Source organism: Erithacus rubecula (assembly GCF_903797595.1).
Source record: "Erithacus rubecula genome assembly, contig: scaffold_240_arrow_ctg1, whole genome shotgun sequence".
Classification (NCBI taxonomy): domain Eukaryota; kingdom Metazoa; phylum Chordata; class Aves; order Passeriformes; family Muscicapidae; genus Erithacus; species Erithacus rubecula.
Genome location: NW_027636082.1, coordinates 3,764 through 74,864, shown reverse-complemented (window position 1 = coordinate 74,864; position 71,101 = coordinate 3,764). Strand labels below are relative to the sequence as shown.

Here is a 71,101-nt window from a genome sequence, read left to right as displayed (position 1 = left end):
GTGTCAGGGGGTCCGGGCCACAGCACCGTGGCCTGGGCTGCTGCAGGGGCCCGCGCCGGCCCTCAGCCCTGCCTCTGCCCACTGGCCCCGGCCGGCGGCGCCCAGCCAGCCCACGGGGGTGCAGCCCCGCGAGGGAGGGAGCGTGGCAGCACGCTCAGGGGCTGACATGGCAGCACGGCAAACGGAGGGGCCGCAGGGGCCTGCAGCTGTGCGCCTGTGTGGCACTCAGCAGGGACAGGCTCTGCAGGGTAACGGGGGATGAACCCTAAGGCCTCAAGGCAGGTGGGGCTGCCCAAGGTACCTGTCACCCGACGGGGCCCAGCGCAGGAGAGTCATCAGCACATCGTAGGGGTATTTCTTGGTCAGCTCCAGCAGGCTCCTGTCCAGCCTGTGCCCAGCAGACTCATTGGCCGTGAGCCACTTGTGGATGTATCTCACCATGGCGGGCACCTGCAGAAGGCACGGGGAGACGTGGAGACCTGCCAGAGCAGCAACTTGCCCAGCTTCCCCTGAGAAGTGCTGCCCTTCCCACCACATTGGGCTGGGCCTCAGAGGCTGAGGGAACCCAGCAGAGCCAGCCTGAGGCGCCACACAATTCCTGGGGTGATCAAGCCTTGGCCACAGGCTGCTTACTTGCATTGGATTGGAGACACCCTTCTCCACAAGCAAATCCAGCATGGCAGCACTGGTCTCAGCACTGAAGAGATGCAAGTTTGCCAAAGGCCCAGTGCCCACACCGGCGGTCTCTTCACGCCAAATGGACGTGATGAATTCACAGACCATCTGCAAGAGAAGGGCAGGAAGAGAGGGAGAATCCATGGAGTGTTCCAAGCACGGTGCTGGGCTGAGCAGTGGCAGCAGGCCCAGCCCAGGTGGGGATGGCTGCAGTACCTGCGCTGCTCTGCGGAAGCGGCCACGGGCAGGGTGCTGCTCTTGTGTGCGGTCCATGGCTGCACCTGGCACAGAGCGAGCGCAGCCAGGGCTGAGGGGCTGCGGGAGAGGCCGGAGAGCAGAGCCCAGCCCTGCGTTCCCAGGCAGGGACAGCCCGGCATGCACCAGCCCTGTGGCCCAGCTCTGGCACTCACCCTCCTGCAGCAGCTGGAGCTGCTGCAGCTCTCCAGGCTGCTGCGCTGAGGTAGCTGCAGCCTCCTCCTCCTCCTTCACCCAGGCCAGTTTGGGCACCCTGGGGGGTGTCTGCTCCATGCCTCTGTTTGCACGGCTTGCAGGAGAGATGCCTTGAAAAAACTCCAAGATCAAGTGCTGCAGTTGTGCCTTGAAGGCCCAGCTGCAACAGAGAAGCCTTGGGAAGGCTGAAGGACAGTAAGTCCTGCAGTCTGTCCTCGAGGTCACCTGCACAGTAAGGCTTTGGGAAAGCTCTGGGTCAGCAGGGAATGAGCTGGCTGTGCGGGGGCTCCTCACAGCAGCGCTCTCTCCGTCCTGTCCCGACGTGTGCACTGAGCACTGTGGCGTGGCCGTGTCACCGCCAGCACCTATGTCACCACGTGTCACAAAGGGTCACCCTTGTGCAGTGTGCTCTGTTCCATCCCACGATGACCTCGGTGCAGTGTGTCACAAAGAGCCCTAGGACACACCCTCACGTGCCCTGGGGACAATCCCCACCCCCCCCCCCCCCCTGCCCAAACTGCCCCAATTGCAAGGAAGACGTTCCCCGAGTGTCTAGGACAGCCCAAGAGGAACTTCAGGAGCGGCTCAAACAACAAGCAGATGTTCCTCTGCTCTGCCTGCTCAGGGCAGCAGAAGGAGCCCCCACGGTTGCCGATGCAGCTGCATCAGGAAGGGCACCCGTGCTTCCACAGGAGCTGCCAGGGCCTCTGTGGGACATGACCAGGTGCTGGGTGGCCGTCACACACGCAGGGCTGTGACACGGACACGTGACGTGGGGCCCAGGGCGCCAATGCTGCTCTGAGCCCTGGGGCCTGGGCAGCACTGGAATCAGCAGGTGTGGCAGAGTCCCTGCCAAAGGAGACCTGCCACCCCCGAGCTGTGCCAGTGCTGGTGCCTGCTCCTGCCACAGAGAGCTGTGCCCCCAGGGCACTTCTGTTCCAGAGGACAGCCCAAGCCCACGTGCATTGGTGCCCATGCTCCTTTCTGCAGGTGCCTGTTGGCAGGAGCACCTAGAGCAATTGGTGGCAACACCTGGTCTTTGTCAGAAGGCAGAAGCAGTTGCTCATTCCTGGAATGATTTTTGCCCCGTCTGCAGCCCCTGCTGTGGAACACAGGAGAGCCAGACCCTCTGTGATCACCTGCCCTGCATCTGCCCCGTTCCAGCCTCCTGCCTCTGCGGACACAGCTGATCACCTGGACACAAACGGTGAGTGAGGAGCCGCCGCTCCAGCCCGTTCCCACCCGAAACTGGCGTGGCTCCCTCCTGCCTCCCACCTGCCCTCTGCAGCTCCAGGCTTTGTTCCAGCTGCAGGACTGGGACCAAGCACAGAGACAGCGTGCTTGCATCTAAAGAAGGGACTGAAACCGAGTTATCTCTTCTGTTCTGTTAACAATTTTAACAACTGCTGTTGTTTCTTGCTTGAATGGTTAGATATATTAGTAAAAGAGCTGTTATTCCTACTCCCTTATCTCTTCCTCAGAGTCCTTGATTCAAACAATTATAATACTTGGGGGGAGTGGAACTAAAGTCTCTATTTCAAAGGGAAAGTTCTGCCTTTACTGGCAGACACCTGTCCTTTCAAGCCACGACATTTAGTTACCTCAACCATTTGATTTTAAAATCCTTAAAAGAAGTCTTCTTAATTAATAAAGAAAAGGGGAGTTGTGGAGACTGAAGGCATTCCCAGTTAGAGAAAGCAACTCCTGTTCTGCTCCCTGGGTCAGCCTCGTCCCCTCTCCCTGTCTGTCAGCCTTTCGGTCACTCCCGCCTGTCGCAGCACGCTGAGAGTCGTGTATAATAAGGACAAGGACTTCTTGAGCGGATGAGGCTAAAGAAGCATTTTATTGAAAAACCAAACCATATTTAGTGTGGTTCGCAAGTCTCGAACAGGACAGCAGTCCATTGGACAATAGGAGAAAACATCGCCTGTCACGTAGCACGAGAACTGTTTCTCAGTCAACATCAGGTGCTAATCTCTGTTTATTAATTCCTTTCTTTTTACAGAAAGTTATCATCCTGGGAAAGGCTCAGGCTGGAGCTGAGAAACTGTCTCAGCCTGGGAAAAAGTTGCCCAGCCTGAGAAAAAGAGCTCAGATCCTGAAAAAGGCCTAGCAAACCGTGCCTGGGCCATCAGTGGTGTCCACCCCGGCCCTGTTTCTCTGTTGGCCCCCATGCCCTAACCCCTCCCTTGTAACACCCCCATGTCCCCTAGGAATTGGTCTCTGATGTTCTCCCCGGCCTGACAATCCCATGTATTTAATCTTGACTCTCACAAAGTATCAAGCCTTTGCTCCCTGAACCCTGGACCATGCACACACGGGCTGAAATAAAACATCTCTGTAAAACCCCTGCAAAGGCCCTTCCCGCTCATTTACTTGCTTTCACTCCAAGCAACACCAGATGCAAGAGTTGTGGTTTGTACATTGCACTGAATGATTTGTTCTGTACTCCTCCAGGTCTGTGGAGTTGATTCAGCCCTCCCTTCGCCCTTCTCCACTGGCAGGATCTCATTGGTTATGGTTCGGTTTCTCCCCTCCCCTCTGGTTGAGTTTAAAATTCCCCACCATACTTTGTTCTGCCTCTCACTCTTCCCTTGGAATCTGATTGGGAATAAACTGCTGGACAATATCCAGGGAAAAGGAGCCTCCTTTGTCTTTTACCTTTGTCCATGTGGGTTCCACATCCTCTCCTGGTCCAGAGCTAGCCCAGAGGGACCGGAGAGAAGAAAGAACCCACAGGGATGAGGCTGAGCCGCAGCCCCATTCCTAATTTCTCACAATCTACTCTCCTACACAGAAACTCCTGAAAATCCATCCCAGGCACATTAAACACTTCTTGTGTGGGTCCCTGAGGGCCACGAGGATTCTTATGAACTCCCCTCCCATCAGTCCCTCCTGGGCAGTGCTGGGCATTAGCGCAGCTCCTGGGGCTGTCCAGGCACCAGCTGCTGCCACAGGGCTCGGGCTTGCTGCACTTGGGTATTAAACACGGCAAATCTGGGGAGGGACACAGCCCTAGAAACCAGGACTTTGCCCTCAGGAGCTTGGAGCTGCTCAAGGGGAATAAAGGATCCCCTGCACACACCGATTCCCCCGGCAGCAGCTCTGCCCCGCCAAGAACAGGGCTGTGTTTGGGAGAGGGAGGATGGCTGGGATGGCGCCTGGCATGAGACAGCCACACGTTGGGATGAAGAGCTTGGGGAGATCCCGTTACTCAGGAGGTTTTGGAACACCTTGCAATCCTGAGGGATGAGTTACTGGGAGGGGGAAGTCAACTGGCTCTTGTCAAGTTGTTCATGGGTCTGGGTCTTCAAAGAGACCAGAGCAGCTGTTGGTTGCTGTAAAGTTGTTTATTGCAGAAGTGCATCAGTCTCAAAGGCAAAGAGTTCAGAGTATTAAAGTCCAGGCTAAAAGCTTTTGTCATAGAGTCCTGAGAAGCAGAAGCAGCAGCAGCCTGGCATTTCTTCTGCTTCCAGGTGGTGATGAAGATGGTGGTCTCTCACCCAAGTGCAAGGGGTTTCATTCATAAATCATCCAATGAGCTAAAAACATTCCTTCTAAAGCTACTAGAATCTTAGTTCTAGACTATGAAAGTAATGTTATAGTTTACATATATAGTTCTGTCTATTGCTGTAAATAGCTCTATCTGTTCTATCTAGAAAAATGCAAGCAATGTTCTTACTATGTTTTCATTATGTCTGTGTACTGATTTGAAAGCAAAACCAGTGAGAGACTACAAGTCAGAAATACAATTCAATGGGAAAAAGAAAATAAAGTACATGTAATAGTAAAAAAAAAACCCCGTACAGAGTCAGAATACAATATGACACCCTGCTAGTATGGGTGGTGGTAGCAGTCCAGATGAAGTGGTCTTGTTGAAGTAGTGATCCTGTAGAAAGGTCTGGCAGCTCTTGTCCTCTGGAAACCAGTGGGTAAGGGCTGCCTTGGTGTTCCAAATCTTAGCTTTTATCTAGGTAGGAAATGCTTGGCTCCTTCCCATGGGTGGAGCATCTCACAAAGGGATGATGTAATTTTATCAGTTTTGCAGTGGGATTCAATTTCCCATTAACAGAAGATTTCTTCCTGGAGGAAGGGTGGGTTGTGGAAAGGATAAAGAACACTGCCTCACCAGGTTTTCTGCAGAGGGCCCATTAGCAGAGGATATCTCCCACGGAGATAAGGAACTCTGCCCCATTTGGTTTCCACAGTTCATGAAGATGGTGATAGAACACATACTTTTGGGCACATCTTTATATTGTAACTCAGGGCAGTCTGGGGCTAAATTTCTGAACTATTAACTAGATTTTAGGGCTTTTAACTCTCTTAAGGCACTTATAGTATATTCTTACTGAAAACTAAAACACCTACTTCATATCTATGTAACTTAATAATATTCCTACTTACTTCAAACTAAAACTTAGACTTGTACTTCATGTCTGTGGCTTAATATATTTCAATTTCTCCAAAGGGTTTAATTCAATCCCTGCATTCTTCTCTCTCTCTGAGGGACTCAGAGAACCTTCTATTTAACAGTCTAACAGGCTCTGACATTGGAGTGGGACCCCACAGGGAAGGACGTTGGGAGCCCTTATTAGGGAAGATCCTGCTGCTTTCTGCCAGTTTTAAGGGGTTATAAATTTTGAGGGGGGCTTCAGAGATTTCCCAGTTAGTTTTTGGGTGGAGGTAGCCCCATTTTAGGGAGAATCCTGATGCTTTCTGCCAATTTCAGGGATTCTAAGAGGCTTGTAGTGGACGCACTTCCATGGGTTCTGATATCACCCGCCCACACATCAAACTGGTCCGGACTGGTGCTCCCAGTGCTGCATGGGGTTGGGGCAGTGGGGACCCCCCCATGGCACAGCAGAGCTGCTTTGGGGCTGGTGGCACCGCCCGGCGCTGGGCATGGGGCGTGTTGGGGGAGCTGGGGCCGTACTGGTGGTACTGGGAGCTCACCTGCCTGGGGACCAGCAGGACTCAGGTGAACGTGTGTGCTCCCCCCGGGGACCCCCAGCCTGGTGTCACTCTGCCCCCAAAGAGCTGCTCCCAGTATTCCCAAGAAAGCTTCCCAGTTTGCTTGGTCCTGTTTATTGGGGGCCAGCAGGGAAGGAGCAGGAGAGACCCCATGAGGGGAGCCAAGATTGGAGGGGGGCAGAACAGGCCCTGGCATGGATTGGGAATGGGGACCCCCAGGAAAGGTCATGTCCCCCCTTTCTCACCCTGCTCTGGGGGGCTTGGGAGGAACCTGAACCCCAACACGGCACCGGGCCAGTCCCAAAGGTGCTGGAAATCCTCTAAGATGCCAGGGGAATTTGGGGGTGCATGGGGGGTGCCCAGACTGGGCCAAGAGCACAGCACTGCCCCAGCCCAACCTGCCCTGGCTCCATCCCAGCTCCTCCCACAAGATGCAACTTGTTGGGAAAATAGGGGGAGCCAAGGGTGGGCGCTGGGCCCAGGGGGAGCAGGAGAAGGGATGGAGGAGGGCCAAGGAAGGAGCAGAAGGGCCATAAAGAATAGGAAGTGGATGCAGTACTAGAAAGGAGGAAGAGTGGGACCCCTACCCAGTACAATTTAGGAGTCCCAGCCCCCTGCCCCACTTTCTGGGGTTCCCAGCTTCTCTTTTCCCATGCTCTTCCATATCTTCCCCACTGCACCCCAATCCACCACCCCCATTCCACATGCTTGGTTTTGGGGGTTCCACGCCCCTCCTCCTTACTCTGGAGGTCCCATACTCCCTATCTCACAATTTAGGCACCTCACTGCCACTTTTTCCTGGGAAGAATTCCTGAGATTTGTGAGTTTTTGGGTTGCAGTTTTGGAAGGGGACAGCTCTGTCTGGCTTTCCCCTCCCTCTTGGGGCCTCTCAGCTACCACCGCCCCCTGGGAGTGCTGGCATTTCCCTCCTGGGGACAAGGACCTTCATTCCCTTCCAGGAGCCCAATGCCTGGCTGGGGCTCCAGGGCAGGGGGTCTTGAGCAGCTGCCCCAGAACCTCTGCCAGGGTCTCCCAGTGCAGCTGGAGCCGCTCGGCCTGGGGTCCCCAAAACCCTCAGCAAGCCCCAAGTGCCTCCCAGGAACCCTCAACCCCCTCAAACCCAGCATCCCCCACAGCCCCTGCAAGTACCCCCCATGGCACCGGCCTTGGCCACATCCCCACATGTCACTGGCCATGTCCCACTGTGTTCTCACCCATGGCCATGTCCCTACCATGTTCCCATCCCTGTCATTGTCCCCCACATCTCCATCCATGTCTCCCCCATGTGCCCACGAATGGCCACATCCTCTTCCATGTCCATTTGTCCCCATGTCACTCTCTGTGTCTGTGTCCTGCCATGTCTCTGTCCCCCGATGTCCCCACCCATGTATTAGTTCAAAAGCAAATCAAGTCCAGAAGAAAAGCATTTCCTTGTCCATGCCAGCTGATGATCGCAGTGCTTGGGTGGCAGAGAAGAAACTTTTCTGGATGGATTTCTGTTCCAGTGTCTCCAAACTCTAGGTCTTTGCCCAAATCCATCAGCATTTTGCTTCAGAAGACACCCTTTAGTAATAGGAAATCACAATTGTGTGATCACTTAAGTTGGAAAAGACCTCCAACACCATTCAGTATTACTGAATGTCACCAGAGTACAGGACTGAAAGCAGAACATTTTCTGGGGTTGAAAGGCAACAAATCCACTCTCCCCAATGAATTCCCAATGTTGGTTTGTATCCAGATGGATGGTCCCGCCCCCGTGTTCCTCCAGGTGCCCACAGGGAGACAGGATGATGCAGAACCCCCCCCACCCTCGCCAGGTGTCTTCCCAACACGGATCATCACGACCACGAATCAGCAGGGCTCTGCCCAATGGGGGTCACTGGGGATCATCCAACACCAATCCTCCCATGGGGGATGGAGCTGGAGCAGAGCACGAAGCTCTGCCCACAGTTGGGGCACTCACAGGGCTTCCCTTAGCGGTGCCTTCGTTGGTGGTGGGTCAAGGTGGAGCTCTGTGAGAAGCTCTTCCCACATTCAGGACACTCGTAGGGCCTCTCCCCAGTGTGGATGCGCCGGTGCACAGTGAGGGTGGAATTTCGCTTGAATCCCTTCCCGCAGTCGGGGCAGCGGAAGGGCCTCTCCTCTGTGTGAATCTTCTCATGTTCCAGGAGATTGTAGCTGGTGTAAAACGTCTTCCCACATTTGGGACACTCATAGGGCCTCTCCCCAGTGTGGATGCACCGGTGGACAGTCAGGATGGAGTTGCGGTTGAATCCCTTCCCGCAGTCGGGGCAGCGGAAGGGCCTCTCCTCTGTGTGAATCCGCTCATGTCTGATCAGAGTGGAGCTTCTCGGAAACCTCTTCCCACACACAGGACACTCGTAGGGCCTGTCTCCCGTGTGGTTGTGCTGGTGTTTTCTCAGGTCTGACCTCAGCCTGAAGCTCTTCCCACATTCCAAGCAGGGGTAGGGCCGCTCCCCAGTGTGGATCACCTGGTGCTGCCTCAGACTGGAGCCACAGCTGAAGCTCTTCCCACATTTCCCACACTCGTAGGGCTTCTCCCCACTGTGGAGCATGTGGTGCCGGGCCAGGCTGGAGCTGTCTCTGAATCCCATCCCGCATGTCCCACACTCGTAGGGCCGTTCCCCAGTGTGGATCATCAGGTGTTTGCTCAGGTCAGAGCTCTGGCTGAAGCCCTTCCCACATTCCAAGCACTTGTGGGGCTTCTCCCCTCCATGAGGCTTCTCCACCAGCTCTGAGCTCTGCCTGCATCTCCGGCCGCCTTCCCGGCTCAGGGAGGGTCTTTCCTCCTCGCAGCTCCCTGGGCTGGGTTTGCAGCCCCTCCTCATGAGGGAGCTCTGGGCCTTTTCTTCCTGCTCCATCTGCCCACACTTTGGGAACAAAAAAATCCTGGTTTGGGGGAAAAACAAGAGGAGAGGGCATTAGGCTGGGGGTTTCCCCCTTGCCCAAGTGCAACTCAGGAAGACACTGGGTGTCCTGTGTGTGTCAGAACCTGCAAAACACCAAGATGCAGCCCAAAAATCCTCCAAACATCACAACACAGATGAAAATCCCACCAAACTGCAAGATTTGGCCAAAACCCCATCCAAAACAGAAAGATTCAGCCCCTGCTAAAAACAAAAACACCAACATTTAGCCCAGGAAAGCTCACAAAGATCAAGATTGACCCCTGTGATAATCAGGGATCCCTCTCTCTGGTCACCTGCTGCATGTGATGGGGACAACGCTCCTGGGGCTGGGGAGAGGCTGCAGACACAGGGAGGGCTGGAACCTTGTGCTGCTTCCTGTTTCTGCTCCTCCTCCTCCTGTATCCCTGCTCTTCCTCACATTCCTCTTCCTCCTACTGTTCCTCCTTCTCCTGCACAATCCCACCTTTTCCTCCCACGTGCAGCGTTTGACCATTTGCATTGGGATTATTTGTGTATATATGTTGGTGACTCTTAGTGATATCAAAATTTTGGTATGGTTTTTTTGATGTTCACCTTAAGGATGGATTTTATAACACCAGAAGAGCTTTAAAGGTAAACTTCAATAGATAAAATGTTAATAGAATATTGTTACTACGAAAAAAAAATAGCAGATTTTGGGGGGGCAAATATGAGGCATCCAATGGCTGCTCTGGAAGAGAAACCGGGATTCCAGGCAGCCAGGAGAGGTTAGAAATGCACATTAACACTGCTGGGGCAAAGTGTGGACAATGTATTAGGATCTTCTTGCCTGGGAGAGGAATTGGGCTGATTCCCTCTGTCCATGACCCCAAGCTCTGCCTGCCTGCACAGATGGAAATTGCACAGCTAAAGGCAGAGCCTATAGTGAGGATATCTGACTGCAACAGAAATTGGTTAAGCTGCAAAGAGAAACAGCAAATGGAGAATGTTGTTAAAACTTTACTAAATAAAAGTAAATATCCCTCTCCTCAGTCCAACATGTGCTGTCACTGTCTAGTTATACAGAGTGCATTAGAGCACTGGGGTGTTTTTGCTCGTCCAGAGAAACCAGTTGGGAATCCAAGTATTTGATGATTTAATTAGAGAAAAGTGGTCAATTGATGCAGCCCTGGCTGGCTGGTGCTCCTGCTCCCAAAATTGAGGAAAACATGAAGAGACACCACAACAAATCCTACAATACCATGGACTCACTCTCTGGGAACCCTAAGAAATACATATCAGGAGACAGAAAATTGGAGTGGCATAATGAGGTTAAAAACTAAATATTATTATAATTCTTACTACTATGATTAATATTCATTATGCTATTATTATTAATGCTATTATTATTTTTTCATGTACTAAGGAATGTATTATCAGTCCTTGAAATAATCAATTTGACAGCACCAGCTCCTGACATTCCTGCTAACCAATCCAAAGAAAGGAAGAACAAGATATTTCACCATGGGAGAGAATCAGATTATCTTTCAACAGAAGGAGGAGAAGTTTGTGGAAAATTAAGTGATGCAAACAGCTGTTTGCAAATAGATGATAACTGAAAAGGGGTGAAAGAGATAACAAAGGAAATACTAAAATAAATCATATTCTGGTCCAAATGTACAGAGGATGGCAATGGCACATGTGTTTGTGGTTCCCTGGCAGACCATGGGTTAAACGAATGCTGTTCCTCCCCTGATGTGCTGCAGCAACTCTCATCTTTTTCCCATGCCCGACACCTTGCTGAGTGCAGCTCATTCAGCAGCTGAGCAAGGGGATGCAGGTGGCAGCCAGGCCTGACCCAGAAACGGCTGCAAAAGGACAGGGAGGGAGGGCACTGAGAATAATCCCAAAACCAAGGAGGGACCAGGAGAAAAAACAGAGTCAATGAGTGAATCTGCTTAGAGAAAGGGCCAGGGACTTGTACATGAGGAAGCAATGGGAGAAATCTTCAGTTTCAGAACATGTTGCTAATTGACATGGACTGCTGCTGAGCCAAGATCCTGAACTTCGAGAAGAAGAAATACTTAACAGAGCCATGTGATAATTGATAAGTGATTTTTGTTAATCATAGAAGTTTTGGAGTTTGTATAAACCAGCATACTTAAAATAAGAAAAGAACATGGACCTACATAAAGGGAAATTATGATTAAACCCATTCTGTTTAAATCCTCCTGTTACAAATTTTCTAAATTGAATATTGCATACCAGTTTGTAAAAGGAAAAAAAAAGGGCTTTCCACAGTCTGAAAGTTTTGCAGAATCAGATTTCCTGCCTTTGTGTAATCAATCACAAACTATCTGCTAAAGACCAGGCTTCCTACTTCTCCTGTTTTTTATCTACCAAGACCAGATGGTTACAGGACCAATTGTCTGAAGAACTGTCCCACAGAAGTTTGGAAGTTTTCTTTGACCACCACTGCTTACCTCGCAGAATTACTACAACAAAACAATAATAATTATTCATGACTACAAGGAAAACCATACTATAAAGAGGGAACTGCAAACCAAGTTAGATGGAAGCGTGGAGTGGGAAGTGACCCCTCATGTTTCCCAGTGCTGCTTGCTCCATCTATACAAAATAAAGCAATCTAAATTTTGCTAAGCATCAAGACATTTTAGAACAATTTGGTGCCAAAACCCAGGACGTCCTTGGAGCCCTGAGAGGCGCTGGGATTTCGGGGAGGCGCCCCATTACTGTGGCCCCGGTTTGTCAGTGGCTCTCGGACCCAACGACCTCACGATAGAGACTGAGCAAGGAAAGAGCTCCCCGGAAAACTGCAGCAAAATCACCTGTAATTCTTGTGCATGAAGACCCAGACAGGAGCATGGAAGCTGTAAGTAATTGTCAGGTTGGGTGGAGGTGACTGTGTGCTTGCCTGAATGAGACGTGGATTTTGCCATCAAGCGAGAGCAGAGTCCTTCCATCCGCGGTTCCGGGATCCCGCCAGGGACCCGGCCGGGGAAGGGACAAAGCGAGTGAGGGGAGGCTGCTTTTCCCATCCTAGCCCAGGGAGAAGCTGGGTTCTTTTCCCATCCCAGCCCAGGCAGAGGTGGGACCTGGGCAGGGAAAAGCAAGAGAGCAACACACGAGTCACAGGGGAAAGAGGGAAAAAGCTGCTTTTGCCATCCCAGCCCAGGTAGAGGCTCCTTCCCATCCTGACCCAAGCAGATGCAGGATCCAGGCAGAACACAAGGGGAGCACAAACACCTCAAAATAGTCCCTTGAGGTAAAAATGGGACAAAGAAAAAGTAAGGTTTTAAATCTGAATGACCCACAAAGGGGTTCAAGTTCCTGTGATCCACAAAGCAATAAAGACAAGACACGTAGGTTGGCAGAAATACCACCAGGCAGCCCTTTGGCAATAATATTAAGATGCTGGGACACAGGGGAGTTATACAAAGGCCATCTAAAGAAAAATTGTAAAGAGAGGATACAGGAGGAGAACATGTTCCAGAGTGACGAATAGGGGTGTCAGGGGCTCTATGTATTTGGGACTTTACCATCTAGAGTCCTTGATAAAATTAAGAATCGGTCCCAAGGGAGAGGAGCTGGAATTTTTAGTAGATACAGGAGCAAAAAAATCCACTATTAAACATCTACCAAAAAGGTGTAAACCTAGCACTCGTAGTTGGAGCAAAAGGTAAACCATTTCCAGTCCCTGTTATTAAAAATGTGCAAATTGAGACCCAGAGCAAAACTGAATTAAATGATCTGCTGCTACTGTCAGAGGCAGAAAATAATTTATTGGGGAGAGATTTAATAATAGCATTGGATTTGAAAACTGAAGTATCCCAAGGGCAACTAAAAATTTATGCCTTAACCTGAAAAAATGAGGAACAAATATATCCTGAGGTGTGGTATACCCCTGGGGAAATCAAAAAGTTACAAATAAAACCTACCAAAGTGAAAATCACTGATCCAATTTGCCTCTCCGAGTTTGCCAATATCCAATATCACTGGAAGGGAGACAGGGCCTTAAGCCTGTCATAGAAAACTTCTTGCAACAAGGCACTTTAGAACCACATATGTCCCCACATAATACTCCTACTTTGCCTGTCAAAAACATAAACAGGAATTACAGATTGGTACAGAATTTGAGCAAACCCTTAAACTCCCTTAAATCAGCTGTACCCTGACTACACTTGGTTTAGTGCAATAAATCTAAAAGATGCATTCTGGGCATGCCCATCAGCAAAAGTAGTAGAGATTATTTTGCCTTTGAATGGGAAGATCCTGATAAGGACAGAAAACAATTGCATCAGACAGTATTGACTCAGGGCTTTACAGAACCCCCCAATCTCTTCGGGCAAGCCCTAGGAGAATTGATGCAGTCTTTTGAGCCACCAGAAGGAGTGAAATTGTTACAATATGTAGATGATCTATCAATAGCAGGAAAAGATGAGAAATCTACTAGAAATGGGACTATAAAACTTTTAAACTTCTTGGAACAAGAGGGTTTGAAGGTATCCAAAGCTAAGTTACAATTCACTAAATCGGAAGTAAAATATTTAGGACATTGCCTAAAATGTCCTAAAGGGAAAAAGAAATTGGATCCTAATAGAGTCACTGGAATACTAAGCCTGGGACCTCCAAAGATCAAAAAAGAAGTGAGGAAAATTTTGGGACTGCTGGGATACTGTCGTCAATGGATAGAGGGATTCAGTGAGAAAGTGAAATTGCTATATGAAAAACATAACACTGATAGCCAAAAATGGACAAAGGAGGATGATAAAAGTTTTGAAAAGGTCAAACAGGCTTTAATTCAAGCCCCTGTGCTAAGTCTAGCAGATTTGGAGAGACCATTTCAATCACTTGTAAACACCTCTGATCAAAGGGCACATGGGCTGCTCACTCAGGAATGGGCAGGCAGTCGAAAGCCAGTGGGATTTTATTCTAAACTGCCAGACCCTGTCAGACAGGGCTGGCCCACATGTCTACAGGACCCAGTGGCCACAGCACTTTCAATTGAAGAAGCCCAAAAAGTCACATTTGGGGCACCCCTAGTGGTACACACCTCTATGATGTAAGGAAAATTCTGAATCAAAAAGCCAAGAAATGGCTAACCAATGCCCTAATATTAAAATATGAAACTATTCTAATCACTTCCCCAGACTCAGAGATAAAAGCAACAACTGCTCAAAGTCCTGCACAATTCCTATATGGGGAACCAGGAGAAAATTTAGAACATGATTGTCTGGACATTACAGAGTTACAAACAGAAAATAGACCTGACCTGGGGCAAGCTGAACTTAATGATGGAGTAAAATTGTTTATAGACAGGTCATCCAGAGCAATAGAAGGAAAAAGAAAATCGGGATATGCCATAGTAGGAGCAGAAGAATTAAAATTACTGGAAACCAAACCTTTAAATGCAACATGGTGCTCAGGCTTGTGAACAATTTGCTCTTTACAGGGCACTATCTCAATTAAAGGGTAAAAAAGGGACCATATTACAGATTTGGGGAAAAGGGGGGGTTAATTAACACTCAAGGATAGGGATTGATAACTCAAGAATTAATTGTTAGAATACTAGAAGTTCTCAGGGGCCCCACTGAAATTACTGTGGTCCACATAAGAGGGCACCAAAAAGGAACAAGCTGTCATAGAAGAGGGAATAATCTGGCTGACAAAGAAGAAAAAAAAAGCAGGATTGGAGCAAAAAACAGTTTCTGTATTAAGTACTACAGTTAGAGATCCCAATTCCACCAGGAATTACAGAAGCTGTTTACTCCCCAGCAAAATGAAGCGATAAGGAAATTAAAGGCAGACACATCTGAATAAATGGGTTTTACCAGATGGCAGGGAAATTTTACCTAAAGCCCAGGCCAGACAAATTACTGAACAATTATATCAACAAACTCATTGGGGAACCAATGTACTAGCAGACCAATTTTTAAAATTTTTTTGATGCATCAGCGTTTTTGATGTTGCAAAGCAGAGCATCCAGAGTTGTTTAACTTGTCAGAAAATTAATAAAACAGTGTGCAACAAGGTCCATCAGGAAGATGGAAAACTGCTTACAGACCCTTTGAAAGAAAACAAACAGATTTTACAGAATTACCAAAAATAGGAAGATAGAAATATTTACTAGTAATAGTAGAGCAATTAACCCACTGGGTAGAGGCATTCCCTGCAGCTAGAGCCACATCACAAGTGGCAGCCAAAATATTGATAGAACACGTAATGCCAAGGTGTAGCCTGGTCCAAGCCATAGACTCAGACCAGGGGACACACTTTACATCAAAGGTGCTGAAGTTACTGACCTCAGCACCAGGCATCAGCTGGGAGTACCACACACCCTGGCACCCTCAGAGTTCTGGGAGAGTTGAAAGCATGAATCAAACTGCAAAACAACAGCTGCCAAAATTAATGGTTGAGACTAAAATGCCATGGACAAAGTGCCTCCCACTAGCCCTGTCTAATATACCAACAATGCCAAATTTGAGAACAGGGATTTCACCATATGAAATGCTGGATGGTATGTCTTGCCCTAAAGGAGCACACCTTGAGCCAGCCTTAGTTCAGGACTCTTTCCTCTAGAATTACATAAAAACAATCAACAAAAACTTGCAGAATTAAGGGAGAAGGGAATTTTAGCTCAAACCATTCCTCTAGGATTTGCCATACATAAGATTAAGCCAGGACAATGTGATAATTAAAGTATGGAAAGAAAAAAGTCTAGATCCAAAATGGGAAGGACTGTATTTAGTTCTATTAACGACTGAAACAGCTGCACAGACAGCTGAAAAGGGATGGACACATGTGAGGAGAGTCCAAGGTGCTGTAACCCCTCCTACTGCAGGCTGGGCAGGGACATCCGAGCCTGGAGACCTCAAAATGCCAATTCAGAGAACTTGATGTCAATACCACATCAATTTGTCTCCAAGATCTCCCAATCAAGACTAAAAGTCACTTGTCCCAAACCCGGGTGTGACTGGAACCCTTTCATCAAAAAAGGGATCCACACTGTGCTGAGTTGTGGTGATGTCATTCCAATGGTGGGTATCTCCCATTGCATTATGTGTCCAATGTAAAAAAAACAAACATAAGGAAACTGTTAAGGGACTTAATACCCTATCAGCACAAAGAAAAAATCAAAATTAATAATCATAACTGGTAGGAGTTATTTGAGAATGGAAGGAAAGGAAAGAAGAAAGCCAAAGCAGAGGTACTGGCACAAGAGTACTGGAAAGGGTTGCATATACCGTGCTGTTACTGCTCTGCCTCGTACTGGAATGTTAAAGCTCAAGGCTGGGACAAAATTAAGAAATGACACCAAAAGAGAGAGACAAAGTGGGAGACCCCAGGACACACTCCCTGCAGCCCAGAAGATTAAACAAACCTTGGCTACCAATAGAAACCCCACAGGCCTTGAGGGAGGCAGAGGGATGCAAACAGTCATGGGACTCATCCTATTGCTAATTATGACAAAAGGAAATAGTGCTGATGCTTGTTCCAAGTGTTACCAGACAATTGGGTATGGCAGACACACAGTATCCACCCTTGCCTTCCACACACACATCAATTCAGCCTGATATAATAAGCACAACTCAGAAACCTCCATTATCATGGGAAAAAGTTACTGGGGAGCCCCAATTTGGGAAAAGGAGGGTGGGCTCCATCAGCATAGCAAAGTTGCCCAGTAGGAGAAGCACAGCTCTGCTTCACAAAAGAAGGTATGTGAGGATATGCAGATCAGGGAGGAGTGCAAGATCACTACAAGGAAGAATTGATAAAGAATATAACTAAAGTGTTCAGGGAAGAAGGACAAACCATAAGGGAAGTTTTAACTTGTACGAGAAATTGAAACAACAACTCAGCAAACGGGACTTACCCACCTCAGGAAAGAATTTATTTGTGGAATTCATGAAAGAGATTTCTACTGAATTACTTACTGATATTACCACTGAACTGACTTAACTCACTGCTGGATCTGTGGAGGAATACAAATGACTGAACAGTGGCCATGGAGGCGGGAGGGATTAGACCCAGAGCAGTTATTGGAATCAAATGGAAATATCGAGGGGAGTCCATAGACCTGAAGGGTGAGTTCTAAATCATGAGGAAACAGGAGAAGTGTGTATAACACATCAGGGAACTAACTTTACCCAATATGTGGGGCACACCCCCTCTATGACTATCCTGATTACAAATACAAGCAGTCAGTCTTGGTGGCCCAAAGCTCCAAAATGATATTGGGGAAAGTTAAGTAAAGGTAAGTGTAGAAAGAACAATTTTACAGGACTATGCTGGTATAATAAGAATAGAGCCAACCCAAACGAACAAGTAAAAAGTGTAAGCATCTATTGGCAACAACCTAAATCAGTTACACTAAGCTGGAAAGCCCCAAACAGAATATCTGGGATTTGCAGGAAAAGGGTTTATAATACCCTACCAGAAAGATGGAGAGGGACATGTACTCTAGGGATTATCCAGCCTGTGTTTTCCACATTACCAAAAGAAAAATGGAATAGAGTGTTAGGAGTTCCCTTGTATAAATCTTTGTATCAAAACAACAGCAGCCCTGCCACAGGGGGAACACAAATCTTCAAGGACAATGAATGGCCCCCAGGATGAATTATTGAGTACTATGGACCAGACCTGGGTTCAAGATGGGAGCTGGGGCTATCCACTCCAATTTATCTGCTAAATAGAATTATCAGACTACAAGCTGTAATAGAAATTACTGCCAATTGAACAGTCTGAGCAATGGAATTCATAGCTAAACAACTTACTCAAACTAGAGCAGCAGTACATCAAAATCAACTAGTCCCAGACTATCTATTAGCTGAAGAAGGAGAAATGTGTAGGAAGTTCAATACTTCTGAATGCTGCTCAGAAATTGATAATAATGGTGAAGTAATTACTAAAAATTGTGGAAGAAATAAAAGGAACAGCCCATGTACCTGTACAAATCTGGAACTCTATGCTTAATAATAATTAGTGGAATAATCTATTAGGGAGAGTGCAGTGAGTCTGCTGCGCTCGCTGCGATTGGCTGATTCTGCCGTCACTCCTCATTCTCGCGCGCTGATTGGGCAGAGCGGGGACAAGCCAGGCCCCGGTGCCGCCCCCACGGCGATCGTGCCGCAGCAAAGGCGCCATTGCCGGAGCGCCTGTGTGGGCCCGGGAGCGACAGCGCCCGCAGCGCGGTGAGTCGCTGCTCCGGCACCGGCTCCTGCCGAGCTCACAGAGAGAAGGAGACCGCGGGCAGCTGCTCCCACAGCGCCCTCAACCCAGGGAGAACACGGGCCGGGCATGGCACAAGGAACCCGCCAGAGCCCCCTGCCGCCCGCAGTGAGCCCCGAGCCCCCGCAGAACCGAGCGCGGCTCCCATCTGTGCTGGGGCCGCCGCCGCTGCCGCCGCCTCACCAGGCTCCGGCCGCTGCCGGGCCGCACGGAAGCTTTGAAAATGGTGCCTTTGGCCCTGGGGCCGGGCTTATTCTCTTCTGCCCAATCAGTGCGGGAGAATTAGGAGTGACGGCAGAATCAGCCAATGGCAGTGAGGGGCGGGCTCTGCACCCAGCATGGGCTCCTTTCCCCGCGCTCCGCCATTTCTCTCCTCGCCTGAGGAGCGGCTCCGCGCTGGGCCCGGCCCGGGCATCGGGCCAAGGAGCCGCTGCTGCCCTGAACCGCCGGGAGCTCGGGGTGAGCGGGAGCTGAGGGCGGTGGGAGCTGGGGGTGAGCCCGGGATGGAGCCGGGACCCACCTGGAGCCCCGGCAGGAGCCTGAGCCGGGCACGGGATGTTTGAGAGAGGCCTCGGGGCTGTGGGGGAAAATTCACATCGCCAGAGTTTTGTGTGCACAAAGGAGACAGAGGAGTTCTGTAAAATTGACTTTATTGATGAGCAAAGGGAGAAGCCATGTGACATTTCCCATGCGGTCTCTAAAACTGAGCCTCCTTTTTATCCTCATTTTCGCGGCCGCATCTCCCTCTCCCTTTCCCCACTGGCTGAGGCACTTGGAAGGTTCAGATTTCCCCATCTGCCTGCTCCATGTCCCCTTGATATGCACCCCTCCTTTAGTATAACATCCGATTTTCACAGCTCTGTTAAGTGTTTCTCTTTCTGGAAGATCAGGAATTGGGCAGGATTTTGGCTGAGCAGCAGTCTATGTCAATTAGTAACATTTTCTGAAACTGAAGATTTCTTCCATTCCTTTCTCATGTACAAGTCCCTGGTCGTATTTCCAGGCAGATTCACTCTTTGACTCTGGTCCCTCTTTGATTTTGGGATTATTCTCAGTGCCCTCCCTCCCTGTCCTTTTGCAGCCGTTTCTGGATCAGGCCTGGCTGCCACCTGCATCCCCTTGCTCAGCTGCTGAATGAGCTGCACTCAGCAAGGTGTCGGGCACGGGAAAAAGATGAGAGTTGCTGCAGCACATCAGGGGAGGAACAGCATTCGTTTAACCCATGGTCTGCCAGGGAACCACGAACACGTGTCCCATTCCCATCCTTTCCCCATTTGGACTGTAATATGTGCAGCTTTCTTATGTCCACTATTATCTGTTTCACCACTGTTCAGTTATCATCTAAGTAGAAACAGCAGTTTGAGACATTTAATTTTCTGCAAATCTCACCTTTTCCTTGGCTGGGGTGGGTCGGTAGGAAGGTCAAGAGCTTGAACTGTGTGGCTGATTATTATTTCGAGGAAATCTTGTAATCTAATCCTGTAATTCAAATGATAAATGTGTGCTTTGCCCCAGCAGTGTCAATTTGCATTTCTACAGCTCCTCTCCTGGCTGCCTGGAACTGATGCTGATCTTCCGTGGCAGCCATCCCCTGGCTCACATGTGCACCCTCACAATCTGCTTTTTACTTGATATCTTTAAAGTTAGAGAGTCAAGGCATTACTTGGTTCTTGCCCAGATGTGCAACAGAAATCATTTCATCCACACATAGGCCGAGTGTGCAGAAAAAATCCTTCTCTGACACGTGAGTTTCACTGTATTTTTACTAAATTTCGTACAGTCTGAACCCATAGAAATCCATTTGTTTAGTGTTCATTGCTTCCAAGTTGTGTAGTTCTTAGTATTTGGTATCCTATTGGACCCGGATTTCTTTGCTTCTGATTCTGTCCTTCTGATGTTAATTAGGTTGCACTCCTGATTTTCCTTCTCAGCCTTTTCCAGACCAGGTGTCTCCAGCTCCACCCGGAGTTGTCTCTGAGGTGGGTGTTCCTTGATGTTTGCTGGTGGTCCTATATGTTTTGTTGCTGGTTGTTATCTTTGTGGGGATCTTTTGGGCCATTCCCCATCTGTTGAGATGTTAAATTCATCTCTGTACAATGGTGCAACCTCCCTTTAAAAAAAAAGCCTTTAAAATTCCTTTCCCCAAGAGGAAGGCAAACCAAGCCTGAGTACGAAGATGAAATTTCAAAAAAATTTAAGCTACGTATATTTTCCAGCACCAGCCCAGTTTTTTTTTGTGATTTTCTAATTCCCCCCCAGCCCAGTGTGTGAGTGTAATCGAGAGCCAGAGTGGGATTGTGCCCGTGTGTTCCCCAGCAGCTGTGGCAGTGCAGGCACAGAAAGCAGCGAAGCTGCAGCAGGGGCAGCAAGGATTGGCCCCAGTGATGGAGATGCCCAAGGAGGGTGCCCAGGCAGAGGATTTGAGCAGAGGATGTGTGGGCAGGCCCAGGGGCTTCCCCCGCTGTGCAGCCCTGGCTGCTGCTGCCTTGCCTTCAGTGCAGCTCAGTGGGGCCTCCCGTGCTGCTGCTGCAGCTGGGAAGAGCAAATCTGCGGGGCTGGAGAGCCCCTGAGGCCAGGGTGAGGGGTCCCCCCGTGCTGAGCTGTGCTGGGGCTGTTTCTGTGCTCAGGGACACTTGGGATGGGCCATCAGTGGCACTTGGCCACCAGTGGAGCTTCTGTGCACTCCTCAGGCAGAGTGTGTTATAGACTTAGAATGAAAACCAAATAGAGTCAGTTTTAATCAGTTAGAGTTTATTCAGCAAGCCGCGGGGGGGGGTGTCTTTGCTCCACAAATGGAGTGCCATTTCCCTCTGCCCCATGGTCTGTTATGCAGCTGTAATTCAGCTGACGTGTCCTTCCTTGGAGTATTCTGCTGGGGGGGTGTCATAATCTTGTCTTCTGGTGGTCGAAGCAGGGGAGAGTCCCTGAGTTATTTTCTTGTTTATTCCTTCTAGCCTAGGGGAAAATCCTCAAAAACTGGTTAAACAACCACTAGTTTTAGCATAAATTATGGATACTTGCATACATGCTCAGTGATTTGAAACTATGTGGTCAAAGTCTACACCCATCTCACCTCCAGCTGAAATTCAGTATTCCTTACTAGGAGTTTTAATGAACAATGTGCTTATACTGTATCACAATCCCTCCTTTTCTCTTTTTACCATTTTAATTAAAACGTTTCAATTTTCTATGACTCAGGGCAAGGGTTTCAATTACCTCTGGATCACTATGTATTTGCTCATATTTAGCTCGAATGAGCATTGGTGTGCTGCCTCTAGTCATCTTTTTACAATTTTTATGATTTTATTAAAGATGCAGGGGCCAAAAGTTAATTCTAACACTAAGAGAATGATTGGTCCTGCTATGGTTGACAATAGGGTAGTGAGCCAAGGAGAATTATTAAACCAAGTCTCATACCAGCTTTGTTGGGCTTCCCTTTCTTTCTTCCTTCGATCTCACCCCTCTCTTAGCTTGGCCATTGAATCCCTTACAATGTCTGTTTTCTTCACGTACAGGCAGCACTTTTTCTCTTAAGGCAACACACAATCCCCTTGTTGTAAAAAGATTAGGTCTAGACCCCTTCGGTTTTGTAACACTACCTCTGATAGTGACTGAACATCTTGCTCTAGAGCGGTTATGGATCACTCAATGTGGGCTAAGTCTGTATCTACAGCTACCCTTAGGGAATTGAATTCTTGGTTTTGTTTCACTAATGATGCTGCTCCCAGTGCCTACCCCTGCTCCTCCTATTAACATTAAAGTGGCCACGGTTAAGGCTGTGAATGGTGTTCCCTTTTTGTAAAGTGATGTCCCTTAGTGTCTTGGAGATTATATGCAGATTTTTCTGGGTGATGTATAATTTTAGGGACTATCAATACCTGCACACAAAAATTTGACGCTTCATTGAATAAGTTGAGAGAAATACAAGGAGTTATTCCTTCCTTTGAACATACCCATCTAGTATTTCTGGCTGGGATTAACCAGGTGGTGGGGTTTAGTTGCTTTGCTTTTGTTATTACCCCACACAGATGTTTTTTATCTTTTGGGACATTCCCAATGCACCTCCCCTTTCCAGTTACTGCTTCTAAAGTTATCCCTGGAGCTTGAGTACCTTTCCAATCACATTGAGGGGGCATTACTTCCATTTGCCTGCCTAGCCTTTTCAGTGACTCCTATTGCTTCATAAAAAGGGGGTTAATATCAGAACAAAACCAGCAATGTTCAGTAAGGTCAGGCTTAGTGGCATTAAGAACTTGATAAGCTGCATACATAAGGCTCCAAAGAGTGTTTTGCTGTGGGTCTACAGTGGGGAGTATTACGGTCTCGTTGTCTGATGCCAGGGCACTGTTGCCTTTAGTGAAGGTGTCATTTATTTTAGGCAAATTGTCATCACTAATTACCGGGTTTGGGCCTATGGCCTGATAGTCATGGGGCAAGGGTTCCTTTTTAATGAGTATTAGTCTTTCTTTATGGGTGCCTGGTTTCCAATACTGCACTCCTCAAGTCCTCCCAATCACCCACCCAGGGTCCTGTGGGTTTGTTAGTTTTAATAAATGAAGTAACAAGTACTACTTTCAAGTACTCTACCACTATATGAATGCTTAGGTTTTTGGCAGCCTGGGGAGCCTTATGTCACTTGAAGGTATTTATCTTTGCCTGCCCCAGGTTTTCAATTAGAGGCAACCATCTTACAGCTTTAACAAGCACAATAATATTCTCTGGGTGAATTCAGTAACTTATTTTAGGATTTATACTTGGGCACATATAAAACGCTTTTAGTTGGGTTTGTTTTTTATCTGTGACTACAGGTGAGCTCAAGTGCACTGTAAAGCTAGGGGCACCTGGCCCCTTTCTAAACCGAGTGAGTTGGTAATTTTCATCATTAGAGACCACCTGAAGGGTTGGTGGCTGTGTTTTCCTTCTGACAACTTAAAAAAAAAATAAAATAAAATTCCAAAATTACTAACATAGTCTGCCAGAAAGGGTATGGTCCCAGCCTGATCATTAAAGCACTATTTCCTAATCTCTTTGTCTCCCTGGGTGTTTACCCTTTGGTCCCAATGTAGTGTCTGTTTTTTTGGTTTCTTAGGGAATTAATATCCCAGGGGCATTTCTTGAAGGATTTTTGCATTGTCCCACTCGGTGGGTTCCCACCTCCACACTCTCTTACCTCTCTGCCTCGCCCACCAACTGGGTTGTGGCCAGCCAGGGGTGTTCCACCTTCTCGGCAGCAAAGGTGGGCTTCAGGAGCTCTGTAGCTTCACCCCTTTCTGTTCTTATACGATTTCTAATTTTTATCCTTTACTTGTCAATTACACTGCACTCACTGGGCCCCAGTTAAGGCCTTTCAGCAACACCCTTTGATGATCTGTGCTATAAATGGTGCCAGTTCCTTAGAGTGATAACAATAGTTCTCAGGATTCACTCCTTTTACAATATTTCCCACCACTTTCGAGACTGTTCTACTATTCTCCCAGTAATTTTTCCCACCTTTAGGGTAGCTCGTGTGAGCTTCCTTTCTATTCAGTAACACCTTCTACAAACTCCCCTCGGGGTCTGCCCCTTTGGCAGTGGGTCCACCACCATTCCTGGCACACTTTACAGATAAAACATACAAAAGGATAGCAATCACAGCTCCATATCCCACAGTATACTTTGAAATTGCTAACAATTCAGCCAATTTACCAACTTAGGTCTTTAAATGAATTGCACAGAGTTCATTAGTAATAGTTCTGAGTCCGGGTTTAAATTCTTGTCTTTAAAGGTGATTTTCAGGTCTCCAGGTGGCCCGGCTATCTTCCAGGGCTTCTCAGTGTTTACCAAATGGGTCTTTTTACTCGACTAGCATGAGTTTATCCTTTTTCAGCAGTTCTCACAGCTGTTTCTGTAGTAAGCAAAACAAGGTAGGGTCCTTCCCAACGAGGTGTTAAGGACATTTCTTTTCAGGCTTTGATTAACACCTTATCTGTTGTTTTCTGTGTGTATCCGGGTCTTCCCTTTTAAAGGCAAAATAATCCAGGCAGGTTTGTTATTGGGGTTTTGTTTTTCTTTTTTTTTTTGTTTGTTTTTTTTGTTTGTTTTTTTGAGGACAGGACCAGAATGCATCTCTCAAGTTTATTACGTTGTAGCATTTATCTTCTGGTTTCAGCTGGTTTAATAGGGTATGCGGGTTTGCAACCACTGGGAATATTTCCACGGTTCTTTTTTTTATTCTCTTAAATAATTTACCAATTTGTAATTTTTATCAGCTTTCTTTCCTGGTAATATAGGAATGTTAAAGGGGGACATACAGGGCTCCAGCACCCTTTCTTTAACAATCTCTCTATCTCAGGTTTTAAACCTTGTCTCCCCCCTTTGGACAGGGGGTATTGCCTAATTCTTACAGGAATCTTGGGATTTCTGATTGTTACTTTAAAAGGTTCAATTTTTAATTTCCCCATTGTATCGGGTGTATTCCACACCTCAGGATTTATCTTTTTCTCATCTTTTGTTAGTAGGGTGCATAATTTAATATTCCATTTGTTTTTTACAACTTCTAAACTAATTCTTAATTTACTCATCAAGTCTCTCCCTAATAAATTATAATTTCCTTCAGGGACTAACAATAGAGACTCCAGGTCTATTCTGGAGTCTGTTTTAAATGTTACATCCTCTATCACGGGCACCCAGAAGGGTTCTCTTTTGGCTCCCACCACCTGTACCCTTTTACCCTTTTGATGGAATTGTACAGCCACGGGCCAGGGATTGAACAATTGACCTTCCCACTCCGGAATTACCAAAAATTTAATTTATTCTTGTTGGGGACCTACTCTTAGTTTTACCAGGGGCTCTGATCTTTCCTGTGTCCTCAGCAAATAGAGCCCCCAACCTTCTTAATCTTCTTAAACAATTGTTTCATTTGCTGCTCTTTTCTTACATTTTCTTTTCACATGTCCATTTTTTCCACAAAAGAAACATGCCACTCCACCTCTGGTGTTTACATCACAACACCAGGACCACTCTGGGTTAAAAAGTTGCACAAAGGTCTAGCCACAACTGAAAAATTCTCATTTTAAGCTCTGCAGTACTTTACTAACCCCAAAATTGCCGCAATCCCTTGTTAGCCTGGGGCAAAAATCCTCTGCACTCCTTCTGAACCAACACACCACACGTCTGTTTCTGTGCTTCCCTCAACAATTCCTCCAACCCCCGAGTCTGCCAGTCCTCTAGCTTTTCCAATTTCTTTCCAATGTCCACCTGAGATTTTGCTGCAAACTGAAATTTTAACAATGCCTCTAACTTAAAAGGATCTTTTAAATTCACATAAGTGTTTTAAGCCTGACAAATTTAATCTTCAAAGGAACCAAAAATTGGCCAATAGAGGTGGTCCTTAATTTGCTGAACCCCCCCATACTTTTCTGCAATAGTGTATAATTTTCGCTCCTAGATGGGAAGGCATCCCAGGTCTTGATTATTCATCCTGATGGACTGTCTGGTGGTATGTGGGGGAGCTTAACTTGGGGTTCCCTGCCCATGGGAACAGAGGGCTTGCTTTTCCTCTGTCCCATCTTCTGGAGTGCCTTCTCACTCACACACACCTGCTGCCCCCTGTTTGTGACCCAGCCCCTCACAGGGAGTGTTAACTGCACTACTGAGGGATCCGCACTCACTTCGCCCGCGATCGGGCGTCTCACCCAGCACACTCCGGGATACCCAACCCCAGCCGAGCAGATAACCAGCCTGTACTCACGCGTCCTGCGTCTTCATCCGGATCTTCGTGCACAAAGATTATGGGGTTGCAGGTTTTTTTGTTTACTGCCGAATTTAGGATTCATCAGTTAGAGTCCTGGAGGGCGTCTCTCAAATGGGGCTGCAAAATTGTGAGGCATCTCCCCAAAGGAGAGCGTCCCACCGGGTTGTCCCTATCCGAGTCACGGCACCAAATTGTTGTAGACTGAGAATGAGAACCGAATCAAGTCAGTCCTAATCAATTAGAGTTCATTCAGCAAGCAGCAGTAAGCTAACAGCGCTGGGCGGCCGGGAGCCTTTGCTCCACAAACGGTGTGCAGTTCCCTCTCCCCCCAAGGTCTTTTTATACAGTTCTAATTCAGCTGACGTGTCCTTCCTTGGAGTACTCTGTGTCTGTGCCGCCCATTGCTGGGGGGGATCGTAATCGTGTCTTCAGGTGGTCGCAGCTGGGTAGAGGCGCCAGGTTCTTTTCTTGTTTATTCCTCCTAGCCTAGGGGAAAATCCTCAAAAACTGGTTAAACAGCCGCTGCTTTCAGAATAAGTTATACATGCCATCCTCAGTGATTTTAAACTATGTGGTCAAAGTCTACACCTGTCTCAGCCCCTGCTGAAATTCCTTATTCCTTACTAGGAGTTTTAATGAACAAAGTGCTTATACTGTATCACACTGAGCAAGGCCTGGGCTGGTTGGAGGCAGCAGAAAGGCCAAGGGCTGAGCCCAGGCCTGGCACAGCAGGGCCTGTCCCTCATGGGTAGCTCGGGGCTGTTCCTGGAGCAGTGGGATGGGAGGGGCAGCAAAGACTAATGTCATCAACCTGTGTGACACTCCAGATGCTCATGGAACCAAGGGCCAGTGTGACACTGCAGGGCCCCATGGAAACAAGAGGCCATTGTGAGCCTGAGGGCTGTAATTAACACCCAGGACACTCAAATTCTGGGGGTAATTAGAGGTTCCTCTTCTCACCTTTTCTTTGGTGAAGGACTCGATGCCATAATGTATAAAATTCACACAACACTGGCCATCTGGATAGTTGCATGCTTTAGGGGAGACCCAAACCCACTGCACCTCTTATAGGTGTCCTCAGCCACCCCAAAATCCCCCTGTGTGCCTCACAAGAGAACCCAGACCCCTGCTTAAGTTAGAGGTGTTCCTCACCCCCTGTACAACTTAAGGGTGTCCCCAACCCCCTTCTCAGCAGAGTGGTGACCCAAACCCCCTGCATGCCTTCAGAGGGACCAGGCATGACACTCAGGGAGCAGCAAGACAGCAGAGCCATATTTGCTGTGTGTGTTCACCATGTGTCCCTGGGTGAACAGATGAGGCCTGGGGGCAAATCCCCACTCTGGCACTAAGGGACCCCAGGGTACCACAGGCCCAGTCTCTGTCAGGCTCTGAGCTCATCTCTCAGGCTAGGAAGGACTTCCTTGTGGTGCACAGCCCAGCCTCACTCCATTCTCCTCAAGGCAAGCACTTTCTGATTGCTTCCCCCTTTTCCTGGGTGTGCCTCTGGAGGAGGTCCAGGTGCAGATGGTGGCACTGAAGGAGCTGTGCCCTCAGCCCAGGGACGCTCAGCACGGGCTCCCCCAGCCCCTCGAGGCCTCGCCGCTGGTCACAGCAGCCCCTGCCTGGCTCCTGCCTGCCCCGCACCGTGGGCATCCATGGCTGCTCCTGGGCATGGAGCTCAGCCAGTGCTGGTGCCCTGTGGGCTTTGCTGGTGCTGCCACCCAGACACAGCTGTGACAGCTCCATTTCTTTATTAGAACATAGAACATGGGCCAACTCCTGTCCTGGCAGACAGGGGCTGCCCAACTTCAATCAGGGCCGGGGAGCAGGGCCAGAGGGCTTGGGGGCAGGGGGTCTCATTTTGGAGGTGTGGGTGCTGGGACAGCTGAAAATGGGGGTGCAGCCATGCCAGAGCAGATGGGGACAGCTAGGAAGAACTGGAATGAGTCAAGTTCTTGCTGCCTGAGCTCTTGGGCTGCTCTTCTGAATCTGCACAGGAGCAGCTGTGGAGAGAGGAGTGCCTGAGGCCCCAGCTGCCAGTGGCACACAGGGACCCTCCTGCACAGCAGGGCCCAGAGCTGGCAGGGCTCCCCAGCACAGCTGGAGCTGCTGGCACAGCTTGGCCCAGCTGGACAGCTGCCCCTCAAGGCCCCAGCCAGCAGGGGATGGCTCTGGGCAGGGTCCCTGGCCAGGAGTGAGCCCAGAGCATGTCTGCCTTTCAAGGGCAATCTGGTCCCTGCTCTTTCCCCTCCCCACCTTGCTCTGCCTCTGCCTGCTGCTCCTGGGACTGCTCTTGGCCACGCAGCCTCAGTGGGAGCCAGCAATGGCTGCAGCCCCAGCAGGCTCCCCAGGACAAGGCCCAGCAATTGAGAGGCCAATTAAAGCACTGGGCAGCAGCAGAGCCCTCAGCAGAGTTATTTGGACAATCACTGACCATCCACAACTCCACAGCAGCCTCACTGGGAGTGTTTCCTATCAGCAGTCTGTAAAAGAAGCTGTTTGAGGCAGAGGTCAGCAAAACTGTCACCGTTTCCTCTTCCAGCAATACCAGATTCTGGCATAACACATCTGCAACAGTGCCCCACCAGCTACAATGGCCATTATCTTAATCAAACAATGTGTTCCCCAGCAGAAAACGCTTCTCATGCTCCAGATATTTTTCTGTACGTAGTTGAGGTGCCAGCTGCATCTGTGGGAGCAATGGGGAGTGTGAGCCCATGCTGTGCTCTGCTGCTGAGCTGGCAGCTTGCTGGATACAGCCAGGATGTTCTCTGTTTCCTCCAGAGCTGGGGCCTGCAGGCACCCCTTGGCACAGGACTGCTCAGTACCCAAACCCCTGACACAGCATAGGACAATTCCTCTGTGCTGTGCTGGTCTTCTCCAGGCAGAATTTGTCGAAGACATGGATAAGGACAAGGAAAATGCCCAGGGTTTTGGAGCTGCTCCAGTACCCACCCATCTCCAAACAGCTGCCCCTCCTGATCTACCCTGAGACCAGGAAATGGCAGGGGATCTCAGGGTGTGCATGGCCCGTGGGGCAGATTGGGCTCCCTGTCAGCTGATGCCAAAGGCCTTCCTGCAGAGGCTGGGGATTGTGTTTGGGATTGCACAGGGCCAGGGCACACACATGCACAGCTCTGTCCTGACACCTGCAGCGATGCCCCCCTGGCCGAGCTCTGGGCTCTGAGCTGGCAGCTCCTCCAGGGGGAAAGGCCTTGACCTCCCCTCATCATCTTCCTCATCAGCAGGCTAAGAAATGGGTATGGGTTGGGATTCCAGATCATCTTCATCAGCAGGTTTGTCTGCAAAGAAAGACAGGACAGAGCAGCTCCCAGCACTGCAGGAGATCCTCAGGCTGCCTGGAGGAGGCAAAGGAGCTGCACAAGGCACAGCCCCGGGGGCACAGCCCTGGGCCCTTCCCTTCCCTCTCTGCTCTTGTCTGCGGCTGCACAGAGCACACAGAAGGAGACACTGGCATTGCACATGGGAAGAGCATTGACAGCTAAATGCTCCTTCCTCCCTCTGACAGCGATCCTGTGGGAACACTGTTGGGCACAAGAGTAGAAATTTCCAGGCCAAGATTTCCAGAATCCATCAAACTTCAAAGGATCTTAAGGGAAACAACATGTGAATATTGCTCTGGATAGTGTTTACACTTGGACAATGATTATTGATTTAGGAAAGGGTTACTGATAATTTACCTTCACCAAGCTCCAAAATCCTTGAACCACAGTTTACCAGCGATTCCAAATGATGTAAGTCACGACCCCAGTCCAGAAGGAGCCCAGATGGGAACCATTCCATGGTGTGCTGGGATCCCCTTCTACAGGGAACTGAGCACTTCAGGAGGTCAGGTCATGCTGTGTGCCCGCAGTGCCAAGCAGCAGAGGTGGCAGCTCAAGGCTCAGCAGGGCTCAGGCCCAGAGGCACAGCAATTACCTCCAAGATTTTTGTGAAAATTTAAGAGAGCACATGGAGAAATCAAAAAGCCTGGAAAGCTGCTATTGTATGGAAATTTGGAAGGGAGGTGGAGGATGCTAAATTTCCGATACCCAGAATGTTGCAATTCCATGGTTTTGGTGGGAATTTGGGAGGAGAGCTGGAGGATTCTAAATTCCCAACATCTGAAATGTGGCTATTCCATGGGAATTTGGAAGGGTAACTGGAGGATGCCAAATTCCCAATGCCCAGAATGCTGTAATTCCATAGTTTTAGTGGGAATCTAGGAGGGGAGGAGGATGATTCCAAATTCTCAATGCCTGGAATCCTGTTAATGCATGGGAATTACTAAGGAGAACTGGAGGGTTCAAAATTTTCAACACCGAGATTGCCATTATTCCATGGGAATTTGGGAGGGTAACTGGGGTATTCTGAATTCCTGACACCTGGAATGCTGCTATTGCATGGGAAGAAACTGGACTTCTGAACAGCAATCTAATGTGATTTTGCAGAAGCTAATTTATTGTTTACAATTGACCCCAATTATACATTTCTAGAACCATCACCCACGTGGGAACACACTTTACAATTAGTAATTTTAGAATATGAATCCACCCCTTCAACCCCCCAAAAGTCTGTCATTGGTGGTCTTCACAATCTTCACTGTCCCCTGCAATCTTGAATCTTCTAATCTTGGTATTTGATGTTTTCAACGTCTTCTCTCCCGATTTAGCACAGTTGATGTTCCAGCGTCCTTGGGGGGTTTCAAACAAGTTATGGAAAAACTCCCGAACCTTTCTCATGCTGTGCACCTGCTGTAAACACTGATCTAAACTGAGAAATACACAAAGACAGCGAGTGTGTGGAAGGGATGTGAGAACTAACAGCAAAATGTGCAGCAAGAAGTGACCAGCAAAACACAGCAGCTCAATATGGTTTATTGGCTGGGGCACACACACCATGCCCAGATTTGCACAGACATGTCCAGTGGGGCCCCAACCCCATTTAACTCTACAACATTTTCTCCTTCTTTTTCTTGCACTAGCTAAGTTCTCTTTGCTATTTTACTTTATTTTATACTTATCTCACTCTTATTTTATTCTTATTTTAATTTAATCTTATCTTAATTTTATCTTAATCTTATCTTTATCATTATACTATCTTATCTTTGTACTATTTTATCTTTTTATATTATCTTATTGTTATTCTATCTTTTATATTTTTCTTTTTAACTCCTACTTTATTCTATTTTATTTTTATTTTATCACATTTTATTCTATTACATTTTGTTTTATTTAATTTTATTCTTATCTAATGAATCATTATTTATGGAAGAAACAATGTGCTAACAACTAACAAAAATATTTAAACTCCTTTAATTCTATTTTCTAACTATCCCTGTATTCTCCATTTTTAAACTATTTATCTAAACTCTAATTGTCTATGGATAGCTTCTTCATATTCTTTTGCGATTGTTTAATTTTGTTTTGAATGGATGCAGAATGGTTAGAAAGATTCATACAACACATCTCATTAAAATTTTCACACCTGTGCTCATGTGCTGATAACAAAAAAATCCATAGCAGCTTTATTTTGCAACGTTGCATGTTTAATACTATCTACATCAGTGAGCATTTGTTTCAAAACAGTGGAAGTAATATTTAATTCTTCAGTCACTTAATATTTCAGCTTGTTGAGCGTAGTCAATGCTTTAGCAGCAGCAACACTTGGGGAGAAAACTGATGTTATTATTTGAACTGGAGCTTCTCAGAATTCTACACTATTGTAACAATCAGGCTTTAAACTCCTAACTTTTTTTTTAACTCTATTGCTGTACCTTGTTTTCTGAAGGGTCTGATTCAACATTTCATGCACACTAGGGGCAAACATAGTCAGCTTTTTTAAATAACAAGGCCTACTAAAAGGATTACTGGGAATTGCAGGCTATGCCTTATTTTCACAAATTAGAAAAACACTTGGGGGAAGCAATCTTGCAACTACACTTTCTTTAGCACTCTCAGGGTAAATCTAATTGTGGCAATACTTAGTTACATTCTTGTACTAGGGAGAATTAGGATTTAAAACAACACTGTTGTTTTTGGGACATGGGACTAAAAAACGTGACTCAAGTTAACCAATTTGAAATTCAAAGGATAATTGAAAAACAAGCAATAATTTCTAGAAACTGACTTTAACAAATTTAGTTCTTTGGGCTCTAATTTATTCTTCCTCAGTGATTGTGTTATTATACTTGCTTGAAAAATTTCTCTATTTGGCTCAATTCTTAGTATTTTTTGCATATGTCCACTTTTATACTTACTTTCACTTATGTTGCACTAAGGATTTTCTGTTTCTACTCCTGCTGTGACATGTGGCTTTTTTCTAGGTTTTACCCATTTTGCAAAATCAGTAAAGTTAGACATTGGAACACTAATTAAACATGTACAAAAAGGATCTCTTGACTTGGCTAAAGATAAACAAAGGGAATTTACTTCAGCTGTGTCAGCCTAAGTGAGCTACATTTTTTGAGGATGCTATTTTGGTGGGCTGGTTTGTTCTGTGCTCTTGATGCTGCTGGCTGTTACAATGGACAGAAGAAAAATCACAGAAGCTTACATCTCTAGTTTAATGCTGTTCTTCATCCTTATTTGCTTCTTTGTGCCTTTTTGCTTTCTTGTGCTTTTTTGTTTTGCTGAGCTTCTTCAATTTTTACAACCGCCTTGTTCGCCTCTAATTTTTAGGTCCAACTTTTCAATTTTCAGTGATCTAAAGCTTTTGCTCACACTTAATATCTTTGAGCTTTTTTTCTCTTTCATTCACCTGAAGTTTTTTTGATTAGCCTACAATATTACAAAACAGTTTGTGCAAATTGCTCCTGATTTTCAAACAGACTTAAAGCTTCTCTACCTGTCTTATTTGAATTAACTGTTATACCTGTTACTTGTGTCAAAACTGCCTTAGCATTGAAATCTTGAGAGTGCTGCCGTGCACAAGCTGAGCACTTTGGGAGTGCTTCTCCTTTAAACAGAGTTCACTTTGAGAAGTTGAAAGAAAGAATATTTAAAGAAAATTATTTAGAATACAATACCATGATAATGGTACCATGACATGAGGCTTTTTCTTAACAAGTTACTTTTAGTTTCCAGACATGGCTGTGTTTTGACAGTCCTGTTCCTGTTTGGGTCATGAAAGCTGCACGGTAGTTAGGAAATTTCTCTTCTGACTGGGCCTCATTTTCTTGGAGACAGTTGATGCCTGCACAATTGAATAGATGATTACTTTGAACTTGCTAATGATAGAAACACATGCACATCTTCTCTTTAAGTTAGTAAAGCAATTAGGCTTTGTTATTATACATTCAACTGAGGAATTTAATATCTAGTGAGATCAGAATCTTGCAGCAATCAGTAATAATTCAGATATAACAATTTAAAAAATTTTACTATCAGACATAATTAATTATACATGTGACATTAGATGATTACTAAGGACTAAACCACTGTACTGTCATCCCAGTGTCTGCAACAGCTGATAAACTTTAAATCGGTGAAGAATTAGATAATCACTTTTGGAAAATGATTTCTAAGCTCACTAAAAAAATATGTCTAGCTGTCATATTGGTAGGGTTAAATTGCCAAGTCAAAGCAACTCGAGTATGGTGTTGCTGCAGAAAACACCTGGGTCTGTTGGCAGTTCCCCATCCAGGCAGAGCCAGGGTGTGGCCAGAGCCCAGGCTTTAACTGGAAGAGAATTCCCTGACATATCTTTAAAAAAAAGCTAAGACTTTTAAGAACAGAAGCTGCAACTAAACACTGTAGGGTGAGACAGCAACTGAACCCTTCCAGCATTCGTTTCTCTCTCAAGTTTTTCTTTAGGCTTGTTTTCTTTCACAAGAACTACAAGATCATCAGTTTAGAGGAAACTTCCAATGAACCTCAGATATCATTACTTGGAACTCTGAAAATGCTAAAAATCATGAGACAACAGAGAGGCAGCCTGGATAAAAGAGATACATATGCAATTAAAAAAGAAAGAGAAAAGATCTTGAAAATTACACATCTCATAGATAATTACACCAGAGATGTTAAAACACATAAAAAATGCTGTCTGTGCATACAACAAATCCAATATCAACATCTTACGAGTTTGCCTATTACAAAATTGGTAAATTCACACTATACAATCAATAGTGTTAATTATCACCTTAGTAAAATAAAAGCACGCTTAAGAAAACTCAGTTAATCAGTATTAATATTAAACATAACTGGAACAAAACGTTGTCTAAACTTAGTGACACTGAAACTTAATAGAAATGAAATCTAACAGAATTAACTTAATAGAACTTAGCCTTAGTTAATTTTAGCAGAACATATTTGAACTCTAAAAAAAAACACCCGTGAAGGAAGAGCTCGCTGAATAAAAATGACACAAGCATTATCTGCCTGTAAATATTGTTGGGTATATAAATTTCTAATTGTTACAGTAAAAACTAATAACATTATAACAATGCTACAGTGCACTCATATAGTTTTGAACTCTTCTTGTAAAACCGTAAAAACCACTTTAACCACTAACCGCTTTTAACTGTCCCCCCTCTTTTTTTTTTTTTTTTTTTTTTTTTTTTTGTCTTTTTTTTCCTTTTTTGTTTTTGTTGGGGGCGGGGGGAACCGCGTCCCTCGGGGGAACACCACAGCCTGCGCCGCCGCCGAGCATCGGGCTGGAAAAAGACCTTTATCCCAGCACCGTGTCTGGGGCAATGACCCCCATGCCCAGAGCTCCTTTCACCTGGCCGGGCCCCCTGCTCCCTTCTTTTGCTGCATACGCTCCAAACTAAGGGACTGAAACGGAGGATCCGACATTGTTCGCATTCCTCGGCACAGTCTGAAATGAACAAACTTTCCTCGGGACCACTCGCTCCCGAGAGCCGAACCCGGTGATCTGTGCTGGCACCGCGGCCGTGAGACCGGCACCGGCACCGCCACACGCAGCTTTTGCAGGGACATTGCTGTCTTTTCTCTTCGCCCCCGCCATCAGAAGCTGTCGGGCTTTTTTTCTCTCTGATTTGTCTATTGACTAAAGTTCTTAGTTGGGCTAATTTTCTCTTTCTCGGGGCAATCGCTCTGCATTTGAATATTCGTGATCTACACTTGAATGCCCGCTCTGACTGAGCTCTGGTAACTCTCTTCTTAGGGCTGCTGTTAACTCTTCAGGGGACACCACGGGACAGCCCGTAAGTTCTTCTGGCTCCGAGTCCGCGCTGTGGCTGCCCGAGACTTTCCGCAGAGCCTGCAACTCTGTCTCAGGGACCGCTGATGGTAAGAACGGAGTGACTGTCTCTTCCCTCACCAAGCACTCATAGCAAAGGCAGCCACAGGGTCAGCCGGAATAAATCCTTTTCTTGACTCTATCTAAATAGTCTTTTAAAACCCTCTGGGTCGCACTTGACTGCTGTCACAGAGAGGAGATGCTGGAGGATATTTAACTTTGTCTGCATTTCTTGATTTTCTTTCGATAATAATTTCTCCATCCCTCCAGCCCCAGCCGCTCACCTTTTCCATGGTTCTTCACTGCGCTGCGCACACTTTTCTCTTGGAGCTTTTCTCGGGAATTTCTTCATCCCGTGCTCCTGCTGCTTTCCTCCCATCCGCTCTTTGGCATCTTCTCTCTCTTCTGCGTTCTTCGGGTTCTCTCCGGAGTCGCGCTCCGACCCCGCTGCCGTGGTCCTGCCGCGGCAGCCCAGGCTGCGCTTCTGCTTCTTCACTCTGCGGACCCCTTTCAGACACTAAGGCTAAAACACTAAGAGACAGTAAGACACACTAAGTCTAAGAAGTTTCGGCTCGCTTCATGCACCATGTGTACAGTTTACCACATCGCCAGGGTCACCAAATGCAGGAAGAAACTGGACTTCTGAACAGCAAATCAATGTGATTTTTGCAGAAGCCAATTTATTGTTTACAATTGACCCCAATTATACATTTCTAGAACCATCACCCACATGGGAACACACTTTACAATTAGTAATTTTAGAATATGAATCCACCCCTTCAACCCCCCAAAAGTCTGTCATTGGTGGTCTTCACAATCTTCACTGTCCCCTGCAATCTTGAATCTTCTAATCTTGGTATTTGATGTTTTCAATGTCTTCTCTCCCGATTTAGCACAGTTGATGTTCCAGCGTCCTTGGGGGGTTTCAAACAAGTTATGGAAAAACTCCCGAACCTTTCTCATGCTGTGCACCTGCTGTAAACACTGATCTAAACTGAGAAATACACAAAGACAGCGAGTGTGTGGAAGGGATGTGAGAACTAACAGCAAAATGTGCAGCAAGAAGTGACCAGCAAAACACAGCAGCTCAATATGGTTTATTGGCTGGGGCACACACACACACACAGACATGTCCAGCGGGCTCCAAACCCCATTCAGCACTGCAACAGCCAGGGGGGACTCAGGGTCTCTAGAGGAGAATTTTGACCTTCTTGAAGGGAATTTCTGGGAAATTTGGGCTCTCCCCAGGGAAATCTTGGAATCCCTCTAAGGAATTTTGTGGTTCCTATAGAAAATTTTTGGGAATGGTCCTTAAAAGGAATTTGGGGGGGTCTCATGGGAATTTTGCTATTCTCATAAGGAAATTATGGGGTAAGTAAAGGGAATTTTGCTGTGTTTGTAGGGAATTTCAGGGCCTATATTGAGAATTTTGACAATTATGGTGTCTGCAACAGGAAGTTTATTTTTTTAACTTTGTATCCAAACATGGGAATTTTTAAGTTTCTATTAGAATTTTTGCAATGTTGGGGTCCTCAAATGACATTTCGGAGGATCCCATAGAGGATTTTTGGGATTTTTGGTATCTCTATAAAAAAACTGGTCAAACATGGGAAGTTTAGTTTCTCTAGAGGAAATTTGTAGAATGTCATAAGGGAATATTTGGGAATTCAGTGTCCAAAAGTGGGAATTTGGGGGAGGGTGAGGGATTTTGGGTGCTGAAATTAAGAAGTGAACAGCTGGCATGAACCCTGTGAGGCCCAGGGCTCTGATTTTAGAGTGATTTTGGCTCCCTTGGGGGGTTTCAGGCCAGTTTGGGTATGTCTAAGTCCATTTGGGTGATTTTAGGAAAAATGGGCACTTTCAGGGTTGATTTTCCGGCCATCGGGGAGATTGAAGGGTGATTTTGGGCCAGTTGTGTTGGTTTTTAATCAGTTTTGAAAATTTTAGACCCTTTGGTTAGAGTTTAAGCCCATTTGGCTGATTTTATGCCAAACCATGTGAGGATAGAGGGTGGATTTATGGATCTTTGTTTCTAAGCTAAACCTGATCAATTCTCAGACCAATTTTAGGACCTGTTAGATGATGTTAGGGCCATTTGCATGATTTTAGACCCCTTTGTGTGCATGTGTGCATTTGAGGCCCTTTATTGGTGATTTGAGGCCAAACCAGATCCTTTTAGGACTGCTCGGTGCTTTGGCCCCGCCCCTTTCCCCTCAGAGTACCCGCCCTTCCCTTGACCCCGCCCCTTTCCCCTCAGAGTACCCGCCCTTCCCTTGACCCCGCCCCTTTCCCCTCACAGTTCCCGCCCTTCCCTTGACCCCGCCCCTTTCCCCTCACAGTTCCTGCCCTTCCCTTGACCCCGCCCCTTTTCTCTCACAGTTCCTGCCCTTCCCTTGACCCCGCCCCTTTTCTCTCACAGTTCCCGCCCTTCCCTTGACCCCGCCCCTTTCCCCTCACAGTTCCCGTCTTTCCCTTGACCCATCCCCTCCCAGTTCGGGGTTTGGAACGGGGGAGGAGGAGGAGGAGGGAGGGAGGAAGAGGCGCAGCGGCAGCAGAAGCAGGAGGAGACAAGGAGCAATTTGAGCGTGAGCCCAGAGCTGCCTGAACTCGTAGCCCCCCCGGGACCATCGCCCCCCATCCCGCAGGTGCCCAGGGAGGGGGAGCTCGCCCCCAATATCCCGGGTGGGGTCCCTGGGTTTGGAGGTTTTCGGGGGGATGTTTGGATCTTGCCGGGCTCTAGGGGCGCAGATGCCCCTCGGGGGGACATCGGGGGGTCCCCGGGAGGTGTTTTTGGGGGTGCTGGTGGGTGTGGGCAGAGCCCCGGCGGGGGCGGTGGGATGCGGGTCCCCCCTCGGTGGGGGTTGGGCTTCCCGGGCCGGGCCCTGCGAGCTCTGCCGGGGCCCCGTGGGGAGCGCACGGGAGCAGCGGGATCGGCGGCGGGACAGCGGTTTGGGAGAGCCCCGGGAGAGGCGCGGCTTCCCTGAGCGGGAGCACAGAGAGAGGAGAGCCCCAGAAGGGCAAAGCGGGGAGCCTGAGAGGGGGGGACCCGTGGCATTGCCGGGACCCTGGTGGGGGTTGCTGGGGCTGGAGGGGCGGCACGGCCGGGAAAGGGGTTCAGGGCTCTCGGTGCCGCCAGTGGCTGCTCCCAGCGTGAGCCCAGTTGCTCCACACGTGTGCTTCCAGTTTTCTCGGCACTCCCAGGATGAGCCCTGTCACTCCCAGGCATTCCCCATTATGATGGAATTTGCCCCCAGCACGGTCCCACTTGCTCTCAGTTCCTCCCAGGGTCACCGAAAATGAGAGAAAGAAACCAAAGCACCCAACAACAATTTTAGAGAGTCATGGCGTAACTTTATTATCTGGGGAGGATGTTGTGGCCAGGATGTACCACAGAAATCATCTCATCCACACATAACCCATGTGTACAGAGAGAATCATTCCATGACTCTCATTTTTAGGAGATTTTTGTGATCTTTTATCCAGTCAGTACTCATAGAAATGAATTGGGTCAGTGTTCATTGGTCTCAACTTGCAAACACTCAATTCCTAGTATTTGGTCTCCTTTTGGATCTGGATTTGTTCATTTCTGATGTTAATTAGATCTTCCATCCCTCATTTTCTTATTAGTCCTTTCAGAGATGTCTGCAGCTGTGCCAGAGGCAGAGTCTGGGGTGGATGTTCCTTGGTGGCCACTGATGGCCCTTGAGCATTCCAGCTGCTTCCAGTGTGTTGATGTGTTGAGTTCATCTGGCCCCTCCTTATGCAGCAATGCCCTGGAAAGAAAATTACATTTAGGGCAAAGGCAAAGAAAACCCCTTGATTAAACTTATAGAAAAAATTTTAAACGGATATGTTTTCCAACACCACTTTGGTCCAGTATGTTCCCAGTTCTCCTAGCACAGTCCCAGTCACTCCCAGTACTATCCCAGTATGAATCCAGTCTTTGCCAGCACAGCGTCACTGACTCAGACTCTCCCCCAGTTGCCCCAGCATGGTCCCAGTTTTCCCCCCAGCACATTTCCACTTGCTCCCAGTTAGGTCTCAGTCACCACCCCTATGGTCTCAGACACTCCCAGTATATCCCAGTTGCCCTGAACCATCTCATAGTCATTTCTAGGCACTCCCAGTTACCTCAGTGTGGTTCACTTGCCCCCAGTTTTATCTCAGTTCCTCCCAGTTCCTCCCAGTGTGTGGGCATTTGTTTCCCAGCATGGACCCTATAGCTCCCAAGGACCCCCAGTTGGGCTCCAATCACACACACTCTAATCCAACTCTCAGTATGATCCCATTATGATCCCAGTCACTTGCAGGCTGATTTTAGTCACTCACAGCCTGATTCCAGTGGTCCCCAGTGTGACCCCAGTTGCTCCCTGTCAATGCCAGCATGACGCCAGTAGCCTCCAGTATAATCCCTGTCACTCCCAGTATATCCCAGTCACCCCCAGCATGCTCTTAGTCACTCTCATTCCTTCCCAGTTGCTTTCAGCCTGATTCCAGTTGTTGACAGCCATTCCCAGTCCATCCCAGTATGATTCCAGTCACGCTCAGTGTGATCCCAGTCTCACCCAGCATGGACCCAGCTGCTCTCCCTGTGATCCCAGGATGATCAGAGTTGCTGCCAGAACAGTTCCAGTTGTTCCCAGTTCCTACCAAGATGATCCCTAGAATGGCCCCAGCCTCTCTCAACATTGTCCTGCTATCTCCCAGTTGCCCCCAGAGTGGTTCCAGTCCCCCCAGTGTGATTACAGACACTCTCATTATATCCCTGTTGCTCCAGTAAGGTTCCAGTTACCTCAGAATGATGCCAGTCTTTCCCTGTTATTCCCAGTTGTCTCCAGCCTGATCCCAGTTTCTGTCAGTGTCCCATACTCCCAGTTGTTCCCAGTATGATCTCTGTTCTGGCCTCAGTCCCCCCAGCATGGTTCCAGTACCTTGCAGTTGATCCTACTTGCTCCCAATGTGTCCACATTTTCCTCCCAACATTGGCCCAGTAGCTCCCAGTAACCCCCAGTCAGGTTCCATTCCCACCCTCTGTAATTCCAATGGCTCCAAGGATGATCCCAGTAGGACCTATAGTCACCCCCAGTATGGTTCCAGTCATCTTCCAGTGTGACCCCAGTCACTCCCAGATTCTCCCATTATTCTTCTAATCATGCCAGAGTGAATCCCAGTCAATCCCAGTATGGCTCTAGATGTGACCAGCCCTTTCCATCATTCCCAGTCTGATTGCAGTATGATCCCAGTCATTCTCAGATATTCCCAGTACTATTCCAGTCACTCCCAGTATGGTTCCAGATGTGACCAGCCCTTCTCCATCATTCCCGGTCTGATTGCAGTATGATCCCAGCCATTCTCAGATATTCCCAGTATTATTCCAGTCACTCCCAGTATGATCCCGGCTAGTTCCAGTAGGATCCCAGTATGACTCTGTCATGGGCACAGCTGTTCCCATTATCATCCCATGTGGTTCCAGTTGCTCCCATTTCCCCTCACTGTGATTTCAGTCTCCCAGAGCATCCCAGTTGCCGCCAGCATGTTCCCAGTCACTCCCAGTTGTCCTCAGCTGCTTCCAGACTGTTCCCAGTTGCTCACAGCCTCTCCCAATCACCCTCAATGCAGTTCAAGTTGCTGCCAGTATGATCCAGTATGATCCCAGTCCTTCTGAGCATGGTTCCAGTTCCTCCCAGTGTGATCCCAGCTACCCCCAATTGCCTCTAGCACAGTCCCAGTCCCTCCATAGATGATCCCAGTACCTCTCAGCATGGTTCCAGTCATGCCCAGTGGCCCCCAGTATAGAGTAGTAGCTTCCACTTGTGGAAACTGCTGCTGGGGGTTCTTTCTGACCCCCAGGTGCTCTAGAGGCACCAGACTTCCAGATGCTCTACAGGCACCTATCTCTGGAGCTCTTAGGCTCCTAGTTCATTGGGTAATCCTAAAATAAGCAAAGCAGCTAATAGTTAAAATGGTTATTTATTACAAAGCACCTCTTATTACAAAGCACATTAGTCTCAACAGGCAATAGCAAAAGCAATGGCAAGCAATGGCAAAAGCAGCAGCAATAAGCAAATGGCTAGAAGCCAGAATGGCTAAAGCAAGTGGCCAGAAGCTGAGTAGCTAAAAGCAACAACTCTCCGAATACATACTGTTATATAGGGTTTTCCCCAGAAGCTAAGATGCAAGCTCAGACCACTACTCTTGAACCTATTAGAATCCTGGTTTCTGAGCTCACCAGGTTACGTATAACAGGATGCAAACACTCAATTGTGTTCTATCTAAGAAATGTCAGCAATATTCTTACTATAACTCAGTTATGTCTTAAGTCCTGTATACAACTGCAGGCCTGGAGCCTCTACTGAAGATACCAAAATCTTTGCCTTTGAAAGAAAATGAAAAGTGTTTTAGGGCAAAGGCAAACAAAACCCCTTGATTAAACTTACAGAAAAATTTTTAAACGGATAGGTTGTCCAACACAACTTTGGTCTAGCATGTTCCCAGTTCTCCCAACTGCTGCTACCACAGTCCCAGTCACTCCCAGTTAGGTCCCAGTCACCACCCATATGGTCTCAGACACTACCAGTATATCCCAGTTGCCCTGAACAATTTTATAGCCATTTTCAGGCACTCAAAGATACCTCAGTGTCCGAGTTTAGGACAAATTTGGGGAAAGACCTCCAAAGGACCGTCCCCCCCCCCCCCCCCCCCCCCCCCCAATTCCTTCCTTCACTGGGCTCGGAAAGAATTTTCTTCAGGGGAAAGTGGAAAAAACTTATTTATTAACAAAAACATAAGAGAAACACTTCCCAGCACAGACCCAGATGACCAAAAAATTTCACTGAGAGAGAGAGGGACGAACTCGGTTGATCTTCGCTGGGAAGGGCGGCAGATCTTCTTTGGCAGACTTCCAGAGGCAGTCTCTGAGGTTCAGATCCGTCTCCTCTGGAGCCAGTGCAAATCTTCGGGATGAGGAGAAGAAGGGAGAGAGGGAGAGGGGCAGCCGGGGTAGCCAGCAGGGTAGCAAGCTGGGGGCAGCAAGAAGCGAGCCGGGGGCCAGCAGAAGCAGCAGCCGAGCTAAGCAGCCCGGGGGAGGGGCCGCCGGCAGCTCCATGGCGGGGGCAGGGAGAGGAGCTAGTCATAACATCAACCCAGGACACTCAGGTTGGTTCACTTGTCCCCAGTTTTATCCCAGTCACCTTTAGAAGAGTCCCTGTGCCTCTCAGTATCATTAGTTTTATTTTTTTTAGGGAGGGGGAATGTTTGGAGAATGCAGGACTGAAAAGCTGAGCAGAAAATGCCCCTTGGGGAGACACTGGGGGTCCCAGTGGCGACTGCCAGAAGAGGCAGCCTGGAGGAGCAGAGCCCTGTGTCCCCCAGGACCCCAAAGTGGGGAGCCCAAAGAGGGGGGAGCACCACTACTGGCAGGACCCTCAACAGCCTGGAGAGGGGCAGGGGGGACTCCTTGGACCCCCAGCACCCCAAAGCAGAGAATAAGGGGACAAGGGACCCTGGGATCCCAAAATCCCACAGCATCCCTAAATGGGGAGAGGGAAGAGAGGAGAGCTTTTCAGATTCCTGTGACTCCCAGCAGCCTGGGGAGGGCGGGCACCGAGTAGATGGGGGACCCCCAATAGGAGCGTGACCCCCAGCAGCTGGGACGGGGAGCTCTTGAACACCAAAGGGGAGGGACCTTTCCCAGGAACTCCTGGGAGGCATTTTCTGGGCTGAGTGTTGGTGTTTGGGAGGTTTTCATGGACCTCAGATGCCTGGGGACTTCTAGAGATGGACTTGGGCAGGAGGAACCTCCAAGACAACACTCTCATCACATGTTTTTCTCCAAACCAGGATTTCCCATTCCCAACCCTTGGCCTGATGGAGGTGGAGGAGGCTGTGAGAAAGAGGAAGATGGTCCAGGAGCCCCAAGCAGGTGAGGAGGAAGTCAGTGCCCCTTTCCCCCCTCTGTCCTGCTCCATCTCCCAGCCCAGCATGGCCCTGTCTTGAGGATAACCCCAGCTGCCAACGCTGTCCTGCCGGGGATACACTGGGGAGATCTCCTTCCCCTTCCCCCTAGCACGGAGGCAAATCCCAACCTCTCCTTCCTCGCCCAGACAAGGAGCTGAGCACGGAGACCAGGGAGGACAAATCCCTGCGGCAGAACCTCATGGAAGAGGCCGTTTGCAGCAGCTCCACGGTGCAGGAATCCAAAGGGGAAGAAAAACCGCGGCGACCCTGCACCAGGAGGGGCTGCAAAAGCAGATCACCGGAATCTGAAGAGGAAAGACCCAGCCTGGGCTGGGCAGGCGGCCAGAGATGGAGCCAGAGCTCAAACCTCATGGTCCATGAGCAGCCTTGTAATGGGGAGAAGCCCCACAAGTGCTCAGAGTGTGGGATGAGCTTCAGATGGAGGTCCAGCCTGATCCATCACCAGAGGATCCACACTCGGGAGCATCCCTACGAGTGTGAGGAGTGTGGGAAGAGGTTTCGCACCAGAGGCAATCTCCTCCTGCACCAGCGCACGCACACAGACGAGAAGCCCTTCCTGTGCCCTGACTGCGGGAAGAGCTTCCAACGAAACTCCAGCCTTACAAACCACCGGCGCATCCACACTGGGGAAAAACCCCACAAGTGTGAGGAGTGTGAGAAGGGATTCAGTCACCGTTTCAATCTAATCCTTCACCAGAGGATCCACACTGGGGAAAGGCCATACAAGTGTGAGGACTGTGGGAAGGGCTTCAGTCACCGTTCCAACCTAATCATTCACCAGAGGATCCACACTGGGGAAAGGCCATACAAGTGTGGGGAGTGTGGGAAGGGCTTCAGTCAGCATTCCAACCTAATCTTTCACAAAAGGATCCACACTGGGGAGAGGCCCTGTGAGTGTTCTGAGTGTGGGAAGAGGTTTTGCACCAGAGGCAATCTCCTCCTGCACCAGCGCACGCACACAGATGAGAAGCCGTTCCGCTGCCCCGACTGTGGGAAGGGCTTCCAACGAAACTCCAATCTCACCAACCACCGGCGCATCCACACAGGGGAAAAGCCCCACAAGTGTGAAGAGTGTGGGAAGGGATTCAGTCACCGTTCCAACCTAATCCTTCACCAAAGGATGCACACTGGAGGAGAGGCCCTACGAGTGTTCTGAGTGTAAGAAGAGGTTTCCCACCTGCTCCAAGCTCTTCAAACACTATCAGACACACACAGGGGAGCGTCCCTACGAGTGTGAGGAGTGTGGGAAGAGGTTTCGCACCAGAGGCAATCTCCTCCTGCACCAGCGCACGCACACAGACAAGAAGCCCTTCCTGTGCCCTGACTGCGGGAAGAGCTTCCAATGAAACTCCAGCCTTACAAACCACCGGCGCATCCACACTGGGGAAAAACCCCACTGGTGTGAGGGGTGTGGGAAGACCTTCAGCCACAGCTCCAAGCTGATCTGCCACCAGAGGATCCACACAGGGGAGAGGCCCTACAAGTGTGAGGAGTGTGGGAAGGGCTTCAGGTGGTGTTTGGAACTGATCCGCAACCAGAGGATCCACACTGGGGAAAGGCCCTACAAGTGTGGGGACTGTGGGAAGGGCTTCAGTCACCATTCCAACCTAATCATTCACCAAAGGATCCACACTGGGGAGAGGCCCTATGAGTGTTCTTTGTGTAGGGAGGGGTTTCCCACCTGCTCCAAGTTCTTCAAACACTACCAGACACACACAGGGGAGCGTCCCTACGAGTGTGGGAAGTGTGGGAGGAGGTTTTGCACCAGAGGCAATCTCCTCTGCACCAGCGCACACACACAGATGAGAAGCTGTACCGCTGTGCCGACTGCGGGAAGGGCTTCAGACAAAACTCCAATCTCACCAACCACCGGCGCATCCACACTGGGGAAAAACCGCACAAGTGTGAGTGTGGGAAGAGCTTCAGCCACAGCTCCAAGCTGATCTGCCACCAGAGGATCTACACAGGGCAGAGGCTCTACAGGTGTGAGGAGTGTGGGAATGGCTTCAGGTGGCATTCGGAACTGATCCACCACCAGAGGATCCACACTGGGGAGAGGCCCTACAAGTGTGAGGAGTGTGGGAAGAGGTTCTCCCAGTGCTCAAACTTGACCCAACACCAACGGAGGCACTGGTAAGGGAAGTCTTGTGAGTGCCCCGAGTGTATGAAGAGCTTCGTGTGCTTCTCCAATTCCATCCTTCACTGCAGGACACACGCTGGGCAGAGCCCTGGTGACCCACATTCCCTGGGATCCATGTTGGGAAGACACCTGCCTAGTTATCCTTTTGTTTTGGCCTGCCTTCTCTCTTCTCCATCTCTTTGTGTTCCAAATGCCAAGATCAATCTGTCACTTCAAAATGCCTTGTTCCCTCCTCAAAACAACTCAATCCCAAACAAACCTTACTGGGTTCCAGAGCCATTACTCATTCCAGAGCGGATGAGAAGGGATTGGAAGGCGATTGGAAGAAGTGGGATCCAAATTTGGAGCGGTGGGATTGGGATTGTGTAGGGCTGGCTGGGTGGGATCGATTTGATAGTAAATAAAACTTTGACAATTCCTGATTTCTGTCCCATTCACTTTCAGTCAGTTCCAGTTCTTTTTTCAGCGGCACCTTCTCAGTTGATTGTGTTTGTGTTCTCCTTTCTCTCCTGCCTCTCTCTGCCTGCTCTGTTTCTCTCTCAGGGTCTCCCTTGACCCAGGGCAGCTCCCACCATAGACACTGTCTAACTTGATTTCCACTGCAGGAGCTCCAACAGCCATAGGTGAAGTTCTGAAGGCTGGCAGTGAAATGTCCCTGTAAGATCTTGCTGCTCTTGGCTTTTGACCCCTTCTGAAGAGCTTTGCCTTCAAGGGCAGGAACATCTTTTCCTGGCTGGGAGCTGGAATTCCAGAGCCTGGCAGTGTGAGCCCTGCAGGACCACGCAGACTGGGATCATGGGGGCTGGGATCACATGGGCTGGGATCCTCCAGACTGGGACTGCACAGACTGGGACCAGATGGATCAGGGCCATGCAGACTGGGATTGTACAAACTGGAAGCACATGGACTGGGATTGTACAAACTGGGAGCACATGGACTGGGATGGCTCCACCAGAAGGATGCGAAGTGAGGGGGCCCCTCCCCATCCAGGGCCCCCTTCCAGTCCAACTCAGGAGCACAGCCAGAAGTCCCCAGAGTTAATGTGTAGGTCCCAGAGTGCTCACAGTGTGATCCTGGTGCTGATCGCAGTCCTGGTACCGGCCTCAGTATCACTCTGTCTCAGAGCACTCCTGGCGTCGACCTCGGTTTTGTTTCTGATCCCAGTGTCGATTTCAGTCTTGGAGCAGTCCCGGAGTGCTCCCTGTGCTCATTCCAGTCCTGGTGTTGGTCTCGATCCCAGAGCAGTGCTGGTCTAAGTCCCAGTGGGTCTTATAGTCGCACCAGTCTCAGTTTTGATTCTGGTGCCACTCTCAGTCTTAGTCCCAGTGCCAGTTCTGGGGCTGGTTTGGGCTCAGTCTCACTCCCAGTCCCAGTGGCAGTCTTGTAGATGGGCCAGTTTTGGTTCTGGTGTCAGTTCTGTTCCTGGTCTTGGTCTTCGTTCAAGTCCTCGGCCATTTTATCAATGATAGAGACAGAGACTACGGGCTCGTGATCAGAATCCAAATTTATTGTGAGCTACATTTGTTTATATACAATTTTTAGGAAGGCAGTCATTTTTTTACTTACATTCATTGTGTTAAACATCACCCAGACAAACTTTACATTTCTATTTATTTAGTTCAATCTTCTTTCCTGTTGCCAGTCTTGATCCAATCTTCTTGTAATCATCAAAGCTCTGTTGGTTCTTGCCAAGGCGTCCTGGTTATCAAACTGCACATGCCAATTAAATCCACAGCACTCTCTCATCTTCCAAAGTGCTGGTCTCAGTCTGGGTCCGATAGCAGTGCCAGTCTCGGTGCTGGTGCTGGTTCTGTTTTCAGTCTTGGACTCAATGTTGGTCTTGGTCTCAGTTTTAGAGCGGTCCCAGTGCTGGTACTGGTGCCGGTGTTTGTCCCGGTGTGCTTCCAGCGCCAATCTCAGTCTCAGTCCTGGTCCCATATTGGTGCCAGTCTCGGTCCTGGTGCCAGTATCAGTCTTGGTGCTGGTTCCGGTGCTCCTAGTTGCAATGTCAGTCTCAGTCTCGGAGTTCTCCTGATGGTGGTCCCAGTCCCAGAGCAGTCCTGGAGCTCTCCTGGTGCCAGTGCCAGTATTGGTGTTGGTCTCAGTCCCAGTCTTAGTTCCAGTTCTGGAGCGGTGCTAGTCTCAGTTCTGGTGTTGGTTCTGTTCCCTGTCTTGGTCTCGGTCTCCATTCTGATTTTGGCCTCAGAAATGGTGCTGTTGGTGGTTTGGTTGCTGGTCTGGGTCCCAAATATTTTAGGCCCATTTATGTGATTTTATACCAAGCTAAAGTGTTTTAGGCTGGATTTTAGGCGCCTTCAGACAATGTTAGGCCAATTTGGATGATTTTAGACCTCTTTGTGTGGATTTGAGGCCCCTTTGGCTGATTTTAGGCCAAGCCTGCTGCAATTAGGATGAATTTGTGCCCCTTTTAGGTAATTTTAGGCCAAACCAGGCCCCTTTAGGACCATTTGGCCTTTTGGCCCAGTTCTTTCCCCTCACAGTTCCCGCCCTTTTCTGACCCTGCCCCTTTTCCCTCATAGTTCCTGCTTTTTCCTTGACCCCGCCCCTTTCCCTTCAGTTTTTGCCCATTAGCCTCCTCCATTTCTATTCACAGCCCCTGTCAATCATTATCCCCTCCCGTTTCATTCGCACCGAGCCCTTGTGTTTGCTCCGCCCCATTCCCCTATAAGCCCCGCCCATCTCCTGGCGCATTCACCCCGCACATGCTCAGAACACCCGGAAGTGCTTCCCGGGCGCCGCCATCTTTGCTTCTAGTCCTCCATTCCAGCTTCAGCGTGTCAGAGCTGCGGTGGGGCTGGAGGGGACCCATAGGGGATCTATAGGGGATCTATAGGGGACTGGGGTGGTCTTAGTGTCTGTATAGAGGATTTGGGCTTGTCTATAGGGGATTTGGGGGGCTCTGGGTGTCCCTAAAGGTGGTCTGGGAGGTCTATAGGAGATCTATAGGGGCCTGGTGGAACCTATAGAGGGTCCAGGGGGGTCTCATGGTCTCTAGAGGGGAATTTTGAGGTCCTTAAAGGGTATTTCTGGGTATTTTGGGCTCTGTCTAGGGAATGCTTGGAGTCCTTATAGGAATGTTGTGGTTCTGATTGAGAATTTTGGGGTCCTTAAAGGGAATTTGGAGGTCTCTTGGGAATTTTGGGGTTCCCATAAGGAAATGGGGCAATTAAAGGGAATTTTGTAGGGTTTGTAGGGAATTTTTGACTCTGTGTTGAGAATTTTAAGAAGTATGGGGTCTTCGCCTGGAATTTTTTTTTTTTTTTTTTTAAGTTCAAACATGGGAATTTTTAGGTCTCTATTGAGAATTTTTGCAATGTTGGGGTCCTCAAATGGAATTTTGGAGGATCCCATAGGGAGTTTTTGGGGTCTGTATAGAGAAACATGGGTCCCAAAATGGGAAGTTTGTGTTCTCTATAGTAAATTTTTGGGATCTCCATAGGGAATATTTGGGAATTTTGGTTCCAAATGTGGGAATTTGAGGGGGGGAATTTTAGGTACTGAAATATGACAGCGAAGATCTGGCATGAAGCCTGTGAGACCCAGGGGTCATCCCAAAGACCCCCAGACAAACAGCAGAGCAACCTAAAAGGAGCAATGTGCAAGGAGGCGTGAAAGCGATTTCCATATGAAGCGAGGAGGCGATGGATTTGTGGGAGGCGAGTTGTGCATTCCTGGTTTGTAGGGAATAAAAGGAGAGGCGCAGGTGGCCACAGGTGTGCGTGTTTTGGAGGAGCTGTCCCCCACGCACCGCAGCGCTGAATAAATACACACCTGCTCTTAGAACTTCTTTTTGTGGGTTTGAGAGTGTTTTTCTGTGCTTCACCATGACCCCTCCCCAGACCTTCCCTGGCCCCTCCCAGGACCCCCCAACACAAGACCCCTCACCAAGACCCCCACGACCCCACCCAAGACTCCAAGACTCCTTCTCAAAGTCCCTCCAGAACCTCCCCAACCCCTCCCAAATCCTTCCAAGGACCCCCCCAGCCCCCTTCCAAAACCCAGCCCAGGACCCACCAAGAGCCCTTCCGAAAGTGCCCCCACGACCCCTCTTAGGACCCACAGACTACCCCAGACCCCTCCCAAAAACCCCCCACGATCCCACCCATGACCCCCCTGACCCTTTACAGGACCCCCACACCCTCCCAAAGCGCCCCAATACCCCATCCAGACTCCCCCAAGACCTCTTCCCAAAGCACCCGCTACGATCTCTCCCAGACCCCTCCCAAAAGCCCCCCAGACTCCTCCAAAAACTCCCTCCATGACCCCTCTTAGAATCCCCAGACATCCCCAGGGCCCTCCCAGATGCCCCTAAACCCCACCTGACCCCTCTTTGGACCCCAAGACCCCTTCCAAAACCCCCAAGGATCCCCCCAGGCCCCTTCCCAAAACCCCCCAGACCCAACCCCAATCCCAACCCGGGACCCTCCAGAGCCTTCCCAGATCTCCTGAGGCCCCCAAAACCCTCCAAGGACCCCCCAGAGCCCCCAGTATCCCTTCACAAATCCCCCAGACCTCAGCAAGATCCTCTCAGGACACTCCCAAAACCTCCCCCAGGACCCGTCTGAGACCCCCAGACTCCTCCCCAAGACCTTCCAGACCCCTCCCAAGTTCCCTCCCCCAAACTCCCCCCCAAACCCTCTGAGAACTCCCCCTGGACCCTCCTGAAGACACCCCAAAGCCCTCCCAGATGCCCCCCACCCCTGCCCCATCTGTCCCTGCGCCACCTCAGCAGCTCCCGCAGCCCCTCGGCCTCTCCCAGCGCCTGCCCCGCTCTCTGCAGCGCCTCCCTCAGCGCCCGCCCGAGCCCGGGGCGGGTCCCGGGGGCTGGGGGCGCCTCTCCATGGCCGGCCCTCGGGTCAGAAGGCGCCACTCCCACCTGGCTTCTCATTGGCTGCAGTGGCGCGCGGAAGGCGGGTGCTGCTGAGGGGAGCCGCGCGCTGATTGGTTGGTTCGGGAAGAGGCGTCGCTATTGGCTGAGAGGGGCCCGCGCACGCGGCGAAGGCGGTAGCTGGAGAGTGTGAGGGGAGAGCGGCCGTGTAAGAAGCTGAGGTGGGGCCGGGGGAAATGGGGGGATCTGGGGGGAATCTGAGGGGAATTGAGGGATCTGGGCTGCTTTTTGGGGGTGTCTTTGGTGAGAAATGGGGTATCTGAGATGGGTCTGGGGCGGATTTGGGCCGGTTTGAGGTAGGTATGAAGGAAATGGAGTGGTCTCAGGTGGGTCCAGGATGCATCTGGGGGGAATTTGGGCGGTTTGAAGGGTTTTTGCGGGGTCTGAGGTTGATCTGGGGGAGAAATTTGGGGGGGGGGGGGGCTGCGTTCTGAGGTGGACGGAACTGGGGGCTGTGAGTTGGGTCTGATGAGAAGTGGGAGATTGTGGAGATTTGGGACGGATTTGGGGGAGGTTAAAGGGAAATTGGGGGTCTAAGGTGGGTTTGGGGGAAATGGGGGGTCTGAAGGGGCTTTGGGTTGAGCTTGAGAGCGTTCAGAAGGTTTTTAGTGGGGTCTGAGGGGATTTTTGGGGGTTGTGAGAGGAACTGGATGGGTCTGGGGGGTTTTGGGGAGTGAGGGGTTTTGGGGGATTCTCAGGTAGGACTGGGGTAAATTTTGGGGGGTCTCAGGTGGTTCTGACCGAGTTTGGAGGGATCTCAGGTGGGTCTGGGGTGGATTTGGAGGTCCCAGCCTCCCCTTGAAACCCCCTGTCCCCACAGAGGGTCCTGGCCATGGCCATACAGGACCCCTGCCCCAACTACACCATCGACATCAACAACTCAACGAGGAGATCAAGAAGGATGGTGAGGGGCTGCTGAGGGGCTGTCCCCATTGTCACCTGTTCTTGTCCCTGTCCAGACTGTCACCTGTGTGTCCCCACTGTCACCTGTCCTTGTTATGGTCCCCGTTGTCACCTCTTCCTATGTCCTGTGTGTGTCCCCAGAGCTGTCCCTGTCCTCACTGTCATCTGTCCTTGTCACTGTCCCCAGAGCTGTCCCTGTCCCTGTGCCCTCACCTTGTCCCCATCGTTTCCTTGTCCCTGTCATTGTCCCATGTGTCCCCAGAGTCAAAGCAGTCCCTGTCCCCATGGTCACCTGTCCTCTCACCCTGTCCCCATCATCACCTCTGTCCTTGTGATTGTCCTTTCTGTCCTTGTCCCCAGAGCTGAAGGCGTCCCTGTCCCTGTTGTCACTGTTACAACCCCATTGTCTCCAGTGCTAAAGGGGTCTGTGTCCCCATTGTCCCTGTGCTGTCCCCATGTCCTTGTGCTGTCCCCACTGTCACCTGTTCCATGGTGACCGTGCTGTCCCTGTGTCCCCAGAGTTGAAAAACTCCCTTATTCTGGGAAAAAGCCTGAAATACTGATTAAAAAAAACCAAAAAAACAAACAAACAACTTAATTCCCTAGGATTACTCTCAAATTAAATTGGGAATAACCCCAAAACTTTTTCTACAAGAAGGCCATGGTGAGACACAAATTTGGGAGAAAATACCAAGATTTGGAGAAAGAATCTGAAACTTTGTAGAAAAATCTTGAAATTCTGGGGAAAATCCTGAATTCCTGGGGGAAAAAACCAAAAATGCAGCTTCAAATATTGCTAAAATCCATCCTGGAACCTCCCAGAGCTTCTCCTTCTATGAGCAACCTGTGGTCAGAGCCTAATCCTTTGGTAAAATACCTGAATTTTGGGAAACATTCTGAAATTCTGGGGAAAAAAACCCCTGAAATTCTGGGAAAAAACAAAAACCCCAGTATCAAATGCCCCCAAAATCCCACAAAAAACCCCAAATCCAACCAGGAATGCTCCAAAACCCAACCAGGAGCTGCCCCAAGGCTTCCTGTGATACAAGCAACTCATGGTGAGAGCTAAATCCTGGGATAAATCCCCTGAAATTTGGGGAAAATCCTCTGAAATTCTGGGGAAAATCCCAAAATTCTGGGGAAAAAAACTGAACTCCAGCCAGCAATTCCCAAAGGTTTCCCTTCTATGCCAAGCCCACGATGAAACCTCAAATTCTACCTGGATTCCCCAAAAATCCCCCTAGGAACTCCTCTAAAATCTCTGAATTCCCCCCAAATTCCTCAGAAACTCCCAAATTCCCCCCCCCCCCCCCCAAAATCTCTCTGAATTCCCTCAAATCCCTCAGAAAACCCCCAAATCTTTGCTGGAAATGCCCCAAATCCCCCAGAAACCCCCAATCTCCCAGAAACCCAAAAATACCCCTCAAAATCCCTCAGAAAACCCTCAAAAGCTTCATAGAAATGCCCCAAATCCCTCAGAAACCCCAAAATTCCATCTGGAACCTCCCAAAATGCCTCCTGGAACTCCCCCAAATCCCTCAGAAACCTCAAAATCCCTGCTGGAAATCCCTCAAATATCCCTCAGAAATCCCCAAATCCCTCAAAAAACCCCAAATCCTCTTCAAAATCCCTCAGAAACCCCCAAATCCCTCAGAAACCCCAAGATCCCTTCTTGAACCTCCTCAAATTGCCCCAAAATCCATCAGAAACCCCCAAATGTCTCTTGGAGCTCCCTGAAATCCCTCCTGGAAATCTCTCAGAGAAAAATCCTTACCAAAACCCTCTTGGAACCTCTCCAGACCCCTCAGAAACCCCAAAATCTCTCGGAACTCCCACCAAATTGCCCCCAAACCCCTCAGAAACCCCAAAATGTGGGAAGTGCCATTGAAGAGGATCCAGTTCATCAAGATGGACTCGGACATCGCGGCCAAGATGAAGGGAATGTTCGTGGAGCTGGAACAGGACAAGGGGACATAGGGAACAGTGCCTGGGAGTTATGGGGTCAGTTCTGGGGTTTGGGGGTCAGTTCTGGGATTTGGGGTCAGTTCTGGGATTGGGATCAGGATCAGGAGCACAAACGGAACAAGCGCAAGGCCAAGGGTGGGGATGCACCTGGCCCCAAAAAGGGAATAGGGCACAGGGGGCACAGGGAGCTGTGCCTGTGAGTTATGGGGTCACTTAAGAGAGATGGGGTTATGGGATTTGGGAGAGGGTAATTTGGGGTTCTCTCTATGCCTTTGGTATAACTTGGGGTGTTTTTGGGATAATTTGGGATTCTCTCTGTGCTTTGGGGTAACTTTGGGCAGTTTTTGGGGTCTCTCCTCAGGGGATGCTGCCGCTGGCGCAGCCACCCCAGATGCTGCCACACCTGGGGGGGAACTGCCCTACATCCCCCTGGGGCATGATCCCATCCTGGGAATGGCCCCAAACCCTGGAATGGCCCCCATGCCAACCCCATAGCCTGTGAGTGGCCCCCTAACCAGAGTTAAAGGGATTTATAGGGTTAATGGGGGATCGATGAGGTTAATGGGGTCACATGATCCCACCTCTGGAATGGCCCCAAATCCTGGGATCCCCCCAGGAATGGCCCCATCCCCAGGGGATTTTGAGTTTTTGGCAGATTTTTGGGGATTTTTGTGAGATTTGGGGGGATGTTTTGGTGTGTATCCGGTGTGACTTTGGGCTGGTTTGGGGCCAATTTTGGCTGGTTTGGCGGTAATTTTGGCTGGTTTTGGGGCTGCTTTTTGGCTGATTTTGATCTGATTTTGTCTGTTTGGGGCTGATCTTTGCTGATCTTTGCTGATTTTGGGTTGTTTCCCCTGTTCCCAGCTGTCAGAGAACCCCCCAAACCACATTCTGTTCTTGACCAAGCTCCCCGAGGAGATCAAGGAGCTGATGCTGTCCATGCTCTTCCAGCAGCGAGAACCAGGAATCGGGAATTCGGGAATTCCAGGGGCTGCGGGAGCTCAGAGTGGGGACGGGGTGGAATTTTGGGGAAAATATCAGGATTTTGGGGGGAATTTCAGGATTTTGGGGTGGTTTCTGGATTTTTGGAGGAATGTTTCTGGATTGGGGGTGGGGAGGGCGGGGGAATTTCCGAATTTTTGGGCAACATTTCTGAATTTTTGAGGCAAAATTCCTGAATTTTTGGGGGAACATTCCCAGATTTTTTTGGAGGAACATCCCCAAACTTTTGAGGGGAACATTGCTGAGTTTTTAGGGGGAATGTTTTGAATTTTTAGGGAACACTTCTGAATTTTTGAGGGGACATTCCCAGGTTTTTTGGGAACCATTCCTGGATTTTTGGGGGAAATTGCCATGTTTTTGGGGACCATTGCCATGTTTTTGGGGGAACATTCCTGGGGTTTTTGAGGGAACATTTCTGAATTTTGAGGAAAATTCCTGAACTTTTGAGGGTACATTCCTGAATTTTTTCAGGAGCATTCCCAGGGGTTTTGGGGTACCATTCACTGGTTTTTGTCGGGCCATTCCCGAATTTTTGGGGTACCACTTCCAGGTTTTTGTGGTACCATTCCCAGAGATTTTGGGGACCATTCCCAGATTTTGTGGGGGCATTCCAAAATTTTTGTGGTACCATATCTTGGTTTTTTGGGGTACCATTTCCAGGTTTTTGGGAGACCATTCCTGAGTTTTTTGTGGTACCATTCCCTGGCTTTTGGGGTACCATTCCCAGGTGTTTTGGGGTACCATTCTTGGTTTTTTAGGGGAACATTCCTGAGGTTTTTGAGGGAACATTCCTGAACTTTTTGAGGACCATTCCCTGGTATGTTGGGGTGCCATTCCCAGGTGTTTTGGGTACCATTCCCAGGTGGTTTGGGTACCATTCCCAGGTGTTTTTGGTATCATTCCCAGGTGTTTTTGGTACCATTCCCAGATGGTTTTGGTACCATTCCCAAGTGGTTTTGGTACCATTCCCAGGTGTTTTTGGGACCATTCCCCGGTGTTTTGGTTACCATTCCCAGGTGTTTTGGGTACCATTCCCAGGTGTTTTGGGTACCATTCCCAGGTGTTTTTGGGACCATTCCCAGGTGTTTTTGGTACCATTCCCAGGTGTTTTGGGTACCATTCCCAGGTGTTTTTGGGGACCATTCCCGGTTTTTGGGCTGTCCCTCGCCCCATTCCCCATGCCAGGTTCCCGGGTTCAAGGAGCTGCGCTGGTGCCCGGGCCCCACGACATCACCGGCGTGGAGTTGGACACCGAGGTGCAGGTGGGCGCTGCCCACGGGGCCCTGCAGGGTTCCAGGATCACCCAAGGCAACTCCACAGAGATCTCCTTCAACAAAAAGTGACCCCAAACCTGCCTGAACACCCCCAAACCCGAAGAAAACCTGCCTGGATACCCCAAAATTCCAGAGAAATGCCTCAAAACTGTCCCCAATACTCCAAAACTGCCTTCAAACACCCCAAAATTCCAGAGAAATGCCTCAAGACTGCCCCTGGATACCCCAAACTGCCCCCAAACACCCCAAAATCACAGATAAATGCTTTAAAACTGCCCCTGGGCACTCCAAAACTGCCTCGAAACATCCCAAATCTTTTCAGGCTGCCCCAAAATCTACTAGAAACAACCCAAAATCCCATAGAAACAACCTAAAATCCCTCCAAACCACCCCAAAATGCCTCAAAGCTGTCCCCAAATATTCCAAAATTTCTCAAAACCAGTCCAAAACACTAAAAATCCCAGAAAACTGCCCCAAAAATGGTCCTGACCCTGCCTCAAACCTCCCACCTGCCCCAATCCCCCAGGTAAGTTCAGCTAGCACCAAATCCTACTTTCTTTATCCTAAACCTTTTTTTTTTAATCCCAAATCCTCCTTTTTCAAACTTCAAAATCTTTCTTTGTGCCCCCCAAATGTCCTTTTCAGACCCCAAATTCTCCTTTTCCCACCTCAAACACTCCTTTTTACACCCCAAATCTTTTGAGCATCCCAAACCCTTTTTCCCACCCCAAATTCTCCTTTTCCCACCCCAAATCCCCTTTTCTCAACTCAAATCCTTTTCTGTCCATCCAAAATCTCCTTTTCCATCCCAAAATCCCCTTTTTCCACCCAAAATCTTTTTCAATCCCGAATCTCCTTTTCCATCCCAAATCCTTCCCCTTTTACCCCAAAATCTCCTTTTCCCACCGCAAATCCCCTTTTAGGGTTCCCCAGGTATTTTTGGGGTTCCCCAGGGGTTTTTTTGGGTTTTTCCACCCCCAGCATTGTACCCAGGGTCTCTCTGCAGCCATTGCATATGGACCTGCCCCCACCCCAAATAAATCCCAAATCAACTCCAAATAAATCCCAAATCAACCCCAAACCACCCCCAGATGACCCCTGCTGTGCCCCCCAGGGCTGGAGTGGTTTTGGGGGGCAGTTTGGGGTCTGGTGGGGTTGACCCCAAAGTTTGGGGATGGGGGAGGTTTGATCCTAAAGTTTGGAGGGGTTTGACACCCCAGGCTTTGGGATCAGGGGGTTTGGCCACAGAATTTGGGGATCAGGGGGGTTGGACACCCCCAATATTTCAAACCCCAACGTTTGGGAATTGGGGGTTTTGACCCCAAAATTTGGGGGTTGGGGATGTTTGATTCCAGGATTTGAGAGGTTTTGACCCCCCCCCCAGGTTTGGGGTGGCGGTTGAGATCAAAACAATTCCCTGAAAACAGTGGCAGGATTGGGATTGGGAACAGGATCAGGATTGGGAACAGGATTGGAATTGAGAATGAAATAGGGATTGGGAATGGATCAGGATTGGGAAAGGGATCGAGGTGGCAAATGAGATAGGGATCAGAAATGAGAATGAGATCAGGAATGGGGACAGGAACAGAATTGGGAATGGGAGCAGGACTGGGAACAGGATCGGGATTGGGAATGTGATCAAGAATGGAACTGGGATCAGGAACAGGAATGAAATACAGATTGGGAATGAGATCGGGATTGGGAACAGATTTGGGATTGGGAATGGGAATGAGACTGGGAATGAAGGATCAGAAACGGGAATGGGAACAGGATAAGGATTGGGAATGGGAGCTGGATAAAGATTGGGAACAGGAACGGGATTTGGAATGGCAATGGGATTGGAATTGGGAAGGGAAATGGGAATTGGAATTGGGAAAGGAAATGGGAACAGGATTTGGAATGGGAGCAGGATAAGGATTGGGATTGGGATTTGGAATGGGAACAGGATGGAGAATGGGAATGAAACAGGGATTGGGAATGTGAAAGGGATTAGAATTGGGAAAGGGATCGAGACTGGGAATGAGACTGCAATCAGAAACGGGAACAAGATTGGGAATGGGTAAGGAGATAGGGATGTGGAACAGGAATGGGATCAGGATTGGAATGGGATTGGGATCAGGAACAGGATTGGGAATGGCATCGGAAAGGGGAATGGGAAGAAGATTGAGAATGGAATGGGAATGAGATAGGGATTGGGAACACGACTGGGAACAGGAACGGGTTTGGGAACAGGAGCAGGAACGAGATGGAGATTGGGAACAGGAATGGGAACCAGGATCGGGATGCTAAAGTTGTGACACAAATGGGTGCCTTGGCTGGGACATCTCAAATTGGAGAAGCACAACCAGGATGGGCAGGAACAACTTTTCCTGGGTGGGAACTGGAATTCCAGAGCCTGGCAGTGTGAGCTATGCAGGACCATCCAGACTGGGATCATGGGGGCTGGGATCACATGGGCTGGGATCCTCCAGACTGGGACTGCACAGACTTGGACCAGATGGATCAGGGCCTTCCAGACTGGGATTGTACAAACTGGGACCATATGGACCGGGATGGCTGCACCAGAACAATGCGAACTGAGATGGTCCCGCCCCACCCAGGGGTCCCTCCCAGTCCTGCCCAGTCCCGTGTGGGGGCGCAGCCAAAACTCCCCGTAGTGAACAAGGAGGCCCCAGAGTACTCTCGGTGTCTGTCTCCATCCTGGTCCCGGTCTCAATTTCAGATTGGAGCAGTCCTGGAGCACTCCAAGAACTGATTTTAGTCCTGGTCTGAATCTCGATCCCAGAGTGCTTCAGGTCTCAGTCTCATTCGTGGTTCTATAGTGGTGCCAGTCTCGGTGCCAGTGCTGGTTCTGGTTTCAGTCTTGGTCTTGGTTTTGGAATGGTTTCAGTCCCAGTGGTGGTGCTGGTGCCAGTGTTGATCTCAGTGTGCTCCCAGTGCCAATGTCAGTCTCAGGCCCGGGCCTGGAGTGGTGCCAGTCTCAGTTCTGCAGCCGGTGCTGCTCTCATTCTTATTTCTGGAGGTCTCCTGGTCCCGGTGCTGGTCCCAGTGTCCGTCACGGTCTCAGTTTTGGTCCCAGTGCCAGTTCTGGGGAGGGTTTCAGTCTTGGTCCGAATCCCAGGGCCTGTCTTGAAGAGGTGCCAGTCTCGGTTCCGCTCTTGGTTCTGGTCCCAGTCTTGATCTCCACCCAGGTTCTGAGGCTGGTCTCAATGCCTGTCCCAGGGAATTTTATCAACGATTGAGAGACAGGAACTACTGACTCATGATCAGAATCCAAATGTATTGTGAGCTACATTTGCTTATACACCATTTTTAGGAAGCCACTAATTTTTTACTACATTCATCGTGATAAACATCACCCAAACAAACTTTACATTTCTACTTATTTGATTCAATCTTCTTTCCTGTTGCCAGTCTCGATCTAATCTTCTTGTAATCACCAAAGCTCTATTTGTTCTTGCCAAGGCGTCCTGGTTATCAAACTGCAAATGCCAATTAAATCCACAGCACTCTCTGTCTCAGCTTCCACAGTGCTGGTCTCAGTCTGGATCCAACAGTGGTGCCAGTCTTGGTGCCAGTGCCAGTGTCTGTTTTCAGTCTTGGATCAATGTCAGTCTTGGTCCTGATGTTAGAGCGATCCCAGTCACTGTGCTGGTTGTAAGAGTCGGTCTGAAGTTTCTCTGATCTGCCCCACAACCATCATCAGAGACCCCGGGACCCCACCACTCGCTCTGGACAGGAATTTCTGGCCTGGCCCAGGTGGATGCTTGCCAAAGACTGTTTGTGGGTGTGCTTGGTGCTTGCCATGGTACACTGCGCTCAGCAGGGTACTGGCTGTAGTGTCCTGTTCCACCTGTTTCTTGGAGCAATGGTCTATGCATACTATAGTCCATAAATCTCTCCAACTTTTGGCCAGAGGCCACTTGCTTTGGAAAAGGACTATAAAAAGTGACTTTCCTAAAGAGACTTTGAGATCTCTTTCTCCCCAAAGGATTGAAGATGCATCTCATCGGATGGCCACGAGGATGCGTCCCGTCTGTTGATAGCTATGTCCCATCCTTTCCCTCTCTCACACTCTCTCTCTCTTTTTGCTTTGTTTCCTTTACCTCTCTCTCTCTCTCTCCCTCAAAACTGAATTGTTACTCACAATAAACTGCATTATTTCTTTCTACTTAACAAAACCTGAGTCTCTTGCTTTTGTCTATTGCAGCCTGGGGTCGAACGAACCATCACGACCCCCGTTCGGGTTGAGCAGATTGTGACATTAAACTGGCGTCACGCACAGGATTTCTGACAGACACAAGGGTTGCTGGCTGTGTGTAGTCTGTAACAGGGGAAGGATGTCTTGCTCCAGCTGCACCTAGCTGGCCACCTCGACAGGGTGAGCCAGACTAGAAAGCAAGGGGGACATTTCAGATTTCCCACAAACTGCACACACCTAGGTGAAAAGCATCCCTACACTCAATTGAGGATTCTGTCCAGAAATTCACAAAAGATCTCTTGGTGCAAAAGGCAGAACTGTAATGTTCTTGTTGTCTATTACTTTGTATGTGTGTACTGACCTCCCTAGAGTTAGGGAGAATACTGCACAGGCTGAGGAATGCATGTGTAACTCTAGTTGTTTTTGTTGTTGTTTTTTGACTGCCTGGATCATGAAGAGACAAGCTGTTTTGTAACTAAGGTAGTACCTCCCAAGCAGTGTGGTCTCTTCACCCCCCCCAGGGAAGAGAGGGGGCTGTGCTCAGCGGAAAGCTGTGCTTAAGTCTTGACCTCTCTGAAGTGGTGCTTTCCCCTTTGCAAAAATGACAGAAAAGCATAATACTAAAGATAAAGATGCATTCTTCACTTTACCAGACCTTCCCAAGGGGGAGAAGAGTGGGCACACAGTAACTGGTTTAATTTAGAAAATGTGATTGATAGGATACATTCTTTGCAACATGAAACAAAATTCAAACTGGGCAGAAATAAGACCATTCTCTGCTCAGTTTTGGGGGCCTTACAGCAGCTATAGAAACTTGCTTTATGCGAAGAAGTGAAGAAAGAACTATTATTGACTCCCTACAAAATTTAGTGGAAATTCTACAAAAGCAATTAGATGACGAAATGAATGAGAATCATGCTTTGAGAGATGAGAATCATTCTTTAGGAGATGCCTTAAGAAAAGAACACACCAACACTTTAAAACACACTGATTTACCAAAAGAAACAGAAGAGAAAGAAACTAATCAAATATATCCTCAAAAAGAACTAACTGATGAAAAATAGTGGGGAACATTGCTGCCCTAGCTTGAAACCTGTGGTTAAAACAGAATACAATTGTATCAATGATGAGAATTTTAACCCACAAATAACCACTACAAAAATCCTGTACACTGCTACTGAATTATCAGAACAAGAAGCTAGCTGGCACTGGGGCCTTGGAGCTCTCTTAACAACGGGTGACAAATTTAACTTATGGTCCCTAACTCAGCATGCTGTTTTTTGGGCAGGGGGGCTTAACCTTTGGAAATGGGAGACCTTGTAGCTTTAGTTGGTACCCCCAACCAATTCCTAGATATCATTCACAAAGCTGCCTGCTTGCAAATTATACATGAAATAAAATTCACTGCTGGCTGTAAATCACCTATGCAATTACCTGTAAATGTAGAACAATACCCTCTTCTCTCTGGTGGCAAAGAAGGGCTCAAACTGGTTATACAGGACTTGCAAAACTCCCCTGTATGGCCAATCCAAAAACCCAAACCTGACAATGTGGCTGTTTATCAATATATTTATGATACCCTTGTGGGAGGAGATGAAATAGAAGTAGTGGGGGATACCCAACAAAAATTAATCTCCCATTTGGAAAGCCCTAATTTGCAGATTGCTTCAGAGAAAATTCAAAAACCTTCTCAAGAAGTGAAGTTTTTCAAAACAGCCACTACTGGGACTGCCCCCCCCCCCCCCCCCCCCGATAGGGTGGTCCAGAAATCCTCAGTAACAGAAGGAACTGTAAAAAATCTGGCAATAACAGAAACTGAGAACTTGGGTAGCAGCTACAACAAACCTGCCTCAGTAATTAAAGTAGCCTCTGCTTTCTCCCCCAATCTTTGTTCAGTAATTTTTTGTTGACTAATGCTTCTGCTGAACAAATTATTGCTGGGGGATGGGGTGGCTCTTAGCTTGGGGCGCTGATGGTTTTTTGGGGTGTTTTCCAGCTTGAAGTGCAGAGTGCCTCCTTTGTTTGCAACTACACTGACTGTCATTTTGTGTTTAAAGGAGGTACAGAGTGGCTTCCTTCTTGGCAGCAAAATGATTGGGAAGTTAACAGAATTCCAGTCTGTGTTACATGCTGGATAGTTCCATCATTTTAACCTCCTGCCTCTTTGTGGCAGATTCTGTTGTGTTTACTTTTCACAGAATAATACCATGGAACATGAAGATTAATCCCTCATTGAACTGTATGCAGTTATGGCACAGGACCTTACAGGTGTGTTTTATTTTGTGAAGATTCAAAATCAAAATTGAACTGTTGCACAATTTTCCCCAAAAAATTATGTGTGCGAAAAACAACACAAAATATGAAGGGGAACTTGATGTCAATGTTGTAACACCTACTACCCAACCGCCAGTTATACTGAGCCTGAAAATTTTTGAAATTGGACTTTAGGTAATTCGGAAAACTGGCCAACAGCAAATACTGTTTAATTCGGCATGGCCTTTTAAACAAGTCATATTGCCAATGCAAAACAATGTCTCAGTAATTCAGACAGCTTGTTCACCTTTTCTAGGGGTGGACAACCAGGTTGCAAAAAGCAGGATGCTTTAAAGAAACAAACAAGAGACATAACCGGTGTGGGAACAAGATTGGGAATTTTGAATAGTATTGATTTAGAAGTATCAATAAATTGACTAACATCTCTTTAGCTCTCTGCTGTATTCAGGCTCAATTGTGGATGCAGTCAGTTGCTGCCTCAATTGTACGAGAAGTCGAGGAGGCCACTTTTCCTACTGAAATTCGGAGAACAATTTGGAATAATGCCCATAATTTTGAAAAAAGAATACCAATCCTGGTGAAGCTACTACCCCAGCATAAACACAGCCACAGCCTTTGCACTGACCATATGAAATGTTTCAGTACATTCAATATTCCTGTCCTGGTTTGAAAGGACAGGTGTCTGCCAGTAAAGGCAGAAGTTTTCCTTTGAAATAGAGACTTTAGTTCCACTCCGCCCAGATATTATAATTGTTTGAATCAAGGACTCTGAGGCAGAGATAAGGGGGTAGGAATAACAGCTTTTTTACTAATATATCCAACCATACAATCAGAAAACAACAGCAGTTGTTAAAATTGCTAACAGAACAGAATAGATAACTCGGTTTCAGTCCCTTCTTTAGATGCAAGCACGCTGTCTCTGTGCTCAGTCCCGGTGCTGCAGCTGGAACAAAGCCCAGAGCTGCCGAGGGCAGGCGGGAGCGGAGGCGAGAGGGGGCGGCAGCCACGCCGGTCTCGGGTGGGAACGGGCTGGAGCGGCGGCTCCTCACTCACCGTGTGTGTCCGGGTGATCAGCTGTGTCTGCAGAGGCAGGAGGCTGGAACGGGGCAGATGCAGGGCTGGTGATCGCAGAGGGTCTGGCTCTCCTGTGCTCCACAGCAGGGGCTGCAGATGGGGCGTCCTGCTCCAGGCTCGCCAGAAACACGAGTCCCCTCCGGAACCCTGAGTGGCCCCTCCGTAAGCCGCTGACACCGACCCCTTTTGTCTGGAGTCATCAGAGATCCTGGGTGTAACCCGGCCAGCTCCATTGGCATGATAATGGGAAAAAATCAATTGACACAGTAATAGAAAAAACACTCAACCCCCAACAATTCCCTATCACTGCATTAGGGCTGAATCATGATGGAGCTATTCTCTATCCTTTGAGCACAGAGAATGGGCCCGTCAAATTGGTGAAAAGTAACAAATCATTAATTTGGAAACTTACATTTTCTGGGAACAATGAGAGTTTATCTGTGAAAGTAATGCAATCAGAGCTCAAGATATTTGCTTAGACACGGAACAGAATGCCTGCAACTTTGAAAGTTATCCAAAGGAGATTCCTGAAACACTACTGGGGTATATGAGCAATGAGTCTGCATGCTTTAGAACTGCTTATGATAGTATTTTCATAGAAGATTTTGGTAGTGAGTACTAAAAATAATTTAAATCTTTGTGTCTGTAACGTTACTAAAATTGCTGTTTTAAATTTGAAAATTGCTTGTTTTAAAATTGCTTATCTTGTTGTATTGCATAATGAATATTGATTAAGATTCATTTTTCGTTACTATTTAATTATGTTGCATTTTCTTTAAGTATTGATTCAAACTGACTATTATATTTTAACCAAGAAATTATTGTTGTTAAATCAAAAATTGAAACTGAAAACTTATAAACATTGATTTAAATTGTTTATTTGTCTTTTGTAATCAGAAATTGAAATTGATTGCTAAATTAATTATTATATCTTATTATTATTAAATCAAAATTTAAAAATGATTGTTAAATTGATTATTATATTTTAATCAAATCAAAGAATTGAAATCAAAAATTTATTAGCATTGATTTAAACTGCATATTTATCTTTTTGCATTCAGAAATTGAAAATTGATTGTTAAATTGATTATCTGTTTTGTTTTCTCTCTCCTTTTTCCTTTCCCTTATATTTTTCCTACTTTCCTATTCTGTCCAGCTCTCTGTCTCTGTTTTCTGGGATATGCTATCAGCTCGGACGAATCCTGAAGAATTTGCAAAAGCACCACGAAGGAAGTGCTGCTGCTGATGATCGTGAGTCACAGGGTGGTGTAAGAGTCGGTCCGAGGTTTTCCCTCATCTGCCTCACGACCATCACCAGAGACTGGGCCCTGAGACTGCACCACTTGCCCTGACCCGGAGCTCCGGCCTGGCCCAGGTGGATGCTTGCGGACCAAGGGCTGTTTGTAGCTGTGCCTTGTCATGGTGCTGCAGGGTGCTGGTTATCAACCCTGTCCCTGCACCTGCGTCATGGGGCTACAACCTCCACATACAATAGTCCATAAATATTCCCACCTTTTGGCCAGAGGCCACTTGCTTTGGAAAAGGACTATAAAAAGTGACTTTCCCCAAACTGACTTTGAGATCTCTTTCTCCCCAATGGATTGAAGACTCGTCTCATCTCATCTCATAGGAGGCCACGAGGGTGTATCTCGTCTTTGGTAGCTATATCCCATCCTTTCTCCCTCTCCCCGTTTTACTTCATCCCTCTCTCTTTCCCTTTCTCAAAACTTGATTGTTAGCACGCAATAAACTGCATTGCTGCTTTCTGCTAAACAAACCTGAGTCTCTTGCTTTTGTCTTTTGCACCCTGGGGTTGAACGAACCATCACGACTCCCGCTCGGGTTGAGGGGATCGTGACACTCCTGGGCCAAGGCCCCCTGAGCTGACCAGGAGCCCAGACCTCCACTCCCAATGACGGGGCTCTGCACAAAAGTGTCCATGACAAACAGGTCAGCGAGTTTCCCTGGGAACAGAGGCACCCATGCTGGTAGGGACTGTTGATCTGCTGGGGGGTAGAAAGTGTCTGCTGAGACACCTGGACAGGCTGGATCATGGGCTGAGGCCACCTGTATGAGGTTCAACAAGGTGAAGTGCCCCATGCTGCACTTTGGCCACAACAGCCATGGGAGGCTCCAGGGCTCCAGGCTGGGGGCAGAGTGGCTGGAACGCCACCCAGCAGAAAAGGTCATGGGGTACTTGTTGGCAGTGGCTGAATGTGAGTCAGCGAGTGCCCAGGTGGCCAAGAAGGCCAAGAGCATCCTGTCCTGGGATATGCTTTAGAGGTGGCCTTGGCAGTGTTACCAGCCTCAGATTATTAGGGGGATTCTCTGGTCTTGAAACGGTTTTTCAATGAAACAGTTCTGCAGCTCTAAACCTCCATTCCTTGTTTTGTAGGATGCAGTCCCAAATAGACCCACACTGGTGTTTTTAAGGAATTTAGCATCTCCCTTTCCTTGAAAGTAAAGGGAACCAGGCTTTAAATGCTCTTGAAACACTTTCATTCCTTGATCTTCAGCTGTGCATTTTTAATTGAGGAGCTTTTGTGCAGAAAGGTTGGACCATGAGACAAATGCAGGCAATTTAGCTGCAATGGCACTTGTTTTATCTGCTTTTCTGCTTCCTTTCCCTGTGGGTAGCAAATTTGGAGCCACGGGCTTGAATCCATCCCAGCTGACTCCAAAAGAGCAGTTCTGCTGCTGGCCAGTCCTCAAATTTGTCATCCTGTAATCCCTATGGCAAAACTCACGGCCGAATGGGGGCTCTTGCTTTCCTTTTCATGGTTGCCTCTCCTTTCCACCTGAAAGAGATGAAAAGAATGCTGCAGATAAAAGTCATTCTGCTGCCATGTGTCGAAAGCTTTCCTTCTCATCCTCAGCATTGCAAAGCACCAATTCCTCTGTCCCAACAACCCTCAGTTTGCTGTAATTGCTACATTTCACTTGCACCTTTTGAGGCAGGACCCCCCCAGATGGTTGCAGTATCCTCAAGAGGGGAAGCAGGAAGGCATGCACTGCTGCCTTCAGTCTTGAGGCCAGCGAGAAGACCCAAAGGAACGACATGGAAGTTGTGCCAGGGGAGCCTTAGGTGGAATATGAGCAAGGGGTTCTTTAGCCACAGGGTGCTTGGGCACTGGAACAGGCTCTTCAGGGAAGGGGTGACAGCAGCAAGGCTGCCAGAGCTCAAGAATTGTTTGGACATTGCTCTTGGGCACAGGGTGTGATTCTTGAGGCTGTCCTGTGCAGGAATTTTGTGGATCTATTTCAACCATGCAAATTTGGTGATACTGTGATTGTGTTGCTGAGAAGAACCACACAAGATGGTATTGCACACCTGCCTCTGACCAAGACGCAGAACCAGCCCTACAAGCACAGAAAAAACATCAACAAATGTGTACCAATATCTCTAGAGAAAAGAGATCCCATGGAGGTGGCAGAGGAAAAATCTATAAAGATATCAAAGGATTATGTATCTGTAAGTAAGGAAAGTATGTAAGTATATAATAATGGCTGTAACCAGACTGGTTTTGTAGGTGAAAGCCAGTATTGGAGGACAAGCCTTTGCAACTGCTTGCATGTCCTGAACAGCAGGGATCATGGAGGAGAAGTTCCATCTTTGTGGTTTTAAAGCTTTGGTGGAAGTGTGAGCAGAGCCAGAGACCAAGAGGATTTGTTGCCACCAAAGCCCTGAACTCCTCAGTAAGGAGCAGATGGTTTTGGTGTCAGCGCAACATAGTTTTAGGACTTCAGTGGGTACCAAGCACTTTGAATGGGATCATCAGTGGATAAGAATCTGCAATTGCCCCATGACACCTCTCTGCGTCACCTAGGGAATGGTCTGCATTTCAACTGGAGCCATCAGTATTCCTAGAGAAGTTGGAGCCCACTCTCATGTGTATCCTGCTCTGGGGAAAGTGAGCACAGACCATGGGTGTCATGGCTGGTGGGGCAGGCAGCTGGAGCCTCCTGTCTTTCTGTTGGTGGTTTGAGGGCAAACAGGGATTTCCTTACCTTGGGGAGCGGCAGAGTGCTGCGGGGATGCCTGGCGGCTGACGAGGAGATGAGGATGTGGATGCAGAGGCCAGAGCTGGCGCTGAGGCCAGAAGGTGTGTGGTCAGGGGCACTGAGGAGCAGATGCTGCAGCTGCTGCTGCTCCGCTGCTCCACCAGTGTTCCACCAACGGCCGCAGGAGGAGGAGACAACGCCGGTTGCTACGGGCACAGCCAACATTCCATGCAGAACCCCAGGGTGCCCAGGGGACGCAAACAGCAATGGGCCACCTTTGCCTATTTTACTGCTTCTGGTGCAAGTTTGCTCTGAGCATCGTCCTCCCATTGGGCATTTGTGCTGTCCTCTGGATGGGGCAAAGCAGGGCAGGGGCAGCTCTGGGTCTCCTCCTCTGTGCTTCTCTCTAAGGTGCCTCCAGCTGCAGCTGTGCAGGAGCCTGGCTCTGTCAAAGGAGCCAGAGCACATTGCCTGCACTGGAGAAGCAGAAGGACTCGTGCTGCTGGCTCTCTTTTGGCTCTGAGAGGAGCAAGAAATTGCAAGTTCTTCTGTGGAGAGCCAATTCCAAAGCTTTCTCTCAAAGTGGAGGCATTTGTGCTGCCCCTTTCTAAAATGTCTGGTGCCTAATAATGCTGCCTGGTGTTTTCCCTCCTTTGGGGTCCTGAGCTTTGGGGTCTCAGCTCAACACTCATTCCTTGAAACTTGGAGAAACAGGTTGTTTTTCAGGTGAAATGATGGGGACAGGCCAGCAGCAATTCCTTAGCAAAGAGTTGATGCAGAATTCCTAGGTCTTTCTTCCCGCTCCCTTGAAGGAGCCAAGTGTTCATCTCAAAAATCTGTTGGATTCCTCTAGGAGACTAACAGTAACAGAATTCCTATTTCACACCAAAGGTCTTCCCATTTGTTTTCCTACTTATGTCCCAGAAAGGGCAAAACCTAGCAAGTTGGGTTGCTTTCCTGCCTGAGGTTAAAGCAAATCTTGCTTCCTTCCCAGGCTGCTTGTTACACAGACAGCAGCAAAGGGAGGGGGCAGCTGTAGCAAGGCCCACTGCAAAGCCAATACTTTGTAGGCTCCAAATGCTGCCTGGCTCCATCAGACAAGGGCAAGCTTGTGTCAGAGTCCCAGAAGCAGCCTGGCAATTGCCCCTGCCTTGCCACCCCTCCCTCTGTGCTCCCCAGCTCCCAAAGCCTGGCCAGGGAATGCCATTTCCTGGGCCAGCTAAAGGGGTGAGTTTGATGCTTCTTTGGTGCCGATGCCAAAGCTGTGAGAAGTGAGAGGGTAATGTTCACACGCGCTTTGCTTCGGATGAGGAGGTTGCTTGAGGCCCAGAGTGGGAGGCTGGTCCTTTCAGGAGAAACTGAACTGAACTACTGCTTTCTTTTTAGTGCATGTGGCTATTAATGTTACAGAATCAGAGAGGTTAGAAAAGTCCTTGGATGTGGCCAAGTCCATCTGTGCACCAAAACTCAAGAAAGCTTTGTTGCTGGGTTAAAGGACTAAAGCCTGCAGCTTTTATCCCTGCAAGCATAGTGAGACAAGGCCAAGTCATTTAGACCCAATTGCCTGAATTAAACCAAGCCTCCCTTTGCAGTCCCAGGTGAGATTTTCAGGAATCAAAGGATGAAACCCCACCGTTATTCCATTGGCAGGAATGGGGACACACCTTTGTAAGTCCCGCCAGCTGAGCAAGGGGCTGGGCCTGCGGGAGGAGGCACGTGCCCAGATTCTTCTCTCGGGGCAAATGCTGTGTTTGTAACACCAAACAAATGGAACAACCATTGCTTGAGGATTTCATACAGACAAAAGACAAAACGGAACAAACTTTGGTTTAATGAACAGGACAGCTTTTGTCTTAACACACACTAAATGAGGAAAGGAGGAGCATAGCCAACAACACCAAACCTCTTCCATTTACGAATACATCTAATACAACTAATCAAATTCTAATCATAGTAACAAATCTTAGCTAAGCAATTGAGAAATGCCTATCTAGTAAACTAAAGAGAAGAATAAAGCAGCCTAAAATCTTCAGAAACAATCCTATTTCTATCTAGTCCTCTTGATGGCTAACTCTTGCTAGGCCTGGAGAGCTGCAGGGCTAATTTGGTTTTTTCTTCTTAGCCAGAGGCTCTGCTTCCTTCCGTGGGCCATGTCTTCTCCTGTGTGCGTTCCTTTCCTTCATGGTTGCAAACACCCTGGAAGATAGGAAACAAACCATCCATTGTTCATTCGATACACACCATTAAACCCATCTCCCACATTTCCATTTCTCTATGTATTTCTCTGTCTTTCCAGGCTGAGACACCTAGGTGAATTTTTCAGCACCATGAATCTTTGTTGTTTCAGTTCCTTGCGATTTCTTTCTCTTTTTGCCTCAACCTCTTTTGAATTCCACCAGCAGCATCAAAGCAAGCTCTGGTGTGCCTATTCCTACTTGTTTGAGCTGTGCCTTGTTGGGGCACGGCAAGGTTCCAGTCTGAATGCTGGGCTTTAAGTGAGCAGTTTGGGTTGAAATTGGGCTGTAAGCACGTTGAGCACGGCTGCGAGGGGCCATCCTCCAAGTGGCCTGGGCTTGCCCCGTGGTGCCTTTGGGAAGGGCCAGCGTGTTTTAGTGCCAGGGCCCGGGCTGTGAGCAGCCAGAGGAAGAAGTTGCGCACCGTTGGCACTGCCCGCAGGGAAAGGGGCCTCCCGCCGAGCGGGGCGGCTGGGCCGGGTGGCAGCAGGGACACTCCGCCTTGCGGGGCCTCTTGAGCCTTCTCTTGCCTGTCTCCCCATGCTCCTTTCTGGGAGGGCTTTGGCTCCTCTTTGCTTCACGCACCGTCTGGAAAATAAAGGATCCTCATCAATATTTCCTTCCTCCCACAAAGCTGGAAATCAGAGCGTCCAGCGCAAAAATCTTTTGGCCTAAGGAAATTGCTCCAAATCCTGAAGAGCTGAGAAAATGCCTGGATTTGGAGGTGGGCTGTGCTGGTGGGCTGTCAACACAGCACCTTGCAGGAAAAAAACACCTTTTTTCTACTGCCCACAGACCTGTGTTAAATACATGGGTGTCTTCAGATCTACATTTTTTTAATATGCCTCTCTGCCTAACATCTCTCTATCCCTATGTTTCCTCCACAAATACCTATGGAATGGGTTTTCAATTGAGTCCAATTAGTGAAGACCCATGGTTACCCAGTTTCTATTCCCCTAAATGATCTCTCTCTCTGTGAACCAAAATTGAGTTTTCCTGTAAGAATAGTTGGAGTGGAGGCACAGCACCAGCAGGTCATTTTTGGGGAGTCTGCTGGGATGCTGCAAAAGATCCCTTAAAATCTGCAGCATGTCTATGAACGCAGCCAGGATTGGAGATGTTAGCAAGCGATGGGAAATGAAGGATCTGATTGGCATCAGTGAGGGTGCCAGCCCCTGAGTAACCAGTCTACAGAGAGTCAAAGCTGATTTTGGTGAAGGTGCTGTTTTGTTGGGTCAAAGGGGTGCTCCAGAATTCCCTATTTCAGAGCAGCAGCACAATGAAGATCATGGCAGCATCTGCTCTGCCTTTCCCAGGGCACGGGACCTGGCAGAGCTGCGTCTTGCATGGCTTACCAGCAGGTTTTGTCCCCTTCTCTCAGTTTCTTGACACTGCTGGCTTGTCTTGACTTTCTTCCCACTCACCTGAGCAAGAGTGTGGGCAAGTCTATGTTCTTTTTTCCAGGAGTAGTAGTACTCCACACACTGTGCCACAGTCTTACTTGGAATCTGTTGTGGAAAGAAAAAGAAGGAATGTGAAATGGCCATCCTGTAGTGTGGGTGGGAGAAGAAGTAGAGCATGGGGAAAAGGAGGAAGTAAAAGCATGGAGTAAGTGGAGTAGGGCATAGAATGAAATAAATAGGGAGTAGAAGAGGTATTCTGCCACGTGCAAAGCCATGTCTTATTCTCTGTATTGCATAACACATGTGATGCACAGATCAAGAACAAATCCACCCAGCACAGTTTTTCTTTCCCTTCCAGTCCTCCCGGCACAATATGTTGAGGAAGCAGCAGCACAAGCATGCGACAAATGTGACAGGATAAAACTGTGTCTTCCAAAAGAGCTTGGAGGAAAGGGCTGGAGAGGCACAATCATTGCTTTCACACAGGATTTTCATCCGCAGGAAAAGGGATGCCCCATATCTCTATTATTCCAATATTTTTCATCTAGGAGAAGAGTGAGACTGAATTGCAGTA

The 71,101-nt window shown here is 48.5% G+C and overlaps 1 protein-coding gene and 1 long non-coding RNA gene across 2 annotated transcripts; both read left to right on the top strand.

Moving 5' to 3' along the window:
- Window positions 1-37,647: 37,647 nt before the first annotated feature.
- Window positions 37,648-44,370, top strand: LOC306815816 (uncharacterized protein). The gene is made up of 3 exons (XM_079332349.1): window positions 37,648-37,814; window positions 43,009-43,090; window positions 43,272-44,370. Exons 2-3 carry the CDS (start codon window positions 43,036-43,038, stop codon window positions 44,300-44,302), a joined length of 1,086 nt encoding a protein of 361 aa, XP_079188475.1. The 5' UTR covers window positions 37,648-37,814; window positions 43,009-43,035; the 3' UTR covers window positions 44,303-44,370.
- Window positions 44,371-50,324: 5,954 nt separating this feature from the next.
- Window positions 50,325-54,368, top strand: LOC306815815. The gene is made up of 3 exons (XR_013777478.1): window positions 50,325-50,356; window positions 51,016-51,099; window positions 53,928-54,368. It is a non-coding gene; the product is annotated as an uncharacterized lncRNA (long non-coding RNA).
- The last annotated feature ends 16,733 nt before the right edge of the window (window positions 54,369-71,101 follow it).

Coding starts and splice junctions, on each gene's coding strand:
- LOC306815816 (XM_079332349.1), top strand. CDS start 43,036: ATGGAGGTGGAGGAGGCTGTGAGAAAGAGGAAGATGGTCCAGGAGCCC. Junction 43,091..43,271: donor GGTCCAGGAGCCCCAAGCAG/GTGAGGAGGAAG, acceptor TTCCTCGCCCAG/ACAAGGAGCTGAGCACGGAG.